The sequence below is a fragment of the Lolium perenne genome, chromosome 3, assembly GCF_019359855.2.
Source record: "Lolium perenne isolate Kyuss_39 chromosome 3, Kyuss_2.0, whole genome shotgun sequence".
NCBI lineage: Eukaryota > Viridiplantae > Streptophyta > Magnoliopsida > Poales > Poaceae > Lolium > Lolium perenne.
In genome coordinates this window covers 315,856,373-315,926,990 of record NC_067246.2, presented here as the reverse complement: position 1 = coordinate 315,926,990, position 70,618 = coordinate 315,856,373, and the positions used below count along the sequence as shown (strand labels likewise).

Genomic DNA, 70,618 nt, shown 5'->3' with positions numbered 1-70,618 from the left:
GCACAAAGCTGAATCTTCTTGGATTTTATTGGATTTTCATTGTTTGACTAGAACCATACATGAAGATTGACTTTGATATGCAAATGCATGTTGCAATATCAAGTCCTTACTTGATGCTATAGATCTAGAGGGTAATAATATTTGTGTGAGGAAGCGACGAATTCTGGAAGATTCCGAAGACAAGATGAAGGTTCATCAGAGAAAGGAAGCAAAGTTGTGGGAAGTAACCACAATACTCTGAAGGAAGTACCAATCAAAACTCATGCTTTACCTCAACAGAGGAGTACTTTAGTACATAAGAAGCATGTAGGTGAGAAATCTGGTGATTATGGAGTAGTAGAAGTAGAACCATAGTCATTATGGAAGAGGGAATGCATGGGAAATCACTTAGGATACTATATTCATAGTGTCAGCTAGTGGTTTTCTTGCAAAATAAACCCTGTATGAAGGAAGATGATATATGAAACCATAACAAGATATAAGAAGACCATAGTTGATATTAGAAGACCACAATTGGTATAGGATCAATACTGCAAGATAAAGTAGAAGATGTCTCGTCCCGTTGATCAGAACCTATAATAGAATCTATTTTCAGATAACAAATAGCCATAATTGGTATCAAGTAGTCCATCATTGGATTAATTGTACCAAGAAGTTGTGAACAAATAAAATTTTGTTAGCCAAATAACAATGACCTATAATCATTTAATCGAAGAATTCGCATTGGATGTCCACAACTGAGTGGATATACCACAAACATTCTTCACAAGACCTTAGAAGAATATAAACCATAAGCTACACCTGGACCATTATTCTAACCATAAGTACAATGGGTGGAAGAAAAGGACTTGAAGACCATAAGAAAACTCTAAGGGGTAGAGTAAAGATTGAGTTGGATGTACCATGACTCAATACTTTGAGTAAGATATAAGAAGAAGATCTGAACTGAGAGGAAGTTCGATCTTATTTTCATAAGATTAACGAACACTACTTTCAAAAAGATGTCAGACTAGAAGCCGAGGTTCATACCTCGAGGAAGTAAGAAGTGGACTATAACTTGAGAAAGTGAGTAATATCTATTCAAAAATACGAGAGCTCAAGTCAGCTAATGTTAATGAAGTAGGACGAAGGAAATACCGTAGATAAAATACAGCCCGAGAAGGCCAAAGACCAAAGGAGATTGACTATACCAAAACTTAAGTGCATTGGAATGATTCCTTTCATGGAACCTAAATAACCCAAAATGGTTATAGGTATCAACTATAAACCATGGTTGGATGGACTAAATGAGTCTAATCCATTCTTAAGGAAATAAACTATCACGACCATTGCCATGGTCAGTACCTTACCAAGAACCATTATTGTAGTTTTGGTAGTAAGGGAAAACAAAGACTTATTTTACCAATTAGGAGTATATTATCAAATTAGTCTTCAGTTAAGACTAGCAGCACCAGAAGAAGTCCCATCATTGATTCTTCAATGAGAAAGGAAACAAGATTATATTATTAAAAGAAATCATGGAATTGAAGTAAGAACCATGGTTCAGAGACAAACCCTAATGGATTCTAGGAAGAATCTAGACAAGGGATATATTCAATTATATCTAGTGAGATCAATATGGAGTTCGAGAAAAGTTTTAGTCTATACAAGTCAGATCCACACTTCGGAAACGTGAGAGAGTTCAAACTTCGAGGACGAAGTTTAGTTTAAGGGGTAGAGACTGTAATATCCCAGGTATTGGGGTTACAAAAATAGAGGAAACAGATGTGTGCATTGCATTCATGCATAGAAAATCTGGGGAATTTTCGCGCTTTAAAGTAAAACAGTCACAGTAACTGAAGTTTCACTTGACCTTAGTGGAATTGAAGTAGCTCATCAAGTCAAGCGCTATAAACCTCAATGTGACTTTGTTAAAACCTTGTTTTGGGTAGGGATGATTTGATCTAAGGGGTCAGATCAAATGGAACTAATAATCAACACCACAACACTTTACTCAATGATCAACTACTTGATCTTATTAAAGATCACAACATGATATTCCTTGCCATAACCTCTGAACACCTCTTCAATTGCAAATCAAGTAACAATAATTGGAGTAACTATTCCTAACTTATCTTTTCCATGTCTTAAACTAATCCTTGATCCTACCATGAACCTCATGGTATTCATTCTACTTTATTCCTGGAAACATAACAAGGAGATCAACTCTAGAAATGTATCTTTCTCTATACCAAATAGTTAAGCATCAAACCTAGAGAGGTGAGAGTTCTATTATAATTATCAGAGAAGCAATAACAAACCTTGATCTAAACCTTGGATATACATCCAAGTATTCAAATCATCATCTCTAAGAGAAACCCTAGGATATTATCCAAGACAATTCCTAGAGAGATAAACCATTTATATTTAACATAGACATTGATGATCACATCAATCTCTATAGAGCTTAACCTCAAGTTAGTATTAAAGTCCTTCCCAAATGAGTGAGACCATTCATACTATAATCCAAGCTTTACCTATTTTAGAATAAAGGACAACCTTTGAACTAAAGTAGGAGGAATAACCATTTCATCTTGGAGTGATGAGATAACCTAATATCACATGGAATAATACCATATCCATGAAATGATAAAGTAAGGAGGAGATTAAATCAACCAAGATAGTCAAGTGGAGTTTTAGACTTGATACCTATGGAGATATTGTGAGTACACCATAAAACCTAGAATCACCATTCCAAAATGAGAGAGCTCAAGCTTTGGTGTTATACTCAAGATAGATGAGGCAACACTTGAAATGGAGGGAGAGAACTATCCATATATCCTGATGATTAAATCAGCATTCCTTGAGAAGAATCATAAGTAATTATCTCAGGCATTCTCCTGGGATATAAATCTAATGAGATAACCATGACCACGTCCACTGATACGTCTCCAACGTATCCATAATTTCTGATGTTCCATGCTTGTTTTATGACAATACTTACATGTTTTGCTTGCACTTTATGATGATTTCATGCATTTTCCGGAACTAACCTATTAACGAGATGCCACAGTGCCAGTTCCTGTTTTCTGCTGTTTTTGGTTCCAGAAAGGCTGTTCGGGCAATATTCTCGGAATTGGACGAAATCAACGCCAAACCTCCTATTTTTCCCGGAAGCATCCAGAACACCGAAGAGGAGTCGGAGAGGGGCCAGAGGGCCACCAGACCATAGGGCGGCGCGGCCTGGCCTGGGCCCGCGCCACCCTATGGTGTGGAGCCCCCAGGTGCCCCCCTGCGCCGCCTCTTCGCCTATAAAATCCCTTTCGACCTAAAAACACCGTACCAATTGACGAAACTCCAGAAAGACTCCAGGGGCGCCGCCGCCATCGCGAAACTCCAATTCGGGGGACAGAACTCTGTTCCGGCACCTGTAGGAACGGGAAGTGCCCCCGGAAGCCATCTCCATCAACGCCACCGCCTCCGCCATGCTCCGTGAGTAGTTCCCCCATGGACTACGGGTTCTAGCAGTAGCTATGTCGGTATACTCTCCCCCATGTACTTCAATACAATGGTCTCATGAGCTGCCTTACATGATTGAGATTCATCTGATGTAATCGGTGTTGTGTTTGTTGGGATCCGATGGATGATACATTATGATTAGTCTATCTATAAAGTTTGTGAAGTTATTGTTGCTGCAATCTTGTTATTCTTAATGCTTGTCACTAGGGCCCGAGTGGCATGATCTTAGATTTAAGCTCTATATTGTTGCTTAGATTGTATCTACAAGTTGTATGCACATGTCACTGTCCGGAACCAATGGCCCCGAAGTGACAGAAATCGGGACAACCGGAGGGGATGGTAGTGATGTGAGGATCACATGTTTTCACGGTGTGTTAATGCTTTGCTCCGGTACTCTATTAAAAGGAGTACCTTAATATCCAGTAGTTTCCCTTGAGGCCCGGCTGCCACCGGCTGGTAGGACAAAAGATGTTGTGCAAGTTTCTCATTGCGAGCACGTACGACTATATACGGAAAACATGCCTACATAATTAATAAGCCTGATGTTCTATCTTAATGCCTTTGATTCCTATCAATTGCCCAACTGTAATTTGTTCACCCAACACTCGTCACTTATTGGAGAGTTACCACTAGTGTAGATCGCTGGGAACCCCGGTCCATATTTCATCATCAAATACTTGTTCTACATGTCATCATATTACCTCTGTGTTACTATTACTGCTGTGTTATTCATTACTACTTTGCTCTCATATTATCAATACTTTCACATCACCCCTGTTGCTAGTGCTTTTCCAGGTGCAGCTGAATTGACAACTCAGTTGTTAAGGCTTATAAGTATTCTTTACCTCCCCTTGTGTCGAATCAATAAATTTGGGTTATACTACCCTCGAAGACTATCGCGATCCCCTATACTTGTGGGTTATCAAGACTGTTTTCTGGCGCCGTTGCCGGGGAGGCATAGCTCTACTCATAAGTTCACCTGGGGAGTACACTCTACCTCTCTCTCTGTTTTATTTTATTTTGTTTTGCTTAGTTTACTTTTGTCTAGTTTATTTTTGCTTAGTTTATTTCTGTCTAGTATTAGTTTGCGTAGTTTACTTTTGCTTAGTTTATTTTTGTCTTGTTTTATTTGTCTCATATACCCAAAAATCCATAAAAATTTGAAAAACCAAAAAATTAAAAACTACTGTTATGGGAGAACCAACAACCTACTTGGAGCTCATAGAATGTTATAATAATTATAGGAAATCAAGAGCTGGTGAAATAATGAGTGCTATGATAGAAAAAGTGGATACAATTGCTAAAATCTTGCTTAAACGCCATGATATAAACTGTTGCTCTCAACAGGATACTAAACATCTTAAATTTCAATGTGGCTTTAGTGAGGAATTTTTAATTAAGAACTATAATCGGAATTGCTATATTCATTATGGGTTCGAAGAGGTAGAACAATTTGTCGTGTTTATGGGAGCCTCTGAGATCGAATCCTTCATGGTTGAGAATTATGAAACTTGTGTTGTTTGTAAGGACCTTAAAGATTATGTCTCTTCTATCCTTAATTGTTGCATGGAATGCTTTGGTAATAATCCTTATATCATTGATTATAAAGAGAGACACATTAATGCACAAGAATGCACTCACAATTTGCAGGAACCGGTGGAAGAAGAAACTGATGAACCTGAAAGCGCATTGGATGAAAAAGAGGAGGAAATTGATGAACCTGAAAGCTCATTGGATGAAAAAGAAGAGGAGAGCGACGAACAAAAGGGGGAAGAATGGATTAGCTACCCATGCCAACCTTCTAATGAGAGTAACTCTTTATCTCTTACATTATTTGATTGTCCTCCATGCTTACTGAAAGAGGTTGAATGTTATGTTCCTGTGGATTCTCTTGAAATAGTACCAATGAGTAATACTTGTGAGAATAATTATGCTACTGTTATTTATGATAATCCATGCTACTTTGATAAATCTTATGATAATGCTTTGTTTGTGCCTAATGACGAAATGCATGGTACTAAAGAATTTTGTTTGGCAAATGTCTATGATAAAGCTCTAGATGATGGTCCTATGTTACTTGATAATATTAATTGTACTACTAATGAAAATGGGATTGGAGAGTTCTTGACTTATTCTATGAGTCCCATATCTCTTGAGAATGATCAACTACCTTGTTATATTATTAATAAAAGTAAGTTTGAAAGCATTAAATCCACTATTCTTGAACTTGATAAAAATTATATGTTTGTGGATCATGAAAAGTATGCTGCATGTGATAGCTATATTGTTGAGTTTGTTCATGAAGCTACTGAAAATTATTATGAGAGAGGAAAACATGGTTGTAGAAATTTGCATAGTACTAATACGCCTCTCTATATGCTTAAAATTTTGAAGTTATACTTATTCTATCTTCCTATGCTTGTTACTTTGCTTTTCATGAACTTGTTTATTTACAAGATTCCTTTGCATAGGAAGCATGTTAGGCTTAAATGTGTTTTGAATTTGCCTCTTGATGCTCTCTTTTGCTTCAAATACTATTTCTTGCGAGTGCATCATCAAAACTGCTGAGCCCATCTTAATGGCTATAAAGAAAGCAACTTCTTGGGAGATAACCCATGTGTTATTTTGCTACAGTACTTTGTTTTATATTTGTGTCCTGGAAGTTGTTTACTACTGTAGCAACCTCTCCTTATCTTAGTTTTGTGTTTTGTTGTACCAAGTGAAGCCTCTAATCGAAGGTTGATACTAGATTTGGATTTCTGCGCAGAAACAGATTTCTATCTGTCACGAATCTGGGCTGTTTTCCCTGTATAAAAATCAGAAACATATGCCAATTTACGTGCGTGTTCCTCAGATATGTACGCAACTTTCATTAGTTTTGAGTTTTCTGATTTGAGCAACGGAAGTATTTTATTAAAATTCGTCTTTACTGGCTGTTCTGTTTTGGCAGATTCTGTCTCTGTTTTTTGCATTGTCTCTTGCGGACTTTAAGCGAGCTTTTCTAGACGTAGAGAGCTGTAGCTAATGTTTTATTGAGTTCTTGCAATGTGCCACTACAGGACCAAGGTGGATTCAAATTTTTTGAGTACTAACCCCTCTAATGAAGTTTATGAGAAGTTTGTTGTGAAGGAAGTTTTCAAGGGTCAAGAGAGGAGGATGATATATGATCAAGAAGAGTGAAAAGTCCAAGCTTGGGGATGCCCCCGTGGTTCATCCCTGCATATTTCAAGAAGACTCAAGCGTCTAAGCTTGGGGATGCCCAAGGCATCCCCTTCTTCATCAACTTATCAGGTTCCTCCCCTGAAACTATATTTTTATTCAGTCACATCATATGTGCTTCACTTGGAGCGTCTGTATGTTTTATTTTTGTTTTGTTTGAATAAGATCGGATCCTAGCAATCCTTGTTTGGGAGAGAGACACGCTCCACTTTTTCATATGAACACTTGTTCTTCGTTTTACTTTTAATGTTCAATGATAAAAGTTGGAAGCTACATCACTTATTGTTTGGTTGGAAACAGAAAATGCCTCATATGTTGTGGATAATTTGACACTTGGCAATTGTTTTGAGCTCTCAAGTAGATCATAAGTTTTTGCATGTAGTTTAAACCTATTAGTGGAGAACTACCGTAAAGCTTGTTAAAATTGGTTTGCATAATTGATCTCTCTTGAGGTCTAGATATTTTCCGTAAAAGTGTTTGAGCAACAAGGAAGACAGTGTAGAGTATTATAATGCTTGCGATATGTTCTTATGTAAGTTTTGCTGTACCGGTTCATACTTGTGTTTGCTTCAAACAACCTTGCTAGCCTAAGCCTTGTATTGAGAGGGAATACTTCTCATGCATCCAAAATCCTTGAGCCAAAAACTATGCCATTTGTGTCCACCATACCTACCTACTATGTGGTATTTCCTGCCATTCCAAAGTAAATTGCTTGAGTGCTACCTTTAAACAATTCAAAATTTATCACCTCTGATTTGTGTCAATGTCTTATAGCTCATGAGGAAGTATGTGGTGTTTAGCTTTCAACCTTGTCATTTACTTTTGACGGACTCTCATATGGACTAGTGGCACATCCGCTTATCCAATAATTTTGCAAAAAGAGCTGGCAATGGGATTCCCAGTCCCGAATTAATTAACTTAATTAGACACTCCTCCATGGTTTGTGATTGTTGGACGGCACCCGAAGGATTCGGTTAGCCATGGCTTGTGTAAGCAAAGGTTGGGGGGAGTGTCATCATCATAATAAAACTAAAATAAAAAGGCACTCCTTCATGGTATGAGATTGTTGGCGGGCACCCGAGGATTCGGTTAGCCATGGTTTGTGAAAGAAAGGTTGGAAGGAGTGCCACCCAAAAATAAATATGCAATAATTCATGGGAGCCGCTCTTGAAAGTCCGGTTGGCGAGGTAGTTAGTGTACCCATTACCATTCGTTGACAACAACAAGCACCTCTCAAAATTTTACTTTTTATGCTCTCTATATGTTTTCAAAACCAAAGCTCTAGCACAAATATAGCAATCGATGCTTTCCTCTTTGAAGGACCATTCTTTTACTTTATGTTGAGTCAGTATACCTACTTCCTTCCATCTTAGAAGCAAACACTTGTGTCAACTGTGCATTGATTCTTACATACTTGCATATTTGCATTCATCATATTACTCTATGTTGACAATATCCATGAGATATACATGTTGAAAGTTGAAAGCAACCGCTGAAACTTATATCCTCCTTTGTGTTGCTTCGATGCCTTTACTTTGAATCCATTGCTTTATGAGTTAACTCTTGTGCAATCTTTTGATGCTTGTCTTGAAAGTACTCTCCATGAAAAGTTTTGCTATATGATATCTACTTGTTAGCAACTATAGATCATTGCCTTGAGTCACTTCATTCATTTCATATGCTTTGTAATAGTATGATCAAGGTTATGTAAGTAGCATGTCACTACAGAAATTATTCTTTTTATCGTTTACCTGCTCGGGACGAGCAGGAACTAAGCTTGGGGATGCTGATACGTCTCCAACGTATCCATAATTTCTGATGTTCCATGCTTGTTTTATGACAATACTTACATGTTTTGCTTGCACTTTATGATGATTTCATGCATTTTCCAGAACTAACCTATTAACGAGATGCCACAGTGCCAGTTCCTGTTTTCTGCTGTTTTTGGTTCCAGAAAGGCTGTTCGGGCAATATTCTCGGAATTGGACGAAATCAACGCCAAACCTCCTATTTTTCCCGGAAGCATCCAGAACACCGAAGAGGAGTCGGAGAGGGGCCAGAGGGCCACCAGACCATAGGGCGGCGCGGCCTGGCCTGGGCCCGCGCCACCCTATGGTGTGGAGCCCCCAGGTGCCCCCCTGCGCCGCCTCTTCGCCTATAAAATCCCTTTCGACCTAAAAACACCGTACCAATTGACGAAACTCCAGAAAGACTCCAGGGGCGCCGCCGCCATCGTGAAACTCCAATTCGGGGGACAGAACTCTGTTCCGGCACCCTGCCGGAACGGGGAAGTGCCCCCGGAAGCCATCTCCATCAACGCCACCGCCTCCGCCATGCTCCGTGAGTAGTTCCCCCATGGACTACGGGTTCTAGCAGTAGCTATGTCGGTATACTCTCCCCCATGTACTTCAATACAATGGTCTCATGAGCTGCCTTACATGATTGAGATTCATCTGATGTAATCGGTGTTGTGTTTGTTGGGATCCGATGGATGATACATTATGATTAGTCTATCTATAAAGTTTGTGAAGTTATTGTTGCTGCAATCTTGTTATTCTTAATGCTTGTCACTAGGGCCCGAGTGGCATGATCTTAGATTTAAGCTCTATATTGTTGCTTAGATTGTATCTACAAGTTGTATGCACATGTCACTGTCCGGAACCAATGGCCCCGAAGTGACAGAAATCGGGACAACCGGAGGGGATGGTAGTGATGTGAGGATCACATGTTTTCACGGTGTGTTAATGCTTTGCTCCGGTACTCTATTAAAAGGAGTACCTTAATATCCAGTAGTTTCCCTTGAGGCCCGGCTGCCACCGGCTGGTAGGACAAAAGATGTTGTGCAAGTTTCTCATTGCGAGCACGTACGACTATATACGGAAAACATGCCTACATAATTAATAAGCCTGATGTTCTATCTTAATGCCTTTGATTCCTATCAATTGCCCAACTGTAATTTGTTCACCCAACACTCGTCACTTATTGGAGAGTTACCACTAGTGTAGATCGCTGGGAACCCCAGTCCATATTTCATCATCAAATACTTGTTCTACATGTCATCATATTACCTCTGTGTTACTATTACTGCCGCTGTGTTACTGTTACTACTGCTCTCATATTACTGTTACTTTCACATCACCCCTGTTGCTAGTGCTTTTCCAGGTGCAGCTGAATTGACAACTCAGTTGTTAAGGCTTATAAGTATTCTTTACCTCCCCTTGTGTCGAATCAATAAATTTGGGTTATACTACCCTCGAAGACTATCGCGATCCCCTATACTTGTGGGTTATCATCCACCTAAGGAATTATAAGAGAAGTACTATACCCTAGCTATTCAAGTCAACACTTGATATTGGGAGTGAGAAACCAAATTCATCAGATATACCTTAGAAAGCCCAACCTTGATCATTATAAATTAGGTAGTGATCATAAACCCTAAGAACTTGAGGTAGAGGATATTAAGAACATAAGGAAAACCTAGTGCCAAATTCTATACTTTGCATGGTGAGAAACCATCCATCATCATAACCAAAGTTAACTATAAAAAGAACCATAACCACTTTAATTACCTTAATGATAGATTAAGGCTAATATTAGAAATCTATTGGTAGAAGATAAAACCAATTCCCAAGGACTCATTCACTAAAGGAGCACATAAACTATTAAGCAAGTAATCATATTACCTTGGTAAGGGGAGACTAAAACCTAGCAAATATAAAATGGTGCCATCTCAATTCTATAACCTAGAATTATATCTCAACCCTAGTTGAATTATCACTATGATGATCCTAATATAAAACCAAGCCCTAATTGAGATTCAAACCAATTGCCATTAGGTGAATATGATGAGAACCCTATAATTGTTCACTAATTAAAGCTCATGCTTCATTATGGAACTCAAGAATAACCTAGTGCTAAACCATTTGATTAGAACCATGGTGGAGATCAACCACTTAATTAAGACCATATGTGAAGTGATCAACTATTTATCTGGGTAACCAAGATCAACCATGATTGAAACAATACCTACATAAATACTTTCAAAGATAAGGATAAGTATTAACCTTAACAAGTGGTTTATCATAGATACTATGAAACCCTAATACATTGGTGCTCACATAAAATCATGTGCAAGTGACCAATTCCCTAAATTGAAACCAAGTCTTAACACAACCTTTAAAATACTTTGAGTTGAAAGTATCAATAATAATAATCCAAATAATTGAATTCACAAGGAAAAAGAAAATTAAAAATAAGAATATAAGCTCATGCCTAATTATTTTAATAAGCCAACAAGCATGACATATAAACAAATATAAAATACTTGCTTCATATTGGAGTGTGGTGTAATACATCACACTACCTCTTAATTGAATTGACATAATAAGAAACCTGCAAGAAAATTCTGAAAACAAATTAAATTCAAAATAGAATTCAATAAATGAAATTGTAAAACAAGAAAGAAAAAGAAAAACAGAAAAGGGGAGAGAAAAACCTTACCAGACCTTACCTGTTCGGCCGAGCCCACCAGCAGCCCAACAAATCCCAGCCCAACACGGCCCAGACCAGCCCAACATAACCCTTCATCTAAAAAACAGAGGTGAGGGGGGTCGTCCTCATCCTCTCAGGCGCATGGACGACAGCACGAAGACGTGCTCGTCTTCTCCCTCGCGCTGGCGCCCTCTCCTTGACCGAATCCGTGACGAGGCACACGTGCGGGCGCCGTATAAAGGCCATGGACGAAAACCTAGCTCCGTTTCCCTCTCTCCCTGCTCCAATTCCGCCCAAACCCGAAACCCTGGTCGACCGGCCGTCGACCATCGCCGCCGTTCGGAGCAACCCCGGGCCTCGCCGTGACCACCGTCGTCATCGCCAAGCTCTTCTTGCCCAACCCTTGCAAGGAATCGAGCTGGGGAGCATTAAGTACCACGAATCGCTCTCCTCTCTGTCGCCGGTTATCGCCGGGAATGGCGAGGCTGAGCTCACCTCCGCCCCTAATCAACGTCGCCGACCCTCTGGAAAGCCTCACGGTAAGATTTCCCGTCGATCGGTGCTAGTTTCACATCCTAGTTCACTCGGTAGTATCCCGTCGACGTGAGCCGTCGTCCGCCGCCGTTGTTTGAGCTCGCCGGAGCTACTCCGGCGGCCATTAGGGCACGGCGCCGCCACCTTTAGGTCCAGTAGGAGGCCACGCATCCACCTAGTCCATCCACGCACCCGCGGGAGCCCTCTGGCATCGCCGCCGTGCTCAACTGCCACCGGCAGTGAGTCCCTGAGGTGAGTCACTGATTTTGACTCGGTCCAAACACACGTGGCAGGTGACCTGGCCACTGGCCCACCTGTCCGTGTCTGTAGGTAGCATTAGCCGGGTAGGTTTAGCAGTTTCATGTTTCTAATTCAAATTTCATAATTGCTGCAACTTTGCAAATTCATATAAAATTCATATTAATTCAGAAAAACTAAAATAAGATATTAAAATTCTTAGAAAAGAAAACTCTATCTAATAAAAATATAATATGAAATTTTTATTTTTAATAAAAATTCAATTATTTAATACTTGTTATTTAAGCCCTATTTATTAATTCTAAATTCAATTAAAATTCAATAATTAGGAAAAGATTATAAAATAAATAAAAACCAGTAAAGTAAATAAAGAAAACATTAAAACTAATTTTCTTTATTTGGAACTTATTAAATCTATATTAAAAGAAATTAAACCCTGATTAATAATTACCCTAAATATTAAAATCTTTAAAAATAGAAAAATGCCAAATCGAATATTAATTTTATTTCAAAGTTATTAATAACTTCAACCTTAAAGTGAAGTTATTAATTCAAGAACTTTAGGGTATTTAGAAAACCCTAATTTTATAAGTAATAGAACCGGGAACTCATCATTTCATGTGACTCCTAAAACCCTAAATTAATTAGGAACCCTAGTTCCATTATTACATGTGAACCTTAAATTACTTCTAAAACCTAAACCCTAGATCCTCACACATAATCATGGTATTCTATTTTTCATCCATAGTATCATAACAGGAATTAAACACATGCCATGCCACATAAAAATTATAGGAGCCCCATCATCAATCATATAGTAGTCCATATACGCATACCTATCCAACTTAGTTGATCCAATTGGATCAACCACATCTAAACCCTAGATCCTATCATCCAACTTATCAACCTTAACCATTCCTATTTAATTAGCATCACACCATGGTGATGATCCCTAATAGCAACCATGCCCATTATCTTGCATTACCTAACCATACTCCACTAAACTCTATCTGTGTGAGATAATTATTAATCATCATATTTAGGAAACCACCATTCTTTACTTAGTGAATCCAATAACAAAACCTAGACAACCTCAACCTTAATTGTAATACTTCTTATTAATTAAGAAGTATGTTCTTCAAAAGTTATTCTTTTAAAGAAAATAAGGAATCATCATCAATCCTGCCTTATAGGAAATATAAACCCTAGCTAGCCATCACCAATAAGATGAAACAGTCCTGATAGCAACCTTGTATGAATAATTGCTTAGGATGCCTAGGCTTAACTCAACCTTACCAACCCTAGGTGTTGATGAATCCAACATTGTTGGGATACATCTAATACTTACTCCAGAAACTAAATGAAACCATAGTCAACCATAGAACCCCATCAACCTAATTATCATACTTGTTCTTTATTAAAGAACATGTTCTTCAAAAGTTATTCTTTTAAAGTATATGATAATTAATCATTAACCATGCCATATAGTACTAAAACTGACCACTGTTCTTTACTTGTTAACATTATGTCAATTATCATTCTTTGTGTACTCAATTGATTATTATGCTTTATTATCTACCTGTTTATAATACCAAGTAAATCACACCTGAATAAGAACCTTGTATGTGAATCACTCTAAAAGTGCAACACACCCTAAACCAATCATTACAACTCACTGATCCTAAATCATCGGGGTTAGGTCACGCTTAGAGCGATTGCATCTCATTCTTATGCACTATTGCATCCTTGCCAATCTTTTAAACATCGTCCTTACCGGACGATGATGCTATTTCAGAATTTGGAGTTATTACGCATCGAAGACCTTGTCTGCATAATCTTGCAGCCAAGAAAGGCAAGTTCATCACTTGCTCATGTCATTTGAGTATTTCTATCAAATTACTTGCAAAGTACTATGGTTATCACTATTGCATAAAAACCAAAACCACTACTTTCATAACTATGAATATGACTATGTGGTGGGCAATGGAACCATGGATTGTGTTGATATGGTGGAGGTTCCATTGCAAGGGTTTATATCCATCTAGGATTAAACAACAAATGTCGCCAGTGATTCTTGTGCCGTAATACCCGTGTTAACCATAAGATCCGGAGTGGGACGGAGTAGTCAAAAGTGTTTCCACCTCTCGTTCATCAACGGATACGCTTTACCGTAGACACTTGTATCTGTCGGTGGCAAGCGGTAGGCTGGGGAAGCCTTAAGTCCCCACGGCATAGTCCGTAGACACTTGTCGCTCGAAGAACAAGCGGTAGGCTGGGGAAGCCTTAAGTCCCCACGGTATTGCGGTCTATGATGGGTTGCAGCTACCGGCGTAGGAGTGTATGGTAGAGCCCAGCACTATCGTCGTGGTCGGGGTCCACCTTGAAATCTACAGGAATAATGGGACCGGCGTGGACCCAGGGTCGGGGCATGCAACAAAGGGTGGGTGTTCGAGGTAGCGGAGGAACATGATTGGCTAGACCTTATACCGGGACTCACACCATAGGAAGTGTGGACGGGTTGCGCGCCTGGTTGGCACCAAGGTTAAGATCTCTTATGGGTAAAGCAACACACCTCTGCAGAGTGTAAAGAACCGTGACCTGTCACTCCCTGTTCCGGGACATGGAACTGCGAACGCGGTCGGAAAGGAGCTCCATGAAGTTCTAGTAAACCGGTGAAGGCTGACGGACATAGTTCTTCTGAATAAAAGCAACCTTTTGAAGAAATTGTTATGAAAACTTGCATTGGTATTAGACTCTCTGGTCTAATGCTGTAGCTAGTGCATTAAACACCTCTTTCCTATAATGAACTTGTTGAGTACGCTCGTACTCATCCCACTCTTAAATCCCCTGCTTAGATATGAAGGCATCGAAGGAGGATCGACAGTGCAACTCGAAGACCGAGGAGTCGACAACTACTTCAAGAGACAGGACCCTGTCAGAAGAGTCAGATACCACATCCAACAAGGAGAAAACCTAGTTTAGCTATAGAAGGGAACTAGCTTCCTAAACCTAGCTCCTATTTAGCTAGAATCTATTCTTAGCCCCTATAGCTAGTTAAATACTCTACAAATAGAGTTCGTGATAGGACTAGACTACGAGTCGTTCTTCTGGAGTTTATTTGCAGATTTACCTCATTGTAAAGTAGGAGGCTGTGCTGATCTTTTGTAAAGAGTCTGTGTTGTAATTCTATAGACATGCCTTGGACCCGCATATGTTTCTGTTGTACCACTCTGAGCGATATAATACTCGTGGAACGGTGTTTCATTGGTGTTATATCAGACTTGCATACTACACCATGCAGTGGTATGCCGGGTCACCACAGGCCTCCAAGTATTCTTTGTCTCCCCTTGTGTCGAATCAATAAATTGGGTTATACTACCCGCGAAGACTGCTGCGATCCCCTATACTTGTGGGTCATCAAGACTGTTTTAAAGCGGCAGATTGCTCTGAGGGAGCATAGCTTTATTTGGAAGTTCACTTGGATTGATATTGTTCGCTGCAAATTCTCCATCATGGGTAAACCTCGCGATTCTAAAGTCGCCATATTACCATCCACTACAAGAAAAGGTACAACTCTGCTACTCTTGATTCACCATCTGTGATAAGTCAACTTGTTTCACCGCCACGAGCTTCACTTGTTGGTACTGCTGCTGAATCTGAAAACTCTCATAATATTGATAATGCTTCTGCTGTGCTTGATGATAGTGGTTCATTGGGATCCTTTCTAGATGCTACAATTGCTAGGTCTAGACAAATTGAAAATGCTGAAACTCTTAATGAAAATGCCACTACACCTGTTAGTTCACCTGAACTTGATTATTCTAGTGATGATCCTGATGAAGATTATGTGGAGCTTAATGATGATTTAATTAATAGATGCAATGCTACTGCTGATGCAAGAAACATTAAAAAGTTTCTTACACAATATACTGTTAGACATAAGCTATCTCCTGATCCTGAATTTGCCACATCTCCTATATGCATTAAGGACAAAAATTATGATTTTTCTCTTGATCTATCTCATATAGCTATTGTAGAGAAAGCACCCTTTTGTGGTACTGAAAAAAAAGTGCTGTAGAACATATGAATGAACTTTCTTCTATGATTAGCTTATTTTCTGATGATGACAAGATGCGTACTTACTTTGTCATTAAAAATTTTCCTTTCTCATTAAAGGATGATGCTAAAACTTGGTATAATAATTTGCCTCCTGGTTCTATTAAAAGTCCAGCTGATTTGCGTGATGTTTTCTTTCGAAAATATTTTCCTGCTAGTGCTCAACATATTGCTTTACAGAGAATTTATAGGTTTGACCAGGGAGATGAAGAGAAATTGCCTGCGGCATGGGCAAGATTTTGTTCTCTTATCAGAGCTCGACCTGGACATGATTTAGAAAAGAATGATCTACTTGATATATTTTATAGTGGATTAACCATTGAATCTAGGGCATATTTGGATAGTTGTGCTGGTTGTGTTTTCAGGAAAAGAACTCCAGATGAAGCTGAAGAATTATTGGCCAGAATAAGCCGGAATCATGATGATTGGAATACACCTGAACCAACTCCAACACCAATATTGAAGAAGAGGGGTTTAATTGAATTGAATGATGAAGATATGAGGGAAGCCAAGAAGTCTCTCAAGGAGAAAGGTATTAAATCCGAAGATGTGAAGAATCTACCTCCCACAGAGGATATTTGTGAGATAATTCCCCCTTCATCCATGATTGAGGTAAACTCCCTTCAACGCTTTACTAGGGAAGATATTCCGTATTCAAAACCTCCTGCTCAATGCTTAGATGAGTTTGATAATTATATTGTTAAGCAAGAAAATTTTAATATGAGAGTAGAGAATCATCTAATGGAAAATTCTCAAGCTATTAGCAATTTGCATGATATTGTGGAGAGAACCTCCAATGATGTTAAGATGCTTGTTAAACATTTTGAAATGATTCAAACTCAAATTGATCAACTCACTAAAGTGCAAAATGACTTGCTAAATAATAATTCTAAAGAGAAACATGCTTATGAAGTAACAACTAGAGGAGGTGTCTCTACCCAGGATCCTCTATATCCTGAAGGGCATCCCAAAAGAATTGAACAAGATTCTCAACGAATTGAACCTAGTGCTCCTTCTAAGAAGAAAAAGAAGAAGAAACATAAAAATGTTGTAGAATCCTCTGAACCTGTTAATGATCCTAATAGTATTTCTATTTCTGATGCCGAAACTGAAAGTGGTAATGAAGATGATAATGATAATGATAAGAATGATGCTTCTGATAAAGAAGAAGTTGAAAATGAACCTGAAAAGCATGATAAAAATAAAAAGTATACTAAAGAAGATTTTATTGCTAAGAAACATGGTAATGAAAGAGAACCTTGGGTGCAAAAGCAAATGCCTTTTCCTGCTAAGAAACTAAAATCAAAGGAAGAAGAACACTATAATAAATTTTGTGATTGGATGAAACCTTTATTCTTGCAAATCCCTTTGACTGATGCTATTAAATTGCCTCCTTATTCAAAGTATATGAAAGATATTGTTACTAACAAAAGGAAAATCCCCAATGAGGAGATTTCCACTATGCTTGCTAATTACTCTTTCAATAGCAAAGTGCCGAAGAAGCTGGGCGACCCAGGTATACCTACTATTCCTTGTTCTATTAAGAATAATTATGTTAAAACTGCTCTATGTGACTTGGGAGCCGGTGTTAGTGTTATGCCTTTTTCTCTTTATAAGAGACTTTATTTAGATAAGTTGATACCTACTGATATATCTTTGCAAATGGCTGATAAATCTACTGCTATTCCTGTTGGTATATGTGAGGATGTTCCTGTTCAAGTTACTAATAACTGCTTGATATTAACTGATTTTGTTGTGTTGGAAATGCCTGAAGATGATAATATGTCTATTATTCTTGGGAGACCTTTTCTTAACACTGCAGGGGCTGTTATTGATTGCAATAAAGGAAAGGTTACTTTCAATGTTGATGATAAGGAGCATACCGTTTATTTCCCCAAGAGGATTGATAAAGTATGTGGAGTCAATACTATTTCTAATGTGAGAACTATCAAAGTTGGAACTATCGATTGCCCTATATATGAGCCTAAAGAAGGTTATCAAAATCTTATGATTGGATCCATATCAATACAATTCAAGGTAACATGATTGATTTGAGGTTTATTTCTTCATATGCTATGTAAAATTTATTTGGTGGCAAGACTTGATCAACCTTGTTAACAAATACCTTTTATATGCATAAAGGAGGTAAACAACATATCTTTCTTCCTCCACTTGTTTTACTTGCTGTAGCACTTTTGATTTGCAAAGTTTCTTAGTTAATTAGAGATTTCAAAAATTTTCCTGGCCAGTAATAATAAACTTAAAGCCCAGAAATGTGCATTTTTCAAAATTTTCAAAAATTCACAAAAATTATACCGTTGGTCCTATTTTTCGAAAATGCACCTGGGAGCACCTGGGGATGACCAGTGGGGCACCCCAGGGTGGCACCCCACAGGCCGGCGCGGCCTGGAAGGGGGGCGCGCCATCCTGGCGTGTGGGCCCCCCTTTGCCCCACTTTAGCATCTCTTCCTCCCAGGCTCTTCTCTCTCCCGAAAAAATCAACACCAGCTTCCTCTCACTCGCGTTTTTGCTCAAGAGCTCAGGATTTTTCGATCTCTTTGCTCAGCCCAGATTTCCGTCTGAAAGTTGGCACATTTGCTCTCCGGTATGTGACTCCTCCGCTTATCCAAGTAGAATTTTGTTTGGTTGAGTATATCTTGAATATTTTGCTGCTCTAGGTAACATGTTTAGTGAGCTTGCATGCTTGTTCTAAGTTGAATAAACTGGTTTTGATGCATGATTAGCATTCTAGCAAGTTCCTATAGTAGTTCCCCTCAATTATATGTCACCCAATCAAATTTTATAATGATTGTTGAAAATTTCAGAAAATGGAGTGGAATAGATATCAACTAAACCAACAAGAATTGGAGGTGCAACAAGTCATGAGAGTGAACCGCGAAGAGGGAGTATACCCCTCTTACTACCCGTGCACAGATTTCATGAGAAGCGCAGGAATATTGGAAGATGTTCAGAATCTAATTTCTCGTGCAGGGTTGAATGATTTTGTTGATGGAGAACCATGCCAATATGCAAAATTGACTATGTCTGTTGTGCAGGACTTTAAGTTCAATTGGTCGCGATCTAACCCCATGGTTCAGTATAAGATTTATAATAAGACTGTCAACTTGCCATTCAATGATTTTTGTACAGCAATTAGAGTACCGCAATGGGGATCATGCGAGAAGATAAGGGGATCGCCGTGAGAGCTCTTAAGCCTCTTCGAGATGATTTGTTATGGAAGGAGTTTCTCAGAGGATGGTGGTAAAATCACTAGCATTCAACTCCCAGCTATCCGCTACTTTGCTTATTTCATTACTAAATGCGTTCTTGCTAGAAAGAGTGGTGGTAAACTATCTATCCAGGATTTAGCTTTTCTAGCTGTTGCACTGCAAGGTAGTAAGACTTATAATTTGGGGGCATTGATAGCTTATAGACTTGCTACTAACCGTGAGAAAGGTGGAATTTGTGGAGGTCTTATCGCCTCTCGTTTACTAGCTTTGCATAATGTAGAACCTCATCATCTTGATATTCAACTTTCCATAGAAAAACTTGACATAGTCTCTATGATTAAACATGAATTTGTTTCTGATTCATCTAATTTGGGTAACATGTTCTACAAGATGACATTTTATAAGAAAGTTTGGAGAATAACTAAGAAAACTGAAAAATTAGTAAGGTTGCCTGCGCCTGTTCTATTTAACCTTGATTCCAGGGAGGATTGGTCAGTCACAGAAGGTGCACTGAATGCACACATAGAGGGAGGAGGCCATCATGCAAGAGGCAACACGGAGGAGGCCGAGGAACACCTCGACTCATCATCCGATGCAGTAAGTTCTTCGCATCATCATGTTGGGCATGTAGAGCCTCCACGCTTTTCTTCTGCACAGGAACCTTACTATGATTACGCCATGCATTATCCACCGGCGAGGAACAGCGACCCTCGTTGGGGTTGAACTCCACTTAGGCCAAAAGCCTAAGCTTGGGGAGAGGTATACCGGCATCACTCATTCTTTGCATATTATGGTTGCTGGATACTTGTATATACTTGTTTAGTTTGTTTGAGTGGTTTTCTAATGAGAGGAAGATGATATTTGAGAAAGTGCTGCCTGAAAACAGATTCTGGACTGTTACCGAAAAAATTCCAAAAAATAGCCAGAACAGTATTTTGTGAAGCCAATTTTTGTGCATGTTCCCCAGGTTATTATCTAACTTTCATTAGTTGAACACTTTTCGATTTGATCAGTGGAAGAATTTCTTAAAAATCGAGTACTGTACTGCTGTCAAGTTTGACGAATTTCTGCTGCTTTGTGTTTATGTGAGTTTTCTAGTTTGCCATTTTCTTGTTTTTGCTTTGTTTCTTTCCCAAAACACAAAAAGACCAAAAATATTTCTGTTGTTTCTCTTAATAATTTGTTTGCTTTGGTTTCTTGCATTTGTTTCGCTTTATTTGCTATTACTAGTTTGCTATAAGAAAACCCAAAAAGATTTTGCTTTGTTTGCTTATTTCCTTTTGTTCTTGTTTCCAATTCGAAAACACCAAAAATATTTGCTGTTCTTCTTTGGTTTGTAAAGTTCATCATGAGTTCAATGGTCTTCGGTGGCTGGAGCGTGGTTTTCATTTCATATTATCCAAGCTACACAAGTGAAAGGCAATAATGACGACCTATGACAATTGGATTGTGGTGAGAGGCTGGTATGAACTCTATTTGTTTTCATTTTTGTACATATACTCATCCATGTGAGCATGCTTAGTTGGTTCATGTGAGGTATATGTCATTTGAGAAAGTCTAGTAGTTCATGATCTCTCATGTTTAGCTCCAATTTATTAATATGAGTAGCATGTCATGGATGTTTGCTTGCATTGTTTTATTCATAAGTAGGTATGGCATTGTGGTATCCTCCTCTGAATAATTCATTTATATCGACTTGGCACATGCTCACGCATGCATATGACTGAACAAAAGTCAACTTAGCCTCGATGATTTATATTGCTTCAGAGTTCTTGTATCACTTTTATGCCTCCGTTAATTTATTTTGCCGCAAGCATGATTATGACAGTTACTGCTCTCTTGATTTGTCGCTCCCCAGTCTATTGCTAGCCTTCACTTGTACTGAGCGGGAACGCTGCTCGTGCTTCCAAACACCTGAAAACCAAGTTGTTCCAAAGTGTCCACCATAAATACCTATGCATGGCATTTCAAACCATTCCAAGTAAATTCTCATGCGCTACCTTTAAAACCTTCAAAATGCTTCTCAATTTGTGTTAATGTTTCATAGCTCATGAGGAAGTATGTGGTGTTTAACTTTCAACCTTGTCATTTACTCTTGACGGACTTTCATTATGGACTAGTGGCACATCCACTTATCCAATAATTTTGCAAAAAGAGCTGGCAATGGGATTCCCAGTCCCGAATTAATTAACTTAAATAGACACTCCTCCATGGTATGTGATCGTTGGACGGCACCCGAAGGATTCGGTTAGCCATGGCTTGTGTAAGCAAAGGTTGGGGGGTGTGTCATCATAATAAAACTAAAATAAAAAGGCACTCCTTCATGGTATGTGATTGTTTGCAGGCACCCGAGGATTCAGTTAGCCATGGTTTGTGAAAGAAAGGTTGGAAGGAGTGCCGCATAAACATAAAAATAATTCATGGGAGCCGCTCTTGGAAGTCCGGTTGGCGAGGTAGTTGGTGTACCCATTACCATTCGTTGACAACAACAAACACCTCTCAAAATAATTTTACTCCTGTTTTGAAAATGAAAAGCTCTAGCGCATGTTAATCCCTGCTTCCCTCTGCGAAGGGTCAATCTTTTACTTTTGTGTGGTGTCTCCATTCTTTCTTTGAGCCCTATCTTGAGAGCACAACTATCATTCTTAGTATAATATGCTTGTCCCAAAATATGATTGATTGTGGTATAACTTTGATGCTTTTATCTTTGACAATCACTACTTCTAGTCTTTCTATGAACTTCAGAGGTGCCTGAGCATTTATGTTTTGCTAATCAAATATGGGCAAGCGAGATACCACTTTATCATACTCTCTTATGAACATTGCAATCCTGCTTATAGACATGATTCATGATGCTTATTATTAATTGTTGGTACCTCTCCATGATTGCCATAGCTGTTAGATGATCTTATTTGTATGCATCTCATTATGAACTGCTTAAGTATTAGCCATAGCATGAGAATATATACATCATATGAGCAAATGTGTTCGTGAAAGTTCTTTTATCGCTCAGTTGTTAACTGAATTGCTTGAGGACAAGCAATAAGCTAAGCTTGGGGGGAGTTGATACGTCCAAAACGTATCTACTTTCCCGAACACTTTTGTTATTGTTTTGCCTCTAATTTGTGTATTTTGGATGCAACTAACACGGACTAACGCTGTTTTCAGCAGAATTGCTCTGGTGTCTCGTTTTTGTGCAGAAATCCAACTTTCAGGAAAATCCTCGGAATTTATGCAGAAGGCCCTATTTTCCCAAAATATTGGCGGAGCCAGAAGGACAAGTCAGGTGGAGGCCCGAGGGCCCCACACCATAGGGCGGCGCGGCCCAGGGGGGCCGCGCGGCCCTGTGGTGTGGCCCCCTCGGCCGGCCTCCGACGCCCTCCTTCGGACTATATATTGCCTTCGACCTAAAAACGCACGGAGAGAAGTCGAAGTCGCCAGAAAGCCTCCAGAACGCCGCCACATCGCGAAACTCCGTCTCGGGAGCCAGAAGTCTCCGTTCTGGCACTCCGCCGGGACGGGGAATTGGAGGAGATCATCGCCATCATCACCACCGACGCCTCTCCATCAACCAGCCATGTTTCCCCCATCCATGTGTGAGTAATTCCCTCGCTGTAGGCCGAAGGGGATGGTAGGGATTGGATGAGATTGGTCATGTAATAGCATAAGATTGTTAGGGCATAGTGCCTAGTATCCGTAATTGGTACTTTGATGATATTGTTGCAACTTGTTATGCTTAATGCTTGTCACTAGGGCCCGAGTGCCATGATCTCAGATCTGAACATGTTATTATTTCATTATGATATTCATTGTTTATGGTCTTACCTGCAAGTTGTATACACATGTCGTTGTCCAGAACCAATGGCCCCGAAGTGACAAGAATCGGGACAACCGGAGGGGATGGTAGTGATGTGAGGATCACATGTGTTCACGGAGTGTTAATGCTTTGCTCCGGTACTCTATTAAAAGGAGTACCTTAATATCCAGTAGATTCCCTTGAGGCCCGGCTGCCACCGGCTGGTAGGACAAAAGATGTTGTGCAAGTTTCTCATTGCGAGCACGTACGACTATAATTGGAACACATGCCTATTGATTGCTTTGTACTTGGACACCGTTTTATTATTATCTGCAAATGCCCTGCTATGATTGTTACATGAGTTTCTCTCATCCATGCAACGCCCGTCATCCGTCCCCGTGCCTACAGTATTTTAATCCTGCTGTTTACTATAATCACTGTTGCTGTCTCTGTTACTCTGCTGCTGTTATTTCACTACTGCTACTGCTATAAAACTGTTACTACTGATAAACTCTTGCGAGCAAGTCTGTTTCCAGGTGCAGCTGAATTGACAACTCCGCTGTTAAGGCCTCCAAGTATTCTTTGTTTTCCCTTGTGTCGAATCAACAAATTGGGTTATACTACCCGCGAAGACTGCTGCGATCCCCTATACTTGTGGGTCATCAAGAGATAGGTGAACTGACTCAACAATAAAAGTAAAAGAATGGTCCTTCAAAGAGGAAAGCATCGATTGCTATATTTGTGCTAGAGCTTTGATTTTGAAAACATATAGAGAGCAATAAAAGTAAAATTTTGAGAGGTGTTTGTTGTTGTCAACGAATGGTAGTGGGCACTCTAACCCCCTTGCCAGACAAACCTTCAAAGAGCGGCTCCCATTTTATTTTTATTTTTGTGTGGTACTCCTTCCAACCTTTCTTTCACAAACCATGGCTAACCGAATCCTTCGGGTGCCTGCCAACAATCTCATACCATGAAGGAGTGCCTTTTTATTTTAGTTTTATTATGATGACACTCCTCCCCACCTTTGCTTTCTCAAGCCATGGCTAACCGAATCCTTCGGGTGCCGTCCAACAATCACATACCATGGAGGAGTGTCTATTTTTGTTAATTAATTTGGGACTGGGAATCCCATTGCCAGCTCTTTTTGCAAAATTATTGGATAAGCGGATGAAGCCACTAGTCCATTGGTGAAAGTTGCCCAACAAGATTGAAAGATAAACACCACATACTTCCTCATGAGCTATAAAACATTGACACAAATCAGAGGTGATAAATTTTGAATTGTTTAAAGGTAGCACTCAAGCAATTTACTTTGGAATGGCGGAGAAATACCTTGTAGTAGGTAGGTATGGTGGACACAAATGGCATAGTGGTTGGCTCAAGTATTTTGGATGCATGAGAAGTATTCCCTCTCGATACAAGGCTTAGGCTAGCAAGGCTATTTGAAACAAACACAAGGATGAAGCGGTGCAGCAATACTCACATAAAAGACATATTGTAAACATTATAAGACTCTACACCGTCTTCCTTGTTGTTCAAACTCAATACTAGAAATTATCTAGACTTTAGAGAGACCAAATATGCAAACCAAATTTTAGCATGCTCTATGTATTTCTTCATTAATAGGTGCAAAGTATATGATGCAAGAGCTTAAACATGAGCACAACAATTGCCAAGTATCACATTATCCAAGACATTATAGCAAATTACTACATGTATCATTTTCCAATTCCAACCATATAACAATTTAACGAAGAAGAAACTTCGCCATGAATACTATAAGTAAAGCCTACGGACATATTTGTCCATATGCAACAGCGGAGCGTGTCTCTCTCCCACACAAAGAATGCTAGGATCCATTTTATTCGAACAAAACAAAAACAAAAACAAACCGACGCTCCAAGCAAAGTACATAAGATGTGATGGAATAAAAATATAGTTTCAGGGGAGGAACCTGATAATGTTGTCGATGAAGAAGGGGATGCCTTGGGCATCACCAAGCTTAGACGCTTGAGTCTTCTTGATATATGCAGGGGTGAACCACCGGGGCATCCCCAAGCTTAGAGCTTTCACTCTCCTTGATCATGTTGTATCATCTCCCTCTCTTGATCCTTGAAAACTTCCTCCATAGCAAACTCAAAACAACTCATTAGAGGGTTAGTGCACAATCAAAATATACATGTTCAGAGGTGACATAATCATTCTTAACACTTCTGGACATTGCACAAAGCTACTGAAAGTCAATGGAATCGAAAAATCCATCGAGCATAGCAAAACAGGCAATGCGAAATAAAAGGCAGAATCTGTCAAAACAGAACAGTTCGTAAAGACGAATTTTATTGAGGCACCACACTTGCTCAAATGAAAATGCTCAAATTGAATGAAAGTTGCGTACATATCTGAGGATCACTCACGTAAATTGGCATAATTTTCTGAGTTACCTACAGAGAATTTTTCCCAGATTCGTGACAGCAAAGAAATCTGTTTCTGCGCAGTAATCCAAATCTAGTATGAACCTTACTATCAACGACTTTACTTGGCACAACAATGCACAAAACTAAGATAAGGAGAGGTTGCTACAGTAGTAAACAACTTCCAAGACACAAATATAAAATAAAAGTGCTGTAGTAAAATAAACACATGGGTTATCTCCCAAGAAGTTCTTTCTTTATAGCCATTAAGATGGGCTCGGAAATTTTAATGATGCTCTCGCAAGAAATAGTATTTGAAGCAAAAGAGAGCATCAAGAGGCAAATTCAAAACACATTTAAGTCTAACATGCTTCCTATGCATAGGAATCTTGTAAATAAACAAGTTCATGAAGAGCAAAGTGACAAGCATAGGAAGATAAAACAAGTGTAGCTTCAAAAATTTCAGCATATAGAGAGGCATTTTAGTAACATGAAAATTTCTACAACCATATTTTCCTCTCTCATAATAACTTTCAGTAGTATCATGAGCAAACTCAACAATATAACTATCACATAAAGCATTCTTATCATGAGTCTCATGCATAAAATTATTACTCTCCACATAAGCATAATCAATTTTATTAGTTGTAGTGGGAGCAAATTCAACAAAGTGGCTATCATCATATATAGGAGGCATATTGTAATCATAAAAGAAAATTTTCTCCTCAATGCTTGGGGGACTAAAAATATCATGCTCATCAAAGCCAGCTTCCCCAAGCTTAGAATTTTTCGTAGCATTAGCAACAATGGTGTTCAAAGCATTCATAGTAATAACATTCCCATTAGCATGCATATAAAGTTCCATGGGTTTTTTAATTCTCTCTTCAAACACATCATGTCCTAATTCAAGATAAAGTTCATAAAGATCTCTCATATTTTTGTTGTTTTCCATTATGCTTAACTAGTGAAATAAAAACATGCATGATATTAAGTAAAGTAAAACAAGTAACTAATTTTTTTGTATTTTGATTTAGTGCAGCAAACAAAGTAGTAAATAAAGCAAGACCAAAGTAAAAGAGATTGGGATTTGGAGACTCCCCTTGCAGCGTGTCTTGATCTCCCCGGCAACGGCGCCAGAAAAAGATTTGCTGGCGTGTAGTTGACGTGGGAGTTAGAAATCTCTGTGGTGTAATTTCCTTCACGTCCCCGGCAACGGCGCCAGAAAAAGAGCTTGATACGCGTACAGCACGCGTCCGTTGGGAACCCCAAGAGGAAGGTGTGATGCGTACAGCGGCAAGTTTTCCCTCAGTATGAAACCAAGGTTTATCGAACCAGTAGGAGCCAAGAAGCACGTTGAAGGTTGATGGAGGCGAGATGTAGTGCGGCGCAACACCAGGGATTCCGGCGCCAACGTGGAACCTGCACAACACAAACCAAGTACTTTGCCCCAACGAAACAGTGAGGTTGTCAATCTCACCGGCTTGCTGTAACAAAGGATTAGATGTATAGTGTGGATGATGATTGTTTGCAGAAAACAGTAGAACAATTGCAGTAGATTGTATTTCAGATGTAAAGAATTGGACCGGGGTCCACAGTTCACTAGAGGTGTCTCTCCCATAAGATAAATAGCATGTTGGGTGAACAAATTACAGTTGGACAATTGACAAATAAAGAGGGCATGACCATGCACATACATATTATGATGAGTATAGTGAGATTTAATTGGGCATTACGACAAGGTACATAGACCGCTATCCAGCATGCATCTATGCCTAAAAAGTCCACCTTCAGGTTATCATCCGAACCCCCTCCAGTATTAAGTTGCTAACAACAGACAATTGCATTAAGTATTGCGCGTAATGTAATCAATAACTACATCCTCGGACATAGCATCAATGTTTTATCCCTAGTGGCAACAGCACATCCATAACCTTAGAGGTTTCTGTCACTCCCCCAGATTCACGGAGACATGAACCCACTATCGAGCATAAATACTCCCTCTTGGAGTTACTAGCAAAAACTTGGCCAGAACCTCTACTAATAACGGAGAGCATGCAAGATCATAAACAACACATAGATATAAATTGATAATCAACATAACATGGTATTCTCTATTCATCGGATCCCAACAAACACAACATATAGCATTACAGATAGATGATCTTGATCATGTTCGGCAGCTCACAAGATCCGACAATTAAGCACAATGAGGAGAAGACAACCATCTAGCTACTGCTATGGACCCATAGTCCAGGGGTGAACTACTCACTCATCACTCCGGAGGCGACCATGGCGGTGTAGAGTCCTCCGGGAGATGAATCCCCTCTCCGGCAGGGTGCCGGAGGCGATCTCCTGAATCCCCCGAGATGGGATTGGCGGCGGCGGCGTCTCTGGAAGGTTTTCCCGTATCGTGGCTCTCGGTACTGGGGGTTGATACGTCTCCGACGTATCGATAATTTCTTATGTTCCATGCCACATTATTGATGATATCTACATGTTTTATGCATACTTTATGTCATATTTATGCGTTTTCCGGAACTAACCTATTGACGAGATGCCGAAGTGCCAGTTGCTGTTTTCTGCTGTTTTTGGTTTCAGAAATCCTAGTAAGGAAATATTCTCGGAATCGGACGAAATCAACGCCGAAGATCTTAGAATCCCCGGAAGCATCCAGAACACCCGAGAGTCGCCAGAGGGGGGCCACAGGCCCACCAGACCATAGGTTGGCGCGGCCAAGGGGGGGCCCGCGCCCCCCTATGGTGTCGTCGCCTCGTTGACCTTCTGACGCCGCCTCTTCGCCTATTTAAGGGTCCTCGACCTAAAACCTCGATACGGAAAAGCCACGGTACGAGAAACCATCCAGAGCCGCCGCCATCGCGAAGCCAAGATCTGGGGGACAGGAGTCTCTGTTCCGGCACGCCGCCGGGACGGGGAAGTGCCCCCGGAAGGCTCCTCCATCGACACCACCGCCATCTTCATCAACGCTGCTGTCTCCCATGAGGAGGGAGTAGTTCTCCATCGAGGCTCGGGGCTGTACCGGTAGCTATGTGGTTCATCTCTCTCCTATGTACTTCAATACAATAATCTCATGAGCTGCCTTACATGATTGAGATTCATATGATGATGCTTGTAATCTAGATATCATTATGCTAGTCAAGTGAATTTTACTTATGTGATCTCCGGAGACTCCTTGTCCCACGTGTGTAAAGGTGACAGTGTGTGCACCGTGTGGGTCTCTTAGGCTATATTTCACAGAATACTTATTCACTGTTATGAATGGCATAGTGAAGTGCTTATTTATATCTCTTTATGATTGCAATGTGTTTTGTATCACAATTTATCTATGTGCTACTCTAGTGATGTTATTAAAGTAGTTTTATTCCTCCTGCACGGTGTAATGGTGACAGTGTGTGCATCCGTGTTAGTACTTGGCATAGGCTATGATTATAATCTCTTGTAGATTATGAAGTTAACTATTGCTATGATGGTATTGATGTGATCTATTCCTCCTACATAGTGTGAAGGTGACAGTGTGCATGCTATGTTAGTACTTGGTTTAGTCGTGTTGATCTTTCATGCACTCTAAGGTTATTTAAATATGAACATTGAATTGTGGAGCTTGTTAACTCCGGCATTGAGGGTTCGTGTAATCCTACGCAATGGTGTTCATCATCCAACAAGAGAGTGTAGAGTATGCATTTATCTATTCTGTTATGTGATCAAAGTTGAGAGTGTCCACTAGTGAAAGTCTAATCCCTAGGCCTTGTTCCTAAATATCGCTATCGCCGCTTGTTTCTTGTTTCTTTGCGTTACTACTGCTGCGTTACTACTGCTTGTTTACTGTCCTGGGCAAAGCACTTTTCTGGTGCCGTTGCTACTTCTTATTCATACCACCTGTATTTCACTATCTCTTCGCCGAACTAGTGCACCTATTAGGTGTGTTGGGGACACAAGAGACTTCTTGCTTTGTGGTTGCAGGGTTGCATGAGAGGGATATCTTTGACCTCTTCCTCCCTGAGTTCGATAAACCTTGGGTGATCCACTTAAGGGAAACTTGCTGCTGTTCTACAAACCTCTGCTCTTGGAGGCCCAACACTGTCTACAGGAAAAGGAGGGGGCGTAGACATCAAGCTATTTTCTGGCGCCGTTGCCGGGGAGGAAAGGTAAAAGGTACTCACACTCCGGATCTCGGCTACTAAGCTATTTTCCGGCGCCGTAAGTACTCGAAGCTATTTCCTTTAGATCCTGCAATTGCATCTTTTTGTTTCTTGTTAACACTAGTTAGGCATAATGGAAAACAACAAAAATATAAGAGATCTTTATGAACTTTATCTTGAATTAGGACATGATGTGTTTGAAGAGAGAATTAAAAAAACCATGGAACTTTATATGCATGCTAATGGGAATGTTATTAATATGAATGCTTTGAACACCATTGTTGCTAATGCTATGGAAAATTCTAAGCTTGGGGAAGCTGGCTTTGATGAGCATGATCTTTTTAGTCCCCCAAGCATTGAGGAAAAAATTTACTTTGATGATACTTTGCCTCCTATTTATGATGATTATAATGATAGTAGCCTTTTGGTACCACCTGTTATGGAGGATAAATTTGATTATGATTACAATATGCCTCCTATATTTGATGATGAGAATAATAATAATAGCTATTTTGTTGAATTTGCTCCCACTACAACTAATAAAATTGACTATGCTTATGTGGAGAGTAATAATTTTATGCATGAGACTCATGATAAGAATGTTTCATTTGATAGTTATATTGTTGAGTTTGCTCATGATACTACTGAAAGTTATTATGAGAGGGGAAAATATGGTTGTAGAAATTTTCATGTTATTAAAATGCCTCTCTATGTGCTGAAATTTTTGAAACTATACTTGTTTTATCTACCTATGCTTGTTACTTTGCTCTTCATGAACTTGTTTATTTACAAGATTCTTTTTCATAGGAAGCATGTTAGACTTAAAAGTGTTTCTAATTTGCCTCTTGATGCTCTCTTTTGCTTCAAATACTATTTCTTGCGAGTGCATCATCAAAACTGCTGAGCCCATCTTAATGGCTATAAAGAAAGAACTTCTTGGGAGATAACCCATGTGTTATTTTGCTACAGTATTTTGTTTTATATTTGTGTCTTGGAAGTTGTTTACTACTGTAGCAACCTCTCCTTATCTTAGTTTTGTGTTTTGTTGTGCCAAGTGAAGCCTCTAATCGAAGGTTGATACTAGATTTGGATTTCTGCGCAGAAACAGATTTCTATCTGTCACGAATCTGGGCTGTTTTCTCTGTAGGTAACTCAGAAAAATATGCCAATTTACGTGCGTGTTCCTCAGATATGTACGCAACTTTCATTAGTTTTGAGTTTTCTGATCTGAGCAACGGAAGTATTTATTAAAAATTCGTCTTTACGGACTGTTCTGTTTTGACAGATTCTGCCTTTTATTTCGCATTGCTTCTTTCGCTGTGTTGGGTGGATTTCTTTGTTCCATTACCTTCCAGTAGCTTTGAGCAATGTCCAGAAGTGTTAAGAATGATTGTGTCACCTCTGAACATGTGAGTTTTTGATTATGTACTAACCCCTCTAATGAAGTTTATGAGAAGTTTGGTGTGAAGGAAGTTTTCAAGGGTCAAGAGAGGAGGATGATATACTATGATCAAGAAGAGTGAAAGCTCTAAGCTTGGGGATGCCCCGGTGGTTCACCCCTGCATATATCAAGAAGACTCAAGCGTCTAAGCTTGGGGATGCCTTGGGCATCCCCTTCTTCATCGACAAATTATCAGGTTCCTTCTCTTGAAATTATATTTTTATTCGGTCACATCTTATGTACTTTACTTGGAGCGTTTGTGTGCTTTTGTTTTTTGTTTTTGTTTGAATAAATGCTTGTGTGGGAGAGAGACACGCTCCGCTGTAGCATATGGACAAATATGTCCTTAGGCTTTACTCATAGTATTCATGGCGAAGTTTCTTCTTCGTTAAATTGTTATATGGTTGGAATTGGAAAATGATACATGTAGTAATTGCTATAATGTCTTGGATAATGTGATACTTGGCAATTGTTGTGCTCATGTTTAAGCTCTTGCATCATATACTTTGCACCCATTAATGAAGAAATACATAGAGCATGCTAAAATTTGGTTTGCATATTTGGTCTCTCTAAGGTCTAGATAATTTCTAGTATTGAGTTTGAACAACAAGGAAGACGGTGTAGAGTCTTATAATGTTTACAATATGTCTTTTATGTGAGTTTTGCTGTACTAGTTCATCCTTGTGTTTGTTTCAAATAACCTTGCTAGCCTAAACCTTGTATCGAGAGGGAACACTTCTCATGCATCCAAATACTTGAGCCAACCACTATGCCAATTGTGTCCATCATACCTACCTACTACATGGTATTTCTCCGCCATTCCAAAGTAAATTGCTTGAGTGCTACCTTTAAATTTCCATTCTTCACCTTTACAATATATAGCTCATGGGACAAATAGCTTAAAAACTATTGTGGTATTGAATATGTACTTATGCACTTTATCTCTTATTAAGTTGTTCGTTGTGCGATAACCATGTTCACTGGGGACGCCATCAACTATTCTTTGTTGAATATCATGTGAGTTGCTATGCATGTCCGTCTTGTCTGAAGTAAGAGAGATCTACCACCTTAATGGTTGGAGCATACATATTGTTAGAGAAGAACATTGGGCCGCTAACTAAAGCCATGATTCATGGTGGAAGTTTCAGTTTTGGACAAATATCCTCAATCTCATATGAGAAAATTAATTGTTGTTACATGCTTATGCATAAAAGAGGAGTCCATTATCTGTTGTCTATGTTGTCCCGGTATGGATGTCTAAGTTGAGAATAATCAATAGCGAGAAATCCGATGCGAGCTTTCTCCTTAGACCTTTGTACAGGCGGCATAGAGGTACCCCATTGTGACACTTGGTTAAAACATGTGTATTGCGACGATCCGGTAATCCAAGCTAATTAGGACAAGGTGCGGGCACTATTAGTATACTATGCATGAGGCTTGCAACTTGTAAGATATAATTTACATAACACATATGCTTTATTACTACCGTTGACAAAATTGTTTCTTGTTTTCAAAATCAAAGCTCTAGCACAAATATAGCAATCGATGCTTTCCTCTTTGAAGGACCTTTCTTTTACTTTTATTGTTGAGTCAGTTCACCTATCTCTCTCCACCTCAAGAAGCAAACACTTGTGTGAACTGTGCATTGATTCCTACATACTTGCTTATTGCACTTGTTATATTACTCTATGTTGACAACTATCCATGAGATATACATGTTATAAGTTGAAAGCAACCGCTGAAACTTCATCTTCCTTTGTGTTGCTTCAATACCTTTACTTTGATTTATTGCTTTATGAGTTAACTCTTATGCAAGACTTATTGATGCTTGTCTTGAAGTACTATTCATGAAAAGTCTTTGCTATATGATTCACTTGTTTACTTATGTCATATACATTGTTTTGATCGCTGCATTCATTACATATGATTACAAATAGTATGATCAAGTTTATGATGGCATGTCACTCCAGAAATTATCTTTGTTATCGTTTACCTGCTCGGGACGAGCAGAAACTAAGCTTGGGGATGCTGATACGTCTCCGACGTATCGATAATTTCTTATGTTCCATGCCACATTATTGATGATATCTACATGTTTTATGCATACTTTATGTCATATTTATGCGTTTTCCGGAACTAACCTATTGACGAGATGCCGAAGTGCCGCTTGTCAAGTTTTCTGCTGTTTTTGGTTTCAGAAATCCTAGTAAGGAAATATTCTCGGAATCGGACGAAATCAACGCCGAAGATCTTAGAATCCCCGGAAGCATCCAGAACACCCGAGAGTCGCCAGAGGGGGGCCACAGGCCCACCAGACCATAGGTTGGCGCGGCCAAGGGGGGGCCCGCGCCCCCCTATGGTGTCGTCGCCTCGTTGACCTTCTGACGCCGCCTCTTCGCCTATTTAAGGGTCCTCGACCTAAAACCTCGATACGGAAAAGCCACGGTACGAGAAACCATCCAGAGCCGCCGCCATCGCGAAGCCAAGATCTGGGGGACAGGAGTCTCTGTTCCGGCACGCCGCCGGGACGGGGAAGTGCCCCCGGAAGGCTCCTCCATCGACACCACCGCCATCTTCATCAACGCTGCTGTCTCCCATGAGGAGGGAGTAGTTCTCCATCGAGGCTCGGGGCTGTACCGGTAGCTATGTGGTTCATCTCTCTCCTATGTACTTCAATACAATAATCTCATGAGCTGCCTTACATGATTGAGATTCATATGATGATGCTTGTAATCTAGATGTCATTATGCTAGTCAAGTGAATTTTACTTATGTGATCTCCGGAGACTCCTTGTCCCACGTGTGTAAAGGTGACAGTGTGTGCACCGTGTGGGTCTCTTAGGCTATATTTCACAGAATACTTATTCACTGTTATGAATGGCATAGTGAAGTGCTTATTTATATCTCTTTATGATTGCAATGTGTTTTGTATCACAATTTATCTATGTGCTACTCTAGTGATGTTATTAAAGTAGTTTTATTCCTCCTGCACGGTGTAATGGTGACAGTGTGTGCATCCGTGTTAGTACTTGGCATAGGCTATGATTATAATCTCTTGTAGATTATGAAGTTAACTATTGCTATGATGGTATTGATGTGATCTATTCCTCCTACATAGTGTGAAGGTGACAGTGTGCATGCTATGTTAGTACTTGGTTTAGTCGTGTTGATCTTTCATGCACTCTAAGGTTATTTAAATATGAACATTGAATTGTGGAGCTTGTTAACTCCGGCATTGAGGGTTCATGTAATCCTACGCAATGGTGTTCATCATCCAACAAGAGAGGGTAGAGTATGCATTTATCTATTCTGTTATGTGATCAAAGTTGAGAGTGTCCACTAGTGAAAGTCTAATCCCTAGGCCTTGTTCCTAAATACTGCTATCGCTGCTTGTTTACTGTTTTACTGCGTTACTACTGCTGCGTTACTACTGCTTGTTTACTGTCCTGGGCAAAGCACTTTTCTGGTGCCGTTGCTACTACTTATTCATACCACCTGTATTTCACTATCTCTTCGCCGAACTAGTGCACCTATTAGGTGTGTTGGGGACACAAGAGACTTCTTGCTTTGTGGTTGCAGGGTTGCATGAGAGGGATATCTTTGACCTCTTCCTCCCTGAGTTCGATAAACCTTGGGTGATCCACTTAAGGGAAACTTGCTGCTGTTCTACAAACCTCTGCTCTTGGAGGCCCAACACTGTCTACAGGAAAAGGAGGGGGCGTAGACATTAGGGGTTTCGCGACGAAGGCTATTTGTAGGCGGAAGGGCAGGTCAAGGGGCGTCGCGAGGGGCCCAGGAGACAGGCCGGCACGGCCAAGACCTGGGCCGCGCCGCCCTACCTCCTGGCCACCTCGTGGCCCCACTTCGTTGACTCTTCGGTCTTCTGGAAGCTTCGTGTGAAAATAGGCCCCTGGGCGTTGATTTCGTCCAATTCCGAGAATATTTCCTTACTAGGATTTCTGAAACCAAAAATAGCAGAAAACAACAACTGGCTCTTCGGCATCTCGTTAATAGGTTAGTTCCAGAAAATGCATAAATATGACATAAAGTATGCATAAAACATGTAGATATCATCAATAATGTGGCATGGAACATAAGAAATTATCGATACGTCGGAGACGTATCATGCCTTTCTCCGCAAGCTTCCTCAATATGCACCCTACATCATGCGGTTGATTTGCCTCAAATGGGATCAAGCTGGGCGTGGATACCTTATCACCCAATGCAGCCTCATCACCACTCACCATATGCGCATCCCCATCGTCAAGACCAACAAGAAGCCAAGGTTTGGCCCCGTTTCCTCCAAGGACAAGGATTAAGACATTGAGGAGGCCGATAGTGATGACTCCGACTATGTGATGCAGTCCATCAAGACCAAAGGGTGGTTCAAGAAGCACACCGCGCGCCTCAAGATGTCATTTTGCTTCAAGGAAGACCTCCAAGACCGGATGTACGACACCCACTTCCAAAACAACAAGATCCGTCAACGTCAAAAGGCCATGATGGTCCATATGAACATTCCCGTATCCGATGGCTCCGAGAACATCATCACCCCTCCGGAGGAGTGGAAATCCAAGCACAAGTGGACAAGCTCCAAAGACCCCATCACCGAGGAGGACTGTTGGGTCCGCGCTTCTCCGCCACCTCATGGCAAGGCTCAAGTTGAAGATGATGAGGATGAAGAGGAAGATGAGGAGGAAGATGAGGAGGATGATGACGAGGACGAGGAGGATGACGGCGATGAGTGATCTCCATGGGATGCTAGCATGCCTCTTTTCCCTTTTTGGTGTTCTGATGCCAAAGGGGGAGAAGATGTTCTATTAGGAAAACGGGATTTGCATGGGGATGCCAAGCGCTTGGTGCTTCTTTTTGGTCTTTTCGGCCTTGGCATCGTTTTACCCCTAGTTACCAGAGACTTTATTCGTATTCGTGTGCTTTGCTACTTGCTACTCTATTTGTGGGTCTCCCACCCCGGTTTGTAATAAGACCTCTTATTAGTAGCCTATGTGGTTTTCGGTATTCATCTATCATGGCTACACCATCTAGTTGGAGGCATAATTGTTGGAGTTTGGGTTTTCTCCAGGAAAATGTATGACTCATGCACTCAAACTCCTTGTATCGTAATGTGTTTCCTCTAGTTGTGCATATGCTATGATCTATGTCATATATCCTCATTGCATATGTGCTTGGTTTGTCAAATCTAGGGGGAGTTATGTACCTAGGATGTTGTGCATTTGTATTCAAATGCATATTCAAACTATGCACACATCTAGGGGGAGCTCCGTCTATGTTTTGCTAATCTTGGATCTTACCATAATATCTTGTGCTATATCACAAATTCTTGTGTTGTCATCAAACACCAAAAAGGGGGAGATTGAAAGAGCAAGATCTATCCATAAGTGTTTTGTGTGTTTGCTGACAACAATCGAATGTATTTCACCATGTGCATAGTTTGTTTTGCAAAGATTTGCAGGTGCACGGTGGCCTCGTTGATCATCTCAGGACTAGAAGACTCAAGATTAGTTGATAGTTTTCTGGTTTTGTGTGTGTATCGCGAGGCGACGTGGCTGGAGAGGAAAAGAAGAAAAACCAGTTCTAGCTTGACTGGAAGTACCGGTACCAATAGCGGTAGTACCGCTATCACTACTGGTACCGGTAGCTGACACCGCTCTGACATTGCACGTGGAAAAGTTTGTAGAAGGCATTACGGTACCTTTACGGTACCTCAAGCGTTAGTACCGCTCCCAAGCGGTACTTCCGACATGGTACCGCACAGGCACCGTATATACCGATACGACACTAACGCCCTAGTACCGCGAGGAGTACAGTAGCTCCCAGCGACCCTTACGGTACCTAAGCGGTACCGGAAGCGGTAGTACCGCTTGTACCCCACGTGACACTTCTGCAAGCCGATTCAAAACTCAGAGCGGTAGTTGCAATCCTATGAGCGGTAGTACCAGTTGTGCAGGAACTGCACATAATGGTTGGATTTGAGGGCCCCTATAAAAGGGGGCCTTCTTCCCCAGCTCGACCTAAGTCTTCTCTTTCTCTCTCGTCCATTGTTGTTGAGCTCAATTTCTTGAGGATTTCCCTCCCCATCCAACCAATCATGCCCAAACTATGAGGGTTGGTGGAGGAGACCCCGATCTATAATTCTACCAAAAGAGATTTCACCAATACCACCTAATCCTTAGTGGATGTTGATGTTAGGGTTTCTCTTGTGGGACTCCTTGGAGATGTGCTCCTATGAAGGCTAGCTTGGAGTTGTGCTAGCCCCATAGGGTGTTGGGATCCTCCGTCGTTGTGAAGCTCACCCCAACCTTGTGAACGAACCGCCGCCTCGACTGGCTACTTAGTGGAGAAGGGAAAGCCGTGGGGTTTTCTCGAGGAATAAGGTAAGGCCTGTGTGGCCGTTGGACCTTTGTGGTCCACACCTCCTCAATGCAGACGTACTCCCTTTTGTGGGAGGAACTTCGGGAAACACATCATGTCTCCTCTTCGTTCCCGGTTGTCCTGCTCCTCTCTCATACTCCTTTGTGGTTCCTTTACTTGTTGTGTTGCATAACATCATCCTAGGTTCACCGTAGCCACTAAAGCTTTCACCTTTAGTTCCGCATCGCATATAAAACTGAAAAAGACATAAAAAATTGGGTAGCGCCTATTCACACCCTCTAGTCGCGCCTACGATCATTCACTAGCACACAATGGAAGAGCGGGGGGGGGGGGCTGAGTCTCTCCTTCCATTCTGTGTGGGTTTGAGGAGTCCCGGGAGAAAGACGGGGGTTGATGAAGAGTAAATACACTTGGCGTACCTAAACTTGGCACACTTACCCGCATCAGTCACCGTACACATAAATACTCAATATATGTTAACTAAACACGACCGAGTGGTTGTATCGGTCACTGGCGAGCGTACAACGTGTATTTTGCTGGTGTGGCCTACATTTGATCTGAGTTGACCGTCCACATTGTAACTTTTTTTTTGGAAAAGACCCCCCGAATCCTCTTTCTTCCTCCCTTTCCACTCGTTCCTACACACGCATGGGAGAGGCTATTGCCACCGTCCCGTCGCGCCACCATTCCAGCCTCCCCGGGACCAATTGGTGCGGCCGTTGACTCAGGATGTAGGCCTGCATCCTTGCATCGGGGGAAGCCCCAAATCAAACGAATCACCGGCGTGTTCCTGAAGTCCAGTCGTCGCTTTCGTCGATTGTGCCATCGCCACGGAGCCTCCTTCTGCCTCCCTCAACCTCGTTGTCGCATTCAAGCTGAGAATCCGGTCTAGATGGACCTCATCCGCTCATCCCTCACTCCACCATGCCTTTCCTTGGGGGGTTTGGAGGGGCGTGCGTCGGCGGTCCACATATGCGCACGCTGGCGTCAAGGCACCATGGGGAGCCAGCCATGACGAACGGCGAGAATAAACCCAAGGCTCCACGGCGCACAAACCAACCTCCACGCGTCCGCCGCCGCTGATGTTCACTACAGGAATGGGAGGCTATGCCGAGGGCCAGGCTATACGCCGACGGCCAAAAGTCGGGGCCGTCGGCGTATGGCCCGGCCAGGCCAGCCTGCCCTTTCAACACTCGGCGAAACGTGGCCGTCGGCGTAGCGACCTCTACGCCGAGGGCAGCCCTCGGCATATCTTTGGCCCTAGGCGTAGACAGGGCTACGCCGACGGCCACCCTCGGCGTAGGCTATTTTTCAAATTTGTCTAATTTTGTAAAAATCATAACTAATTCATATGATGTCAGAAAAATGCGTATGAGGTATCAAAATGTTCAGAAAAACATCCTCTATCCATTTATGTCAAAATCATGCATATTTAAATCATGTAGAATAACATGTTAACATAGAAACAATTCAATCACTTTCTTATATGTTCTCAGGTCCCGTTTTAGCCAGATGGCAATTTAAACGAAGTCAGAAAATCTCGCGGAGCCGCATGACATCATTTTATGTGTCCTAGTAACCACTCCAAAAGATGGAATTGGGATACAACAATTATTTTGGAAAACCCTTCACGAACAGGGCTATCAAGTCCGGATTTCTATGGCTTTTAGGGCAATGAGTAGGAAACGGCCCGTGACACCGCATAGTTTGTCGGAACGAGACCATATTTGGCACGTGCGTGGTCCCTGGGATGGGAAGCAATGCCCCGGGAGCGCATTTCCAATCCGACACATGGGCGATGGTTTTTTCATTTTCGGGGTGCCAAAACAGGTTTTTTTGTGAAGGAACTACATGGGGCGCATTTTAGTATTGCGCGAGACCTCTGCGTAGTGGTAGGACACCGCCTTCGCACCCCATATCACATGCCATATGTGCGCGCTAGCTATCTGGGAATCCATGCGGCTTCCTGCGGTGTCCCGCCGAATCCGCTGGAAAGTGACCGGATTTGAACTAGGGCTACACTTTCCGTCGCTCAATAAATTCCGCAAAAATTGTTTTTAGGTCTATGACATATCAGTTTATGTGCTAATTTTTGTCCGTTTAGCGCGATGGTAAACGGGTGCACCAGCGCGCCCGGTACGGCCATACCGCATCTCCGTGGGGGCCCCTTTTGGCCAAATGACAATTTAAACAAAGTCAGAAAATCCCGCGGAGCCGCATGGCGTCATTTTATGTGTCCTAGTAACCACTCCAAAAGTCGGAATTAGGATACGGAAATTATTTTGGAAAACCCTTCACAAACAGGGCTATCACGTCCGAAGTTCTATGGCTTTTAGGTCAAATGAGTAGGAAACGGCCCGTGACACCGCATAGTTTGTCGGAACGAGGCCATATTTGGCACGTGCGTGGTCCCTGGGATGGGAAGCAAGGCCCCGGGAGCGGATTTCCAATCCGACCCATGGGCGATGGTTTTTTCATTTTCGGGGTGCCAAAACGGGTTTTTTTTGTGAAGGAACTACATAAGTCGCATTTTAGTATTGCGCGAGACCTCTGCGTAGTGGTAGGACACCGCCTTCGCACCACATATCACATGCCATATGTGCGCGCTAGCTATCTGGGAATCCATGCGACTTCCTGCGGTGTCCCGCCGAATCCGCTGGAAAGTGACCGGATTTGAACTAGGGCTACACTTTCCGTCGCCCAATAAATTCCGCAAAAAATGTTTTTAGGTCTATGACATATCAATTTATGTGCCAATTTTTGTCCGTTTAGCGCGATGGTAAACGGGTGCACCAGCGCGCCCGGTACGGACATACCGCATCTCCGTGGGGGCCCGTTTTGGCCAAATGACAATTTAAACAAAGTCAGAAAATCCCGCGGAGCCGCATGGCGTCATTTTATGTGTTCTAGTAACTACTCCAAAAGTCAGAATTAGGATACGGCAATTATTTTGGAAAACCCTTCACAAACAGGGCTATCACGTCCGGAGTTCTATGGCTTTTAGGGCAAATGAGTAGGAAACGGCCCGTGACACCGCATAGTTTGTCGGAACGAGGCCATATTTGGCATGTGCGTGGTCCCTAGGATGGGAAGCAAGGCCCCGGGAGCGGATTTCCAATCCGACCGATGGGCGATGGTTTTTTCATTTTCGGGGTGCCAAAACGGGTTTATTTTGTGAAGCAGCTACATGAGGCGCATTTTAGTATTGCGCGAGACCTCCGCGTAGTGGTAGGACACCGCCTTCGCACCACATATCACATGTCATATGTGCGCGCTAGCTATCTGGGAATCCATGCGGCTTCCTGCGGTGTCCCGCCGAATCCGCTGGAAACTGACCGGATTTGAACTAGGGGTACACTTTCCGTCGCTCAATAAATTCCGCAAAAAATGTTTTTATGTCTATAACACATCACTTTATGTGCTAATTTTTGTCCGTTTAGCGTGTTGGCGAACGGTGCACCAGCCCGCCCGATACGGCCATTTCGCATCTCGCGAGGGGGCTGTTTTGGCCACATGGCAAATTGGGCGTCATATTTGGATTCCTCTAATTTTTAGGTTCAAATGATGATATATATGTTATATTTAGATTCCTCTCATTTTTCTGATCGATTTAGACATATTATTTGTGGAATTTTGATTTTCCGATTTAAAGATATTAATTATTCAATATTAAATAGAAAAAAGACCAAAAAATAAAATCATTTTATTTTTATTTGAATTCAATATTATTATTACTTATATATATTCATTGTTGTCTACTTAAGTAATTGTTTGGGATTCAAAAATAAAGAAGTGTGCATCACGGTTCAAGGGTTAATAGGGTTGATATGCTATTATTATCAGCAAGAGGTGTCAATTCTATAATGGAAGCTCATCCGAATGGAACCAAGAAGTTAAGCGTGCTGAGGCTGGAGTAGTGTGAGGATGGGTGACCGACTGGGAAGTTTAACCATGATTGTAATTTGACATAAGATTAAGTGTAGTTAGAGTTAAGAGTGTATTGGGTGAAAGATAAACAAGTAAAAAAAAGAAAAAAAGGAAAAAATTGTGTAAAAGAAATTAAAATTTTAAAAAATTTAAAAGTCTATGCCTAGGGTTTTGCCGTCGGCATATAGAAAAAAATATTTTTTTTTCGAATTTTTTTTTTTGAATTTTTTTGGAAACGGGAAATTTGAATTTTTTAAAAGTCTATGCCGAGGGTTTTGCCGTCGGCGTAGCGTGCTACGCCGAGGGGCGGGCTACGCCGACGGCGATAGTGCCTTTGCCGAGGGACTTACACGCCGAGGAGCTATGCCGAGGGCGGCCCTCGGCATAGCCTACGCCGAGGGCCAAAGCATGCTACGCCGAGGGTTCCCGGCCCTCGGCATATAGCCCCATTCCTGTAGTGGTTGTCGCATTGGCCTGGCGTTTCTTGCCGTGCCCTTTCTAGCCGGTAGCGAGCGACCATAGCACGACGCGGGCGCGTGGTGCAGGGGTGGTGCCTCCGCGCCACGCTCCTCTACAAGGCGGTGTCACCCTGCAGGTCACGCCTCCGAGGTTCATCCTCGTCAGCAGATTCCTTTTCCTTTTTTAAAATTTTCAATTTAGCCCATTAAATTTTTGTTATTCAAAAATAGCCCCTCTAAACGGTAGTGGCTGACACGTGGGGTCAGATGTAGGCTACGCCAGCAAAATACGACGTTGCACGCTTACCAGTGACCGATACGACCACTAAGAGCATCTCCAACAGACGCGACAAAAGACGTGCGCGCTAAATAAACCGCTAGTTTGGTGCGCGCGGGAGCCCGCGTGAACCTCCAGCGGGCGCACGAAAACGCTGCGCGCGTTAAAAGATTTGCCGCGCCCACTCTTCTGCGCTATCCCGCGCGGGAAAGTTGCCGCTTCGGCTACTGCGCGCGCTATAAACGACACGCGCGCCGCTGAAACTTCACCGCCCGTGTGTCGCTCCACCGTTTCGCGCATCGCTCTGCCTCCCATGTCGCACGAGCACTGTCGCTCCGCCTCTGCCGATGCGATGCCTCCTGCCGCTCCTCCTCCGGCTACCGCGGCGTTCGTGTGCGGCCAAGCGGCCGCTTCGACGCAGAGATTCGCTCCTGCGAGGAGCGCATCCGCCTCGGCACGTTCGAGACGGCGCATGAGGCGGCCCGCGCCTACGATGCCGTCGCATGGCGCCTCGGCCGCTGCCGCCGCACAATGAATTTCCACGATGTGTGGACGCGGGAGCAGGCGGAGGCGCTCGCGCCGCCGTCGCCGGCTGTCACACGCTGCATAATAACTTTCGCCATTCTGCGCGCTGCATAATACATTATTCGACGGAGGAACGTATTACGCGCCAGAGCACGCGCTGCATAATACAGCGTCCGGCGGAGGAAAAACTAGAGGCAAAATTTTTAGTCAGTGATGCTCTAAGAGCATCTCTAACAGAGCCCGTAAATCCCACCGGAACCGAACTTTTCCGGCGGATTTACGGGTTCGGGCCGAAACTGGCGCAAATCAGCGCCCGAAAAAGTGGGCCGACCCGAATTGGAAGTTCAGGGGCCCGAACAAATCGCCGCATGACCCCTATTAAAAGGGTTCGCCGAGGGGAGTTCGGGTCGCAAACCCTACTCCCCTCCGCCGTCTTCTCTTCCTCCGCCGCCGCCAGTCCCCCGCTCCGACGAGCAATCCACGCGCAGCCAGCCACCGCACCTCCAACCTCTGCCGCACGATGGCCTCCCGTGGAGGTGCTGGCAGCCCAGCCGCCGGATTGGGTGGCGGGGAGTCGCCGCCGCGTCCGCCCGTATTCCGCACCGAGGAGGAGCGGCGGAAATGGGTCCGCTCGGAGGGCGCGCGCAAGCGCAGCGCCCGCCGGTGGACCAACAGGGGGCTCACGCCCCCGGGGAAGCTCGCCAAGTACGCGCTAGGAGGCGAGGGGTCCTCCACCGGCGGTTCGCGACGCCTCCGTTGGTTCGAGTCGGAGGAAGAAGAGGAGGAGTCGGAGGAGGAAGAGTCAGAGGAGGAGGAGGAGGAGGAAGAAGAGGAGGAGGAGGCGGAGCTGGCTGTCGTCGCGCAGACGGCGGTGACGGTCGTGTCCGCCGAGGACTATGTCCACGACGACGAGGAGGAGGACGCGGTTGTCGCTCAGGTGGCGGCCGTGTCCGCCGCGGAGGCCCGTCGACGCTGGCGCCGCGACGAGGCCGACGCCGTCCGGCAGGTCCAGGAATACGAGGCGGCGCGCCGTGAAGAACGCGCCCGCCGCTTCCAGCAGGAGATCGTCGAGCTCGACGACGACTAGGAGCTCCAAGCATCCGCCGCCTCGCCTTCCACCGCCACCACCGCCGACGTCGCGCGTAGAGGCCGCCTGGCCGATTTTTGGGCAAAATTAGATCGCGCTGCTGCGGATATTAGTTAATTTACGTTATTAGTTTGAATTATGTAGTGTTTGGTGCTCAATCGGAGCAACAACTATCGTCTATTTGTGTTCATCGATGAATTCTCCCGCGAGATTTCCGATTACATGTTTTCAGTTCGTGTTTTACGGTTTCTGTTCTGCGCCACTGCTAAAAACGGACAAACTCTCGTTTTCGGGAGACTGAATCCTTCCTTTTCGGTTTGCGTTTTTTCGGGCTAGGCTAGAAATGCTCTAAGCTGTGTAGGGTAGGTGAGGCGGGCAAGCATGCCATGTTAGATACCCAGCGTTTATGGAGTAGCCGATGAGTTCCGCTTCTGGGTTGGCGCACTATTAGGTCCAGGTCCAGCGTCTAAACTGGCCCAGCCCAACGTTATAACAAGTCAGGCCCAATATGCTAACTTGCCGGTCCAATACGAACCCAACAAGCTGAGCTTATGTTTGCTTCGGGAAACCCTAGCCCACCAGCACCGTTATATAGGAGACGCTCTCGTCCCTCTCTTTTCGCCGCCTCCGGCATCCTGTGCAAATCGTCCTCTGGTTCGCAAGGCTCGGCGATTTTCCTTGCATCCCAAAATCTTCCGCTCGTTCGATCTTTTTTCCCTCTTCTGCCTGCGTTGTTAGATCTAATCTGAGGCTGTGATGATGAAAAATACCTACCTATTTTCTGAAGGATCTCGATCCCTCTGCAGAGAAACCAATCTATTTGTCTGAGCCTTCTAAGATCTTTGTAACTTCTGCAATCTGTTGCTACTAGATGCTTTCGTAATTTTCTTTGGTTCTTTTTTGCCCTTTAATTACTGTTGGAAAATCGCAAGATTTGTCGAGTTGATGTGATGATAACCTTTCACAGAAAATCGTGTTGACTAAAATTACAGACTACAATTATCTGATCAACTCCTGAAATCTTTGCTGAACTGATCTTTTCTCATGTTCCTCTAATTCTTCACCTCTTCTATTGGTGATGCGAAATCCTAATCTGAATAGACTTCGTGCTAGTATGTCCCGTTTTGTCTTATTGTTAATAATGCCGTCCGTGCACAACAAGCCGATGCTCTGGATGAGAAGAGGAAGGAAGCATGGTAATGTTCACGGAGATTGACTGAACTTGGTCTGCATGTCTGCTCGCCCTGACGCTTTCGGGCTTTGATCTCGCGGGCCTGGATTTGACGCACATTGTTTACTCATACCATCTTAAACATCCTGCAGCGTTTGCACAACGCACGGCCCTGCCTGCTTCTAATGGGTAGACTGCAGTCAGTTTCTGTTATTCTTTACATGGTAGGAAGAAAAGCTAGGAAATACTTTACACAGGAAAGTGCATGGCAACGTTGGAAATAATCTGATTGTTGGCGTTCGTTTTGACTGTGCACCTAGCCGAATTGTTTAGTACTGTGGTAATAGACTTCAATGCTCAAATATCAAATTATTCAGAAGATAGGGATAGGCAGTTGTTTGAGATGCAGTACGTTTTAAGTAGTATTTGAAAACAAGTAGCATCGATCAATCTATTATTGTTCTTGTATTCATTCATTCGTCTCTGTTTGTAGTGTCTTATTATGATTTTTGAGCTGTGATGATACATTGTGGACTAGAGTTTCTGATACTGCCACTTCTGTAGTATTTGAAGACAAACCCTTGGCTGTCTGAGCTCCAGGATTTACCAAATCTGTTTGTTTTAGATTTGATCGACCTTGTCTTTTAAGGTGTCATGGGTCCATTACCAATTCCAGAGGATGATTTAAGTTCCTCATGGTGTAATGGCTCGGACGCGACACCCGATTCTTTGATGTGTGGTATATCCTGATTGGTGGCTTTCATTGTGCCAGCTGATCTTGGAAACGCCACGTATAATTAAATGTTTATTTTGACTATTTGGTTCAGTTATATATAAAATAAAGTAGGTTGAACTTTGAAAGTGGAAGTGTTGGCTCTGGCGACATTGTCATAAGTTCTTTAGATAGATTCTTCAAAATTATGCGATACTCATTTCAGCCTGAAGCTTATTTTGTTGAATATATGTGGATGATGATATCACAAGTAAAATACAGTTATCCCTGTCTTACTTCTTCGGAAGGGTGCTGAGTATACTTTATAATCTGACACATCCACCTCATTGGACATTGTTGTTTTGACTTTCGTATACTGGACTGGGATGATTGATATTTGGTCTCGTTCGTCGTAACTGGCATTTGTTTGCCTTGCCGACTACCCAAATTCTGAGTCCTATGTGTATATATTTGTTTTCATTGTATTTAATGATTTGTTGCTGTTGATTAAACTAGATATATCGACAAGCATAGGAATTGTATAGGATTTGGTTCCTATGGGAAAATTTCCTATACATGTTGTTTGATTCATAGGAACATATCCTATAGGAAAAATTCCTATGGGAATCTTGTAGTCTAATTCCTATAGGAAAAAAGCATTTGCTCATACCGCATGAAAAAATTCCTTTGCTACAATCAAACACACTTCATCTTCCTATAGGATTCAAATAGACATGTCATTCCAATCCTATGGCTTTCCTATTCCTATGCTTTTCCTATCCTTTAAATCAAAGGAGCCCTAAAATTTGTCTCCAAATTTTGTTTGTTATTGCTCTATTTTAAATATTTTTCACTAGTTGATCTAATAAAGAAATAATTCTCCCTTTGTACCAATATATAATCTGCTATACTGCCAATGCTGATAAAAATCTGCGTCAAACTATATTACTGTCTGCTTCGCAGCTGTCTAAAATTTGGCTCCAAATATTGTTTGTTATTGTTTTTCACTAGTTGATCTAATAAATAATTAATTCTCCCTTTGTACCAATATATAATCTGCTAAAAACAATTTTGAGAATTAATTATCTTTTAAAGGTTGCCATGTTATTGTTTCTGAAATTGTAGGATTTAATGTCATGTTCAATGTTGCCTATTGTACTGTCTCTTGTAACTCTAAATCAAAATGAAGGATTATCTGTTGCCATTTCTTAGGCAGTCACATGTACTATCTGGAGATGCTATGTAGGCTGGCAGATGATTTTTCAGGTCCAATAGGATCATAGTGGATTTTGGGGAAGGCCAGCTCCTTCACAGTTGATTGATTTCTCTTCCATCCATTTAATTTGTTTTTTTTGATTCGTGATGCAATGATGATTCATTTAGGTTTTTGAGTGGTGGCAATTGTCACCGTGAGCCCACAAACCAAAAACGACTTCTCTTTCCACTGAGCATTGCCTTGATTCATCTATCCCTCCCACTTCCATCTATGCTGTTTGTTTGTTGCTTCATTTGCTTTCCTTTATCTTTGTTATAGTTCGTCTCAGTGAAGAGCTCTTGACCAGGAAGTGCCGTATGACACTGTAAACAACAGCTGCTTCTCTGCCGTTGTAAGTGTCCATCCTTTATCATAACCTCTGTGGTTTGGTCTAGGATGGGATACCATTTGCTCCGGCTTGATTCAGCTGTGTGCGTGATTTTAAACGGGTCTCTGAGTGATTTATTGGATGTTTTCTATCTTAATATTTAGTTGCTCTTATTTTGGCCTGATGCCACGTCTCCGGTAGCCACAAGCATTGACTGGAGATGCTACATTGTGCCAAGAGGAAGTTTCACATTTGATAGGAACCTGTGGCTGCAAATCTATGGTTACACAGAGCCGTTTTTTGTGATTACACCACAATCTGTAAGCTAGCAGTTCTTTCATTTGCTTTGGATGTGAGGAACTCACTTGATGGTGATGATGATAGAACTAAGGCTTGTTTCTCAAAACATTCGCAGTTGCTGCCTAAGAGCTTTCGCCCAGCCAGGCTTGAGAGCTAGTGCTGCTAATTCCTTCCTTGGATGTCTGAGCCATTCTAATTTTCCAGTTCAGTTTTTTCGCTCCTAGCTGATGACCTTAACTGCCAATGCTGATATAAATCTGTGTCAAACTATATTACTGTCTGCTTCGCAGCTGTTGAAGAGTTGTCTCCAAATTATGTGTCATTTCTCTATTTTGATTTTTTTACAAGTTGATCTATTAAAGAATTAATTCTCCCTTTGTACCAATATAAAATCTGCTAAAAACAATTTTGAAAATTAATTATCTTTGCAAGTTTGCCATGTTATGGTTTCTGAAATTGTAGGATTTAATGTCATGTTGAATGTTGCCTATTGTAGTGTCTCTTGTAACTCTAAATCAAATTGTAGGATTATCTGTTGCCATTTTTTAGGCAGTCACATGTACTATCTGGAGATGCTATGTAGGCTGGCTGGTGATGTTTCAGGTCCAATAGGATCATAGTGGAATTTGGGGAGGCCAGCTCCTTCACAGTTGATTGATCCTTACAAACTGGAGCCTCTATGTTTTTCTCTTCCATCCATTTGATTTGTTTTATATGATTCGCGATGTGATGATGATTCATATAGGTTTTTGAGTGGTGGCAATTGTCACCATGAGCCCACAAACCAAAAACGACTTCTCTTTCCACTGAGCATTGTCTTGATTCATCTATTCCTCTCAATTCCATCTATGCTGTTTGTTTATTGCTTCATTTGCTTTCCTTTATCTTTGTTATAGTTGTCTCAGTGAAGAGCTCTTGACCAGGAAGTGCCGTATGACACTGTAAACAGCAGCTGCTTCTCTGCCGTTGTAAGTGTCCATCCTTTATCATAACCTCTGTGGTTTGGTCTAGGATGGGATACCATTTGCTCTGGCTTGATTCAGCTGCGTGCGTGATTTTAAACGGGTCTCTGAGGGATTTATTGGATGTTTTCTATCTTAATATTTGGTTGCTCTTATTTTGGCCTGATGCCACTTCTCTGGTAGCCACAAGCATTGACTGAGATGCTACATTGTGCCAAGGGGAAGTTTCACATTTGATAGGAACTTGTGGCTGCAAATCTATGGTTACACAGAGCCGTTTTTTGTGATTACACCACAATCTGTAAGCTAGCAATTCTTGCATTTGATTTGGATGTGGGCAACTCACTTGTTGGTGATGATGATAGAACTAAGGCTTGTTTCTCAAAACATTCGCAGTTGCCGCCTAAGAGCTTTCGCCCAGCCAGGCTTGAGAGCTAGTGCTGCTAATTCCTTCCTTGGATGTCTGAGCCATTCTATTTTAAACGGGTCTCTGACGGATTTATTGGATGTTTTCTATCTTAATATTTGGTTGCTCTTATTTTGGCCTGATGCCACGTCTCTGGTAGCCACAAGCATTGACTGGAGATGCTACATTGTGCCAAGGGGAAGTTTCACATTTGATAGGAACCTGTGGCTGCAAATCTATGGTTACACAGAGCCATTTTTTGTGATTACACCACAATCTGTAAGCTAGCAATTCTTGCATTTGATTTGGATGTGGGCAACTCAATTGTTGGTGATGATGATAGAACTAAGGCTTGTTTCTCAAAACATTCTCAGTTCCCGCCTAAGAGCTTTCGCCCAGCCAGGCTCAGGTTGTCTATGTCCTGTTTCATATTTGTCTTCTTATATGGTACCTCATGGTTTTGAAATTGCATGTAACGTAATTGTTTTGAACCACATAATTGTTCTTATGGTATCTCATGGTTCTGAATTGTTGTATGTTACTGTAGCAGCTGCTGCTTCTTTTTGATTGTAATTGTCCATCCTTGGTCATAACCTCTGGTTATGTCCTGGATGGTACAGCTTTCACACCTGGTTGATTTTAAACTGGTTTTATCTAGTTTTCTTTCTGCTATTTGGTTGCTCTTTATTTGGGCCCGATGCCACGTCTCTGGTAGCCACATGCCTTGACTGGAGATGCTACATTGTGCCAAGAGGAAGTTCTTTCACATTTGATAGGAACCTGTGGCTGCAAATCTATGGTTACACAGAGCCGTTTTTTGTGATTACACTACAATCTTTTAGTAGGCTAGCAATTCTTGTATTTGGTTTGGATGTGGGCAACTCAATTCTTTGCGATGAGGATAGAAAAAGGCTTGTTTCTCAAAACATTCGCAGTTGCCGCCAGGCTTTCGCTCAGCCAGGGAATTCTAGCAAGAGCTTTCGCCCAGCCAGGCTTGAGAACTAGTGCTGCTAGTTCCTTCCTTGGATGTCTGAGCCTTGCTAATATCTCCATTTTAATGTACTCTTTAGTTTGCTATTTGTCTTTTGGATTTACCAGACCTAAAGTGGTTTGATGCAATATGCTAGGCATTGGCATAATTCTGCCTTTGTTGCATTGATTGCCCCGAAATGGCTCTCTTTGTCTTCATAATTGATGATATGATGAGGTGGAGGTTATTCAATTCCTTGATAGAGCAAGGCTTGTTTCTCAAAACATTGGCAGAGGTTTCCTCTAACCATGCTAGAGAGCTAATGCTTAGTTCGTTGGATGTCTTGAGGATGGAGAAGGTTTATATTGGGTCTTAGACTAGGTATGTCCGCCATTGGAGAAGGTTTATATTTGGTCTTAGACTAGGTATGTCCGCCATTGGCTGCCATTTAATTTCTTGGATGATGATTCCCTTAACATACTTCTATAGTCATGCCAAATGGATGGCAAACCTTTCCCACTATGCTTATTGTCCTATCTAGGTAACCTGAAGTGATGTTTTCATGGGTGGACCTAGCGCCCCTCTAGCCTTGTTCATTTTACTTATGGCGCGACCGTTGCATTTTGTCATTCTCTCTATTGATTTTGTTTGAAATTTTGTCTTGAACTTGCTTGTCCGGTCTTCTGGATGCTTTTGGGTTTGCCATTGGATGTTTTGACTAATGGAATGATTATTTTGTGAAGATGATATGTTCGCAAAGTTAGCTTTGCAGAAGTGGAATGAAAATTGATATTTCGTCTTGTTCATGGTAGATGTAGTCGTTTGCCTTGCTAGCTGAACCGTACTGCTAAGAAGGCTTCTCTGGCTACAGTTTCTGACCAAAAAAGATGAGGCGCAACAAGATAGAGCACAAACGGGAAAATGATGGATGGTTTTGATGATTAGAATGAGAGGGCTAAGTAGGTGGAATGTTTACAGCACTTTTGCTTGCAGCTGGCAACATCCTGCTATCTCTGGCTCTATAGAAGCAACTTATTTGACTATTTCTACTTTGTTTGGCTGTGAGAAACTATGAGGTTTGTGTGTACAGAGAGTTTTGTGCCTGTAAACCCGATAATAGTGTGCAAGGAACACCTACTATATGCATCCCTGAAGCATTGTTGAGTTGATGTGGGCTACCAGGGAACCTTTGTATTGTTTATTTGATGCCTTCGGTGTTGAGTGTTCATCAAGTGAGATGTGTAAGTTGTTGTGATTGCAGATTCTAGGTTGCATTTGTGTGGTGAGTTTAAACTATTTGCTTTGTATTGAAACTAGTGTAATATCCATGTGTTTCCATGGCTCCATAATTTTCTTTCTTTGTCAAAGATGCCTGTCCATGTGTTGCCATGGCTCCATGAAATAATATTTTAAAAATAACGTCGATAGTCACTGAAAAGATTCTTCCTCTAAATTTTGTTCAACTCTGGCAGCTTTGTCACACCATAAAATTTCACTCACCCACATATTGTGATAATATTCTATACTAAAAACTAATTCAACATGGTTTTTTAGATGTGGAGTAGAAACAATATTCTATACTAAAGAGGGTAGGCCGCTCATCTCTTTCGGGATAAAAATGTAACTTAAATTTGGAGTGTCCATCAACATGTTGCATGAACATAAATATAAACTAGACAACATAAATAACCATACTACGTGGAAGTGAAGCATCAACAATCGTATTTTTCTTTGCAAGGAGACGATGCAGAGGCTGTGTACTCAACTTGTTGGTGTTGGCCATCATTCGTCTCTCCCTATCTTCCATGTGGCATGGACAATCACCGTAATTTTATAACTTTCTCAATTTCATATAAAGAGGGATAGGGATTTGGTGCACATAGGCACCAGTACTACCTCCACTTTTATCTTTTTAAAAATTAAAAAACCTCATATTTTTATATTTTAAGAAGTTATGACGTGAAATATCTAGATAGATACATTCATAAGTGTATGCAAAAATCCCGGTAAAAAATACTTTAAATTTTAGGAAATACAAAAAAGACAAATTTTGGACAAAGGGATACACGGTTGCAATACTATTTTACTACCATTTCCTGTCAGAAATTTGTCTTTTTATATTGTTCAAAATACAAAGTATTTTTTATGGGACTTTTTTGCATACACCCCAACTGTATATATCTATCTATATATTTAATGTCATAATTTTTTGAAATGGAAACGTGAGATTTTAAAATTTTAAAAAATCTAAAAGTGATGAGAGCATTGGTGCCCATGTGTCAAAGTCACTTTCCGCATAAAGAGGTCCTAGGCTATTTTTTATATTTCAAAAACATCATAGTTTGAGGAAAATGCAGTATTAATACCATTGTTTCTAATCATTGCCAAATAAATAACAATATTTTTAATTGTGGTATTGTACAAGGCTCTCCAGATTCTCTAACTTGGTTAAGCCAAGTCAGAGAGCTACGATACCCTTGACTTGGGCTGATTTTTAACCGCTGGATCTAAAATGAACACCCCATATCTCATGTTACAGTGTAGCTATAGGATTACCCAATTACAAGGTTGATTGCTACATTACCATTGCGATAGTACCTCGCTACAATATTTAGCTACAGTGCCTAGATCTTGCCCTCCATTTGCGATCCAACGACTCACGTGCCAAGTCAGGGCACTCTTAAGAATACTTTACTCTCATTGCCACATTTTCCCAACAAAATATAAATGAACAAATGATTTTTTATAAGGTAAACAAAACTGATGTTACTTTTCAGTGAAGCATACCTGAAATAACATCAAATATAGCACCAATAGGATTGGACGTAGTCATCAATACCATGTTAGCGGATATAGAATTTCATGTGGGGTTTGCTTCTCCTTCTATTGTGCCCATAGGTGCTGGACAATTGCCCACATGGAGTGCCCATTGTATGAATTTAGCAAGGTTATGAAAACAAAATCAGCGGGGACTGCCAAAGATGATTTAATAGAATTACCAATACCAGGACGACCTGCACAAAAGTGTAACTTAGAAAATATATCACAAAGAAAAAAATGTAAGAAGAAACATATCATCATCATCCACAGATCTGCTAGGTTGGTCACACGAAACATCTCTAGAGAAAATCACACCTCGATATCTATAGAAAAATAGCAGATATATGCATCTAAAGTAGCTGCCAATTTCTTAAAATCACACGCGATGGTTCACATTATACTGCATATTGATTGGATTTAATTTCCACAGTAACAAAAAGAAAAGAAATACGTAATTTGGTTACTGAATTATCTACAGCTGCTCTAGATCAACTAAGCATCATATGTAGTCTAGCAATAGCATCTACTTGAAGCTCTCTCAAGACTTAGCATATGCGCAATCAACCAAATGAAGGCATGTGTTTGGGTAGATGACCCGCTTGAATTTAATAGCTTATATATTAATTATCGATGTAGCCGTGATTTGATTAATAAAGATTGCAACAAAATCCTGCTATTTCTCTAAAAAAACAAAGTTGTGTTATATACATACATGAAAATAGCACAAAATTGATATGGAAAGTGAATTAAGACAAACAAAAGGCTTTGCATTATTCTTTGCTCATATTGATCTATTTCTTCCCTTGTTACCATGTTATCTTCTCTTGTGACAAGGAGTCCCTAGCTGCGACGATCCACGATTCCATGCCCTTCATCGTCTGCACATCTCCCTTACCGATCGGACCCACAATGCTCGATGGTTAAGTATAGTAGAGTAGGCTTTGAAGTGCAAGGGATATGCAAAAAGAAGGAGATGGGGTGCCCCAACGCAAGATGGGAGGAGGGTGGCTGAAAAAAATCCTAGGATATCTTTTTGGTGTGCCGATGGGCAGATGAGGATGTTGTAGTTTTTAGGATATGAGGTGAGGTTTCAGAGGCATTATTCGCACATCTCCCTTGGTTTCAGAGGAGGTGCTTCAAAGCTCTGCTGACTTTTAATATCATGGAGCTTGTTTTCTTTCCATGGCGCTAACGAACAAGATCATCAAACCAAGATTGGTGGAATAGCTATGATGGCCGGATCTTGGTATTGAGGTGGAATTGGCTTGACGATTCATGACTTTTAACAACGACTGGTATGTGGGGGCGACCGCACATGAGAAGTTCATAGTCTTATCTTTCAGGGTGAAAATTCAAGTTCTGGTCTTAATTGGTTGTGCCTAGCAATGTTCTTGTTGAAGGCATTGTTTTGAGAGAGATGGCTTTTTTCAACGTGAAAACCCAAGATCTATGATCGGGCGACGACAATGTTTGTGCACTATTTCCTTCTTGAAGGCGTCGCTTATGGAGAAGCTGAGCTTCTGGTATTGCGTTGGTGGTGTCAGTGTTGCTGTTTCAAGTTATGGATCTCTCTAGCGGGACCTTTCTTTTTTTTGTATTTCTTTTCTCTTTTTTTAGTTGTGTGCATCCTTTATGTAATTAGGGCATGATGTTGTTTTAGAGGCTAGGTGTAATTGGTATCTTTACGATATTAATATATGCTCTTTATCGAAAAAATAAGCCAAACATTTTTTGCAAGCTGCAACATGCTTTCAGAGTGAACTCTGTATATCCAGACAATACATCTTAACGCAATCATCAGAATAGACAATGCAAATTAGAAATTACAAAATCAATTGTGATGTTGATCATGAAAATAAGACATGATAGTAAGAAGAGAAAGTGAGAGGTCACTTTACCACACCTGAGATATGCTCCAAGCCATAAACGTTATGAACACTGATGGACTGCCTTTTTTTTTGCGGGTACTGATGGACTGCCTGAACCTGTAGTAACTCTGAAATATAAGGATTTATATAGAATTTTCATTTTACCATGAAGTCACACTGCAATTTTATAATGGCAGCATGTTCTTGACAAAGCGTCTGACCTCATGTATTTTCTGGAGAAAGGCGGGACAAAGTGAGTCCTCTCACCATGCGGGGCTGACATACAAGTGACGGGCGGTGAAGCCACACTCAGATTTCTGGAATGATTTTCTAGTGTGATCGATGATTTCAGCTAGCTGAGACGTAGCTTATATCCCAGTCACGTGTTCTATTGTTGGATTTTGTTTGTTCTTCAAGATTCGTGTTTAATGCTGTTTGTACTTTGTTTAGATCTACATTGAAACACATTGACTGAGACATAAGTTAAGTCTCAATTGACTAAGACTTAGACACACCCTAAAAATCTTGATTAGCTAGCTGCTCATTTGATTCAAAGGATTTACTAAGGAAATTTGCAGGATTATATCCAATATAAAAAAAATTCTATGATAGCTGATTGATTTTCAGGATTGATTTTCACAAGAATTTTTTCCAAGCAATCCTTTGCACTAGATTTAATTCAGAATCTAACATCCATTTGTACCATTTTTTTTTTGAAAATCCTTGGATCTTTCTGTGGTGGAATCGAACAAATTTTAGATGATATGAATTCTTGTAAGGATTATAATGTGCATGCCATTGCAATCCTATATTTTTCTTGTTTCTATATTTTTCCAGGCATGTGAATCAAATAGATCCTTATTATTTTCATAAAAGCTAGATGGGCAGAGCCCACTTTCTAGGAAAAAAGATTTACGTGTCGGCATCAGAGCGGGACTCCTCACATGCCGTATCTCTGTTGGTTTTTTCTTGCTGGAGATAATGCTTCAGGGAAATCAGTTAGGAGTATGATTGCCACGCGTTCTCGGTCAGGTATTTGTCTGCTTACATCATTGTTGCAGTGCAGTGTCGAACCCTCGCTCCACTTCAAGAAACAGGACGGTGGCATCGTTCTCCGAGTATAGTCACTGACGTCGCAATCCCTCAGCGGAGGACGGAGGTGCAATTCAATGGAGGGGAGCAGCAGCGGCAAGCACTTCATCCTGGTCCACGGCATCTGCCACGGCGCCTGGTGCTGGTACAAGCTGGTGCCGATGCTGCGCGCCGCGGGGCACCGCGTCACGGCGCTCGACCTCGCCGCGTCCGGCGCGCACCCGGCGCGCATGGACGAGGTGTCGTCCTTCGAGGACTACTCGCGCCCGCTGCTCGACGCCGTGGCCGGCGCAGGCGAGGTCGAGAGGCTGGTCCTGGTCGGGCACAGCCTGGGCGGGCTCAGCGTCGCGCTCGCCACGGAGAGGTTCCCGCGCAAGGTCGCCGTGGCCGTATTCCTGACCGCCGTCATGCCGTGCGCCGGCACGCGCCTGGGTTTCACCCTGGAGGAGGTGAGCAATCGATCGAGCAGTGAAAATAGGCGACGTACTGGTCGTGATGATTATGGTGATGACGATAGATAATTCTCGGTGAATTAATCTTGCTAGATCTTGGGACGGATCAAACCCGATTTTTTCATGGACAGCAAGAGGGTGGTTCTCAACACCGATCAAGGCCCTCGAGCTGCAGTTGTTCTTGGCCCCGAATTGTTGGCAGCTAAACTGTACGAGCGAAGCTCAGCCAAGGTAATTATCAATCAAATTTGGAATTTTCCGATTTAGTACACGCATAGCTCCAGCCACCGTCCCCTTCTCTATCCCCAGATCGATGCCTACAAACTAGATCAGCAGTTTATATGGCTCCAAAAAGCTAAAAAAAAGTTAATAACCAATTCCACCATAGTCACGTCTGAGCTTTGTACTGTATTATTGCAAGTAATGACAGACTTGAGAAACTACATTAGGAAAAAGTTCAGAAACCAACAAGCTATCTAAAGTACATGCAATTAACAGGCTGAAACTACACCATGCACTTCAGAGTATACATCCCGAAAACGTTAGAAATTAACAAGTTATACGAAGTGCATGCAACAAGCTGGAATTACATCCTGGGCTTCAAAAGGTACATCCAAAAAAATCTCGCAAATTAACAGCAACTTATAAACCTACGCACAACAAGGTGAAACTAAACCGTGAACTTCAGAAACTACATTAAAAAATACTTTAGAAACTAAGAAGTTACAGAACATGCAATTGCCATGCTCGAGTATATCCTGAAATCCAGAAAATTCATCCCGGAAAAGTTCAAAACCTAACAGCCATAATGCACTCGACAAACCGGGACTACACCCAGAGTTCAGAAAAAATGCATCCCATTTTTTTTCAGAAACTACTAGTGCGCTAGATAAAACCCAAATAAAACCTAAAAAACCATCGTATTCATGCTGAATCTATAGAACGTTCAGAAGGCCGGCATTGGAAACTACATCCTTCGATCATCAGAAGATTATGCTGAAGCTTCAGGGCTACATCTAGAAACTACACGAACTACGTCCACCACACAAATCTTCACTCCCATATCACCTTACCTACACATCTAAAAATCAGTACACAACACATGACATAGCAGCCAAGACTTATTAATTTATTCCATTCGACTTTAATTAAACAATTGTAAACTAATCAACAACAGAAGGATTGATCTGTACATTTTGGCCAACAATTTAGTTGGATGGATGTTTAGATACAAGTCAAGAACCGATGGTCACTTCTCGTTTTCAGTATTATGCTAGTGATATGTCTCTCAAGCTTTATTAAACCATGGCGATAGCAACAACTTAATTACCACGGTTCTTAGAATCTCTCATCCAATGACGTGTTGAAATACCGAATCAGTCATGAACAAAGGGGGCACATAGCCACACCATAGTGTGTTCTAGTTATTTATCTACACTAAACTCCTAGTAAATACTGACAAGTATCCTAACAACATCGTCCTAGAAGCGGGACTTGGCGTGACAATTCTGAAAATTCATCCCAGACAGGGCTCGAACTCCGGTCATTAGGGTGCGCCACTGCGACCCAACCACTGAGCTAAGCCCACGTCATCGCAAAAACCAAAATATAGATTTTGCGTTGTCTCATATGTTCTAACATTCTATCGGCATCGCTGGAAATCAAGGCCTAGTTTTATTAAGTCTCAGTCAATCAATTTAGCTATTAGATTTATATGGCAGTTGCAAGTGGGGTCCAACTCAAAAAATTATTCACACTGTACAAATTTGTTGTTTACGACCTAAAAAATTGTTGGTCCATTATATTTTTTATTTGTTTGTGAGGTCAAAATTGTTCACCTAGTACAATTTTTTCACGAAAATAAGTTCAATGTCATAAATAATAAAATAACATGAGCCAACCGAGATTTAATAAATCTCAATCGCCTAAGATCTAGGTACGACCTATTACTATTTAGTCTACTAGGAAAATGCCCGCGCGTTGCAGCGGAACCTTTCCATCCATCGCCAACATCTCTCAAAATTTGATCGAATTTTTAATAGAACATGCCCGCTAATCTTTTTTTGGGGGATTATTCTAGTCTCTTGGATTCGGGAATATTTGCTATTTTTTTATATTCGAACCTATGAGGAAAATTCATGAACACTTACATTATCAAAGTCTCACGGGATGCATGAACATGACACCACTGTCCTTTGTGATGAGACTAAATCTAAAACTATTGTGTGTGTTCAGAGAAGAGGAATAAGAAAGTCCGACCAACAGCTGTAAAGCAGACCGAGATGTACCTGGACTCCACAGCCTGCTGTCACAGTTTTGTTGCCTCCATGCTCCTTCCACTTGCCAACAACACTTTATTTGTGCGTTGCACCGGGTGCCTTACAACGGTTTCAAACTAAATAGTGTGCATTAGTTGAAAAGAAAAATTATACAACATAAGCATCTTATTGGCTGAGTGATTTTGGTTGTATACCATCATCAGAGATATGCTCGATTAACAATTTTTGACATCTGGTTTCACTATCACATGCTCGCTCAGAACATTTCTAGCACAAGATTGTTAACTTCCCAATCATATCTAAGTAATAAATAAGTATAGCTATAGCTGCCATTTTTAAGTAATCAATAAAGGTACATCAGACATACAAACAGATCTGACCAAAAATAGGGGAAGTAACCAAATTCCATTAAAAGTAAGATTTGACTAACTATATCTACATGAGATTACTTCTGAAACATAATACGATTATCATATATATATTCTGCAGGCACTATCTACAACAATGTATCAGCAAAAGCGAGAGAGAAAAATCAAAGTAGAGGCACCGCATCCGCGCCTGTAGGTTGAGTAGTAGTTCAGAACCAGGTTCGCTCATATCCAGTAGAAGTAACATCCAATCACTCCCGATTTAAGCTAGCTGCTTTGTCGCCAATTCAGAGAACACACTCTGCACCAGAACATGTAGATTCTAAATATTCCAACGGTAGACTTCGATGGCAAAGCTAATTACCACGCCAATCTAGAGAGTAGAGAACAAAAACAGATGTAAAATTAGTTCACTCTGACAAGCACTTCAGTACTCGCACGAGAAGTTGGATCTGCTTAACAGATTTTGCCATGGGGTCAATTTGAGCGAGGGCCTGCACGCGAGGTGTGGCGAGCCACGGCGGACTTACCGTCCTGCTTCCGGGAGAGCACCGTATAGACTGGGGACGAGTCGTCGTCGCCGAGTGCCTCCAAAGGCGCAGTGCACATCCTAGTGAACTACCTTGCCTGACACAGTTCTCCGGCGGCCCTGCACGATCTTGAACACCTGGATCGGGAGAATCGTGGGGCAGGGCCTCTGCATCGGGCGTACACCACCTGTCCGGCTCCACCACTGCCTCTGCAAGGGCGGAAATCAATCCTGCGTCTTCTCCAAGAAGGACAGATCCAAGAAGGGAGAAACTTTTTGGCAGAAACCTTAGCTCCTTTATTATTAGGTATAGATTTACCAAAAACTAGGCCGATTCAACGATTACTAGGCCGATTAATCGCTACTAGGTGCTTGACCGTGTCGATTACCATTAATCTCTTGTGTTAATCTTTTAGCCCGATTAATCAGTCTGAAAGTCCGATTACTAGGTATTTTCTCAATTAACTACCACACTTGGTCAAAAAAGTTACAATATTTTCAATATATATCGCTAATACATGCGCTACCCCTCCCCAATAAAGTAGATTTTGCGAAGCTCCTGCTTGATTGCAGCCTCCAGTAGCTTCATTTCCACTGTTGTCAAATAGTTTCTTGCGCTCCCAGACCAGCTACTCATAGTTTTCTAGACCTCAGATACAGGAGCTCGATCACCATGAGGAGCTCGTCCAGGAACTAGAGGACGCCTTCAATAGGTTAGGTGGTTGAGGTGTAAGAGGGGTCGTACCCTAGGTAGGTTGTGGGAGAATATGAACTTCAGAGGTGAGAGGAGAAGAAGTGGAAGGAAGGAACGCGGCTTCGGCTAGTGGATCCTGATTCGCTCCTGACCTTAAATATTAGGTCATGGAGGAGAAGCGTACAAGTTTTTCTAGGATTTTAGGTTTTAGAGAAGTAGAGAGAGACATATAGAGGCTCATATACTATTACTTTTCTTATATATTTTTTTAAGTGCTAATTTGTGTAGGTTGCACCGATTAATAGTCGACTGATTAAATCAGTTAATCGTCTGAATTCCGATTAATCTCTAATCCCAAGCCGGTCGAGCACTTAACGATTACCGATTTTCTTAACATTGGATTTACATGACATGGTAATGTTGACGGTGGTTCTGCAGGATCTGGCGCTGGCCACTATGCTGATGAGAGTGGGCAGACAATTCGTGGACGACCCGATCATGCAGGATAAGACGCTGCTCACCGAGGTCAACTACGGGTCCGTGAAGAAGGTGTTTGTGGTAGTCAAGGCTGACGCTTGCATGTCTGAGGAGATGCAGCGCTGGATGGTGGACCTGAGCCCCGGCACTAAGGCCGAGGAGATCGCCGGAGCTGACCACATGGCCATGTGCTCGAGACCCAAGGAGCTCTGCGACGTTCTGCTCAGGATCGCTAACAAGTATGGCTGAGAATGAATAGTTGCCTCGATGGTCAACATACATAAGATGCTACCTTGTGTCCATTGATCGAGATATAAGACAATATTGGGGTTTCATATTTAACTGAATCAGAAATTGGATTATGTACTGTATATATATCGTGCTGCCGGCCGGCTGAGATCTTCCGGAGAGGCACCAAGATCGGATTTTCTCACTGAAAACTTAGAGAAAATTTGATTTATAGGATAGAAAAAACATAGAAATAGAAGAAGTATATGATTGGATGTCATGTCATGCCTAGTTGAATTCTATGAGAAGATGAATTCTCTTTAATTGTATCAAAATAAATTTTCCCCAGGTATGATCTAATCTTTTTTTCCTATAGAATAACTACTATATTAAAGGGTAACAAACTTCTTTTTTCTCAGAATTTTGGGGCTCTTTAAGAATTAGCATGGTTGCAACACGGTGTGTATTTTGACTGCTTTGATTTCCGGTGGTGTTTCCCAGGTTCGTTTTGGTGCTCTGTAGGATTTTTTGGGAAAACAGAAAGTTCATTTGCTGCCAACACGTGTGCAGTTGTGTTTATTTTTCTTCCCACTGCTTTGATTGTGTGTTACTCCGGGTACCTCACGTGTGTGGTTGTAGCATCCAAAACTCCACCGCATTGCATCGGGCTCGGAACCCACGGGCCAAATTTGTCCCCCCTCTTCCATCTCTCCCATCTTCTTCCTCCCGATGCATCCACTGGCATGACAAGCCTCCTCTTCCTCCCTAGGTCGCTGGGCCCCTTTTCGAGTTACCGCCGATTCATCGTCTGTGCCATACCCGGTCGGCCGCCCCCGCGTTGCCTTGGCTGACGCTCCAGTAGGGAGGTCAAGCTGGACGGACGACAGTCCATGCACTCAGATGAAGTCGTTCTCCATGTCTCGCGCGGCCCACCTCCTCCGCCGCACAATACTAAGAAGACGGCGAGACAGCCGCATCGGTGGTCGCGATGACGATTTTTCACCAGGAGACCTAGATCTTCACGCATTGAGAATGGAGACGTCAGCACGGGGTCTGAGCGGCGCGGGCGCCCGTGAGGCCTGCTGTCGAGTGTCGACACCTGCGGCAAGGACCAAAACATCTCAACATCCATTGGCGAGGACCGCTTCCTCCTTCCTTCGTTTTTTTTCTCTCTCTCTCTCTGACCTCACCTCCTCCTCGCTCTCTCATCCTGCGGCGCAGGCGTCGACGACGGAGATGGCGGCCTCGACCACATCCCCAACAGAGACACCAGCGGCTGCGCCGTGATAGAGAAGGAGCGGGTGCCGCAGTCATCGCGCAGTCTTTCCGCAGGTACGTTCGCCTCACTTCCTCTTTCTCCCATCCTCTGTCTCTCATCTTCTATTTTTCACTCAGTACGCAGTAGCGTCGGCGAAGATGCAGACTTCAAGAGGCGGGAGAAAACTAGAGCTCAACGTCCACCGGCGGGTCTTCGAACCCAGGCGAGCGGCGATCGCGTCATCTGGTCGCCAGCGCTTCCTGAATCCACGACGAGTGGCATCTGGTCGTGCGTAGGCGGCTTGCAGATAAGCATATTGGTCAGCTGTCTTAATTCTCTTGAGAGATCGTAGTATTGTAGAATTAGTGAATTGAAACGAAACTTTTCAATAAATTTCTAAGTACAATAGGGCTAGAAGCTGCATCAGCATATGCTTCTGATTTCTGACGATACTAAACAAATGGGGCACCTCTTGCTGTGGTAGCTCTCCATTTTTTTCTCCTCTTTCTTCCTTTGGGCTCCCGTTTCTCTAATTTGCTGTACCAGTGGAGGAAGATGACGAACCAACCACAAAGAATACTTCTCCCCAACTCATCTCATCTACTAGAACAGCATCATATCTCCCTAATTTGCCTTCTGAGCGCTCGATCTGTTTTAAGTTTTTTCCTCTCCTCTTAATACACTAGTAGAAAACCTCTCATCCATCTAAGCCTTTAGTACCGGTTCCCTTACGAACCGGTACTAAAGGCGGCATTAATACCGGTTCCGTGCGTGGGACGGTGGGGCCAGGGTTGCACCTTAAGGAACCGGTACTAAAGGGTCTGTGCCCTATATCAGCGCGCAGCCGCGCGCCCGACCCCCTGCATATCTCATTCTCCTTCTCCTCTCACATTTCCAAATATTTTGCACCTCTCACACTCCAATAATCTTCATTTTTCTCCACAATTTTAACAAGATTAACGGCATACATCTATCCAAGGGTTAGCAATATCATCCTTCCTTCTGGCGTTCCTAATTTAGCTCATTTCTTTGGTAGTTTTAACTCGTACTATTTTTCTAGTGCAAGCAAGGTGTTCGATGAAATGCCTAAGTTAGTGATTTTATTTTTTTATATGCAATTTGAGCTGAAATTATGGTATGTTTTGTATGTTTTAATTAGTATCATCCCCGTCCTTACCGCTGTTGATCGCCAGCTTCGTCCCCTAGCCGGCACGGTACCACCTCGGTGAGCCCCTCTTCTTTTTTATAAAAAACAATTAGTTTTATGTGATGAACTTGAATATTAATTAAGTTGGTCACTCATATATCCATGATGTTGTGTATTTAATGATTTTTGATATACATATAAAATGCAGATGAGTCGACAATGGATGTACGGTGACCGGTGCCATCCCGAGTTCATTAATGGCATGCATTATTTTCTCAACGTGGCTGAGGCAAACAGGCGGTCGAATGGTTTCATGTATTGTCCTTGTAGTTCCTGTAAGAATATGAAGGATTACTCTACCTCGAAGACCCTTCACGTCCACCTGCTGGAGAACGGTTTCATGCCCAGCTATAATTGTTGGACCAAGCACGGAGAAAAAGGGGTTATATTGGAAGACAACGAAGAAGAAGAGGATAGTGACAACTATCCCTTATTCACTGAAGACGGTGGTAGTAGAATGGGGAAGACGAAGCTGAAGAAGAGCACATTTTCGATGAGCCGATTTTTGATGACCCGGATGACGATTTGGGTCGGGCCATTCTTGATGCGAAGATGAACTGCGGAAATGAAAAGGAGAGGTTGAAGTTGGAGAAAATGTTAGAGGATCACAACAAACTGTTGTACCCAAATTGCGAAAATGGTCAGAAAAAGCTGGGTACCACGCTGGAATTGCTGCAGTGGAAGGCAGAGAATGGTACTTCGACAAGGGATTTGAAAAGTTGCTGAAAATAATAAAGAAGATGCTTCCAGGGAGAACGTGTTGCCCTCTAGCACGTACGAAGCAAAGAAGGTTGTCTGCCCTCTAGGATTAGAGGTGCGTAAGATACATGCATGCATCAATGACCGCATCCTCTACCGCGGGAGTACGAGAATTTGAATGCATGCCCGGTATGTAGTGCATTGAGGTATAAGATCAGGCGAGATGACCCTTGCGATGTTGAGGGTGAGTCCACCCCAGTGAAGAGGGTTCCTGCGAAGGTGATGTGGTATGCTCCTATAATACCACGGTTGAAACGTTTGTTCCGGAACAAAGAGCATGCCAAGTTGTTGCGATGGCACAAAGAGGACCGTAAGAAAGATGTGATGCCGAGACACCCCGCCGACGGGTCGCAGTGGAGAAAAATCGACAGAGAGTTCAAGTCATTTTCAGATGACGCAAGGAACTTAAGATTTGGTCTAAGTACAGATGGCTTTAATCCTTTCGGGAGCAGAGCTCCAACATAGCACCTGGCCGGTGACTCTATGTATCTATAACCTTCCTCCTTGGTTGTGCATGAAGCGGAAGTTCATTATGATGCCGGTGCTCATCCAGGGCCCGAAGCAACCCGGCAACGACATTGATGTGTACCTGAGGCCATTGGTTGAAGAACTTTTAGAGTTGTGGCGTGACGAAGGTGTACCGTGTGGGATGAGCACGAACAAAAGGAATTTAACCTACGAGCGTTGTTATTTGTAACCATCAATGATTGGCCTGCTCTTGGTAACATTTCGTGGCAGTCAAACAAGGGATACAATGCATGCACACACTGTTTAGGTGAGACTGACAGTAATTATTTGGGAAACAAGAATGTGTACAGGGCATCGTCGATTTCTTCCAAAACAACATCACGTAAGAAAGAGAGGAAAGCATTTCGGAGGTGAGGCAGATAACCGAACGAAGCCTACCCGCCCCTCTGGGAAGTTATATATGATATGGTCAAGGATTTAAAAGTGATCTTTGGAAAGGGTCCCGGCGGACAATCTGTTCCGCATGATGTTGACGGACACGTACCCATGTGGAAGAAGAAGTCGATATTTTGGGAGCCACCCTATCGAAATTCTTAGAGGTTCACTCTGCAATCGACGTGATGCACGTGACGAAAAATCTTTGCGTGAACCTGCTAAACTTCTTGGGCGTGTATGGGAAGACAAAAGATACACCGGATGCAGGGCAGGACCAGCAAAGTATCCACGAAGGAAACAACCTGAATCCGCAGAAGTATCAAGGTCCCGCCGCCTACGCTCTTACCAAAGAGGAGAAGGAGATCTTTTTTGAAGTCCTGAGTAGCATCAAGGTCCCGTCTGGCTTCTCGTCGAATATAAAGGGAATAATAAACATGTCGGAGAAAAAGTTTCAAAACCTAAAGTCTCATGACTGCCACGTGATTATGACACAATTACTTCCGGTTGCATTGAGGGGCTTCACGGAAAATGTTCGAGTACCCATTGTGAAGCTATGTGCGTTCCTCAATGAAATTTCTCAGAAGGTGATCAATCCACTTACTCTACAAAATTTACAGAAGGATGTGGTCCAATGTCTAGTCAGCTTCGAGTTGGTGTTCCCACCATCCTTCTTCAATATTATGACACATCTCCTAGTTCACCTGGTCGAAGAGATTGGCGTTCTCGGTCCTGTATTTCTACACAACATGTTCCCCTTTGAGAGATTCATGGGAGTCTTAAAGAAGTACGTTCATAACCGTCCTAGGCCAGAAGGAAGCATCTCCAAGGGCTATGGAACAGAGGAGGTCATTGAGTTTTGTGTTGACTTTATTCCTGACCTTAAGCCGATCGGTGTTCCTGAATCGCGCTATGAGGGGAGACTGCGTGGAAAAGGCACGCTAGGAAAGAAATCAGCAACGTGTATGGACGGACATTCTTTCACTCAAGCACACTACACAGTTCTACATAATTCCATCTTGCTGGCTCCGTACAAAGAGGAACACAAGGATATCTTACGCTCTAAATACCCGGAGCAATGTGAAGATTGGATTGATGGAGAACACATGAAGACTTTCAGCGGTTGGTTGCAAACACGTCTCATGAATGTCACCGATGATGAGCAGCTGTACTTGTTGGCCAAGCAACCATCTTCTACTATATCGACTTTTCAAGGGTACGAGATTAATGGGAACACATTTTACACTTTCGCCCAAGACAAAAAGAGCACCAACCAAAACAGTGGTGTCCGCTTTGATGCAGAAGATGGCAATGGGAACAAGGTCACATATTATGGGTACATAGAGGAGATATGGGAACTTGACTATGGACCTAATTTCAAGGTCCCTTTGTTCCGGTGCAAATGGTTCAACCTGAAAGACGGGTACAGTAGACCCGCGATGCACGGAATGACTACAGTGGATTTCAAGAATCTAGGGTACGACACCGAACCATTCGTCCTAGCCAGTGAAGTGGCTCAGGTTTTTTATGTGAAGGATATGTCTAGCAAACCAAAAAAAAGAAAAGAAAGGCAAGAGGACACATCATACGATGAGCCAAAGCGGCACATAGTTCTTTCAGGAAAAAGAAACATCGTGGGAGTAGAGGACAAGACAGACATGTCAGAAGATTATAATAAGTTTGACGATATTCCACCCTTCAAGGTAAAAATTGACCCAAGCATCATCTTAAACAATGAAGATTGTCCATGGTTGCGTCGCAGTAAGAAGAAAGGGAAACAGACGAAGAAAACTCAGAAGACTAGCTAGCTACATATATGGATCATAACTTGTGTATCTCAATATGGAAATCACTTTTGTGTAATGATGTTACTGTATGTAAGATATTAACAATGGAGATGGTTGGCTTGTTTTACTAGTTAAGTAGCTTTCACGGGCTTGCAGGGAAATTTTTCCGAGGCGGAACTTCCGAATATGCCATATATAGGGCATGTGCACCAAGGGCATATTCGAGAAGTTCCGCCACGGGAGATTTCCCAACCCTTTCCGCAACACTGTTAGAGGAGATGGAGTCTTCCACGGGCTTGCAGGAAAAAATTTCCGAGGCGGAACTTCCGAAGATGCCATAGGGCGTGTGCACCAAGGGCATCTTCGACAAGTTCCGCCACGGGAGATTTCCCAACCCTTTCCCCAACATTGTTAGAGGAGATGGAGTCTTCCACGGGCTTGCAGGGAAATTTTTCCGAGGCGGAACTTCCGAAGATGCCATAGGGCGTGTGCACCAAGGGCATCTTCGACAAGTTCCGCCACGGGAGATTTCCCAACCCTTTCCTCCATCCATGGTGATGAAACTCTCCATCCATGTTGGCTTGTTGAGCTGCTTCCCATGGTGTATCGATGCTCCTTTTATAGGCAGAGCGTCCTTATCCTGCCGACAGCTTTAGTACCGATTGCACCCACCAACCGGTACTAAAGGTTACCCACGCGTCCTTATCCCACCGACAGGGCGTCGTGCGCTACATACTTTATCTCATCGAGCAGTGCGTCCTTATCCTGCCGACAGCTTTAGTACCGGTTGCACCCACCAACCGGTACTAAAGGTTACCCACGCGTCCTTATCCCACCGACAGGGCGTCGTGCGCTACATACTTTATCTCATCGAGCAGGGCGTCCTTATCCTGCCGACAGCTTTAGTACCGGTTGCAGACACCAACCGGTACTAAAGGTTACCCACGCGTCCTTATCCCACCGACAGGGCGTCGTGCACTACATACTTTATCTCATCGAGCAGGGCGTCCTTATCATGCCGACATCTTTAGTACCGGTTGCACCCACCAACCGGTACTAAAGCTTTGCCTCTATCTTCCCGCCTATTTTCTTCCCGCGCTTTCCACCGGTTCCCGCCTATGTCTTCCCGCCATTTTTTCACTATATATATGTAGGCTTGGCCACCATTTACATATCACATCTAGACTCATATCTGCAAACCTCATCATTCTCTCCCATGGCTTCCATCGCATCTCTAACCCCCCGGGAGGCGGAGGCGCTTTGCGCCTCGAACTACCCCTGCCCGCCGGGCTACCGCGTCCCGACCGGCTGGTTGCTAAGCGTCGGAGGCGTACCGGTCCCTCCAGTCCCTCTAGGTGTGGCGCGCGAGATGGCCATCACGAACCACTACTACTTCGAGCTCACGCCAGAGCAGCGGAGGAATCCCCAGTGGCATCCCGACTACAGCCCGACTTGGGAAAGCTTCTTCATCAATCGGCGTGAGAGGGCGCTTGCCAGGCACGAGGAGGGCGGCCCGCCTCCTCCGAACTTCAATGAGGCCGGCCGTCGGCTGTGGTGGCGCGGCCGGACTCTCCAGGGCGTCATGGCCTACCGTGGCCCCCGCCTGCGCTACCCTCAGTCCCAGCCCACGCGTGCTCACCCGTCGACGTTGGAGTACCGCGACCCCGATGCCAGCGACGATGATGACGGCGACTATGACGACTACAGTGGCGACTACTACAGGGCTAGGCACGAGTATGACTGAATGACTCCAACAGTAGAATTTGGCCATGTGTCTTTAATTTTCAGTTAAGCTATGTACTTTTAATTCGAGTTCACTCGTAATAAAATTTTATTCCCGCCCTTTCTTTCCCGCCTTTTTCCGTCGTACGTGGCGGGAAAGTTTCCGCATGACGGCGTCGTGGCGGGAGTAAAGAATAGAAATAGATAATATATAGAAAAGAAATAGAAAAAAGGATATAGAAAAGAAATAGAAAAGAAATATAAAAAAGGATATAGAAAAGAAATAGAAAAGAAAACAAACGAAAAAAGAAAAAGAAATAGAAAACAAATAGAAAAGAAAAGAAATAGAAAATAAAAAGAAAAAGAAAAAGAAACACAAAAGAAAAGAAAAAAACAGAAAAGAAAGAAGAAACAGAAAAGAAAAAATAAATAGAAAAGAAATATAAAAGAAAAGAAATAGAAAAGAAAAGAAATAGAAAATGAAAAGAAAAGAAATAGAAAATGAAAAGAAAAGAAAAGAAATAGAAAATGAAAAGAAAAGAAATAGAAAATGAAAAGAAAAGAAAAGAAAAGAAAACAGTAAAAGAAAAAAGAAACAGCAAAAGAAAAGAAAACGGTAAAAGAAAAAAGAAAACAAAAAAACCCTGTAGTACCGGTTGGTACCACCAACCGGTACGAAAGGTCTTTCGTACCGGTTGGTGTTACCAACCGGTACTAAAGGCCCGTCCACCTCGTTTTAACTTAGCCTCGACCGAAAAATCCCCAAATCCCACGCCGCGCGCGACGAAGCAGACGAAGCAGAGCCGCCCGACGCCGCACGACGCACCCACGCCGTCGACGCACCCACGCCGCCGCCGACGCAGCCGCCGCCGCCGACGCAGCCCGTCGCCGCCGACGCAGCCCGCCGCCGCCGACGCAGCCCCCGCCGCCGACGCAGGTACCTCCTCCTTCTTTCCCTCCCTACCGCTGCCCACTGCCCGCAAGGTGTTCGACGAGATGTCGAGCGAGGCCCAGCGCCGCCGTGCGCGTCGCGGTCACCTCCTGCGTCGCCTTCCCGCTCCTCCTCGGCTGCGCCGCCGTTCTCGCCACCGTCGCCGGTCTTGCAGGCGAGCGTCTCGCCAGTGGCGGCGTCCCGGCAGCGGCGCGTGACCCCGAACTCGCCGCGGCCCAGCTCCTTGCCCAGCACGTACCGGCGCGCGAACTCCGCGGCCGTCGTCTTGGTCACCAGCTCCTCCTCCTCGGTGCCGCCGGCGTCCGGGTTATTGCTGCCGGTCTTGCAGCTGTTGTCGGTGCCGGCCGGGTTGTTGGCGGCGTCTTGTTCGATGGGGAGGACGAAGGAGAGGTTGCCGAGGCGGCCGTGCAGCTTCCGCGAGGAGGCATAGGCGGAGTAGCAGACCCCCATCGACGGGAGCGGCGCGGTCGGACGGCCGGCCGGCGTAGGCGTGGGAGTAGCCGGTGCAGTGGTGGAGGTAGATGATGGAGGCCGCGATGAGGACGAACACCGCGATGACGGCGGCCAGGAGCACGATCATGGTCGTGCTGACGCGCATGTCCTGGTCCGTCTCCGTCGCGGAGTCGCTGCTCATCCCCTGCTGCTGCTGTTGTAGCGGCGTTGCCGGCTGCGCGCTGGCGGCCGACGCGAGGAGCGCGCAGGCCAGAAGCGCGGCGAGCAGCGGGAGTTCATGGAGGCGGGGCGCGTCCATCTTGGAAGCTCGGCTATGATGAAATGAAATGATGAAATAGCAAATTCTTTAGTAATAGCAAATTCTTTAGCAAGTTCTTTAGTAATAGCAAATTCTTTAGCAAGTTAGCAAATGAAATGATGAAATGCAGTAGCAAATTCTTTAGTAATAGCAAATTCTTTAGCAAGTTAGCAAATGAAATGATGAAATGCAGTAGCAAATTCTATCAATTTTTGCTCCGTTATGTTAAATAAATATGCATTCATACATTTGCTTTGTGTTCTTGAAACAGTAATGCATTCATACATTTAGTTGTATGCTTGTCAGTGTATCATTCTCTGGACACTAGGCAGTATGACTTTTTTTATTTTAAATTCATTCTCTGGTTATGTAATTTGAGATGGGAATTGTTCATTTAAAACAATTGTTGCTGCTACTATTGTCTCTGGTTATATAACTTGAGTCATGTAATTTGAGATGGGAGGTTGGAGAAAATTCCTAGATGTATCAGGAAATCAGTATGATTGATGGTTGTGGTTACAGGTTGATTTTTTTTAGCAAATATATGATGTGTT

General features: G+C 42.5%; 1 protein-coding gene, 17 non-coding genes and 1 pseudogene across 19 annotated transcripts; all 19 read left to right on the top strand.

The window, feature by feature from the left end:
* Nucleotides 1-44,561: 44,561 nt before the first annotated feature.
* LOC127346273 (small nucleolar RNA R41) lies at nucleotides 44,562-44,653 on the top strand. The gene has a single exon (XR_007879441.1). It is a non-coding gene; the product is annotated as a small nucleolar RNA R41 (small nucleolar RNA).
* A 104-nt stretch (nucleotides 44,654-44,757) lies between these two features.
* On the top strand, nucleotides 44,758-44,830 carry LOC127346287 (small nucleolar RNA Z155). The gene has a single exon (XR_007879452.1). It is a non-coding gene; the product is annotated as a small nucleolar RNA Z155 (small nucleolar RNA).
* Nucleotides 44,831-44,997: 167 nt separating this feature from the next.
* On the top strand, nucleotides 44,998-45,110 carry LOC127346315 (small nucleolar RNA snoR100). The gene has a single exon (XR_007879482.1). It is a non-coding gene; the product is annotated as a small nucleolar RNA snoR100 (small nucleolar RNA).
* A 385-nt stretch (nucleotides 45,111-45,495) lies between these two features.
* Nucleotides 45,496-45,589, top strand: LOC127346289 (small nucleolar RNA Z157/R69/R10). Its single transcript, XR_007879454.1, has one exon. It is a non-coding gene; the product is annotated as a small nucleolar RNA Z157/R69/R10 (small nucleolar RNA).
* Nucleotides 45,590-45,653: 64 nt separating this feature from the next.
* Nucleotides 45,654-45,787, top strand: LOC127346316 (small nucleolar RNA snoR80). Its single transcript, XR_007879483.1, has one exon. It is a non-coding gene; the product is annotated as a small nucleolar RNA snoR80 (small nucleolar RNA).
* A 161-nt stretch (nucleotides 45,788-45,948) lies between these two features.
* Nucleotides 45,949-46,041, top strand: LOC127346275 (small nucleolar RNA R38). The gene has a single exon (XR_007879443.1). It is a non-coding gene; the product is annotated as a small nucleolar RNA R38 (small nucleolar RNA).
* A 37-nt stretch (nucleotides 46,042-46,078) lies between these two features.
* Nucleotides 46,079-46,158, top strand: LOC127346288 (small nucleolar RNA Z43). The gene has a single exon (XR_007879453.1). It is a non-coding gene; the product is annotated as a small nucleolar RNA Z43 (small nucleolar RNA).
* Nucleotides 46,159-47,061: 903 nt separating this feature from the next.
* On the top strand, nucleotides 47,062-47,153 carry LOC127346292 (small nucleolar RNA Z152/R70/R12). Its single transcript, XR_007879457.1, has one exon. It is a non-coding gene; the product is annotated as a small nucleolar RNA Z152/R70/R12 (small nucleolar RNA).
* Nucleotides 47,154-47,237: 84 nt separating this feature from the next.
* LOC127346291 (small nucleolar RNA Z112) lies at nucleotides 47,238-47,417 on the top strand. The gene has a single exon (XR_007879456.1). It is a non-coding gene; the product is annotated as a small nucleolar RNA Z112 (small nucleolar RNA).
* Nucleotides 47,418-47,460: 43 nt separating this feature from the next.
* LOC127346322 (small nucleolar RNA snoR2/U65) lies at nucleotides 47,461-47,597 on the top strand. Its single transcript, XR_007879490.1, has one exon. It is a non-coding gene; the product is annotated as a small nucleolar RNA snoR2/U65 (small nucleolar RNA).
* A 55-nt stretch (nucleotides 47,598-47,652) lies between these two features.
* Nucleotides 47,653-47,773, top strand: LOC127346395 (small nucleolar RNA SNORD14). The gene has a single exon (XR_007879558.1). It is a non-coding gene; the product is annotated as a small nucleolar RNA SNORD14 (small nucleolar RNA).
* A 533-nt stretch (nucleotides 47,774-48,306) lies between these two features.
* Nucleotides 48,307-48,398, top strand: LOC127346293 (small nucleolar RNA Z152/R70/R12). Its single transcript, XR_007879458.1, has one exon. It is a non-coding gene; the product is annotated as a small nucleolar RNA Z152/R70/R12 (small nucleolar RNA).
* Nucleotides 48,399-48,481: 83 nt separating this feature from the next.
* LOC127346290 (small nucleolar RNA Z112) lies at nucleotides 48,482-48,661 on the top strand. The gene has a single exon (XR_007879455.1). It is a non-coding gene; the product is annotated as a small nucleolar RNA Z112 (small nucleolar RNA).
* A 43-nt stretch (nucleotides 48,662-48,704) lies between these two features.
* LOC127346324 (small nucleolar RNA snoR2/U65) lies at nucleotides 48,705-48,840 on the top strand. Its single transcript, XR_007879492.1, has one exon. It is a non-coding gene; the product is annotated as a small nucleolar RNA snoR2/U65 (small nucleolar RNA).
* Nucleotides 48,841-48,895: 55 nt separating this feature from the next.
* LOC127346394 (small nucleolar RNA SNORD14) lies at nucleotides 48,896-49,016 on the top strand. Its single transcript, XR_007879557.1, has one exon. It is a non-coding gene; the product is annotated as a small nucleolar RNA SNORD14 (small nucleolar RNA).
* Nucleotides 49,017-49,087: 71 nt separating this feature from the next.
* Nucleotides 49,088-49,224, top strand: LOC127346323 (small nucleolar RNA snoR2/U65). Its single transcript, XR_007879491.1, has one exon. It is a non-coding gene; the product is annotated as a small nucleolar RNA snoR2/U65 (small nucleolar RNA).
* Nucleotides 49,225-49,642: 418 nt separating this feature from the next.
* LOC127346321 (small nucleolar RNA snoR2/U65) lies at nucleotides 49,643-49,782 on the top strand. Its single transcript, XR_007879489.1, has one exon. It is a non-coding gene; the product is annotated as a small nucleolar RNA snoR2/U65 (small nucleolar RNA).
* Nucleotides 49,783-49,841: 59 nt separating this feature from the next.
* On the top strand, nucleotides 49,842-49,989 carry LOC127346245 (small nucleolar RNA SNORD14; annotated as a pseudogene).
* Nucleotides 49,990-55,646: 5,657 nt separating this feature from the next.
* Nucleotides 55,647-61,088, top strand: LOC127345557 (probable esterase PIR7A). Of its 2 annotated transcripts, XM_051372043.2 has the most exons (3): nucleotides 55,656-56,150; nucleotides 56,247-56,384; nucleotides 60,462-61,088. In XM_051372043.2, exons 1-3 carry the CDS (start codon nucleotides 55,779-55,781, stop codon nucleotides 60,747-60,749), a joined length of 798 nt encoding a protein of 265 aa, XP_051228003.1. In that variant the 5' UTR covers nucleotides 55,656-55,778; the 3' UTR covers nucleotides 60,750-61,088. The 2 variants fall into 2 exon arrangements, with proteins under 2 accessions (XP_051228004.1, XP_051228003.1); XM_051372044.1 differs by lacking the exon at nucleotides 56,247-56,384 and having other exon boundaries at nucleotides 55,647-56,150.
* Nucleotides 61,089-70,618: the final 9,530 nt, after the last annotated feature.

What these genes read in the sequence shown, in the direction of transcription:
- LOC127345557 (XM_051372043.2), top strand. Translation starts at nt 55,779, where the DNA reads ATGGAGGGGAGCAGCAGCGGCAAGCACTTCATCCTGGTCCACGGCATC. An exon ending in TGGGTTTCACCCTGGAGGAG is followed by an intron (nt 56,151 to 56,246) that starts GTGAGCAATCGA and finishes TAATCTTGCTAG; the next exon opens with ATCTTGGGACGGATCAAACC. An exon ending in ACGAGCGAAGCTCAGCCAAG is followed by an intron (nt 56,385 to 60,461) that starts GTAATTATCAAT and finishes GTGGTTCTGCAG; the next exon opens with GATCTGGCGCTGGCCACTAT.